Source organism: Erythrolamprus reginae, chromosome Z, assembly GCF_031021105.1.
Source record: "Erythrolamprus reginae isolate rEryReg1 chromosome Z, rEryReg1.hap1, whole genome shotgun sequence".
Lineage (NCBI taxonomy): Eukaryota > Metazoa > Chordata > Lepidosauria > Squamata > Dipsadidae > Erythrolamprus > Erythrolamprus reginae.
In genome coordinates, this window is record NC_091963.1 from 133,973,789 (window position 1) to 134,045,877 (window position 72,089).

Genomic DNA, 72,089 nt, shown 5'->3' on the forward strand with positions numbered 1-72,089 from the left:
GCTGCATGAACCTATGGGTCTAAGCTAGAGCAAGGATTCCTATAAACCCAGGACGTTATTTTAATAATTACCTCACTTTTGATCACAGGACTGTTCGGAGACGAATTATTCCTTGGAGCTAAAACTTTACTGCTTTCCTTGATCGCGGATAAAGGCAACATTCCTATATCATCTACCCAGTCCAGCAATTCAAGAATTTTATTTCGAAACCTTTCCCGAACTGCTTTCCTTCTCGAGGCAACTCAGGGCAGCATACTGTTTGTCATGTTTTCCAATTTCCTTCCGTTTGGGGTTTTTCCTTCCCCCATTTCTTTTGGTCAATTTTAACTATTGGCAACTGCCTGGACAAATCCCAAATGTTTTCTTTGCAATGTTTTCAGTAGTCTGATACTGCATTTTTCCTAGGGCTGAGAGAGTTGCTGGCTCCAGGTTATCAACTAGCTTTGTATCCAAGACAGGACTAGAAAACTCAGTAGTTTTGTTTGTAGCGTGATACCTTTACCAGGTTCTCTAAACTGGTTCTCTGGGTCGTTTTAGGTTCTTTTTAAAGCAAACAGTTTTAGCTTCCAGGTTCGAGCATGGTAAATTTCATTCCTTTTTTTTCAGTTTGTTCTCTCACACTGAGTTTCAGATACTGCCTCTAAATCTGGGTCACCAATGGATACCAAATTAGTGCTTAAAAACTAGGTTGGTCAGCTATTTTTTTAAAAGAATCTTCCAAGGAAATTTATTGCAATTTCAGAAGGTTTTTCAAACCACCAAAGTGTCATGCTTATCTGACCCTTAACTAGACAAGGGAAACGTCTTAACCATAGCTGCCTTTTTATGACCCTGCTTATCAGGTGAGTTATTAATTACAGAAGGTAAAGGTTTCTTGAGAGAAGAATGTATTTTAAAGTGAAATCTTGAATTCTGTTCTGACTCAACAGGATATTTGCCTGCTGGACTCTCAGCAAAACAAACTGACGCCGACAGAATATTAATTGAGCGGAAAAAAATTTAATTGATTCAGATCTTTTATCAAACATTTTAGTTTTTGTACCCTCGGCTGGCACGGCGACCTCGAGCTCGTTCAAATTTCCGCCCCTTGGATCGGACATATGGCCTAGAAAAAGAGAAAAGGGGGGGGGGAGGATTTGAGATAAATGGCCTATTATTGCATCCCACTTTTATGCAGAGGACAAAAACAAATGTTTTGAAATTCAAAAAAAGCCACAAAATGTGCTTTCCTAGTTCCAGTCGTTTTTCTTCAGCTCCCTAATCCAACAGGATTTTGTCTTAAGTGGAAAAACAAGTAACTGTAGCTTTTAGCTTTCAGACTGTTTAACTTTTAGCCTTAAAAAATATCTAATCCCAAGAATAAATGTTTGGTGGGATTTTTCTTATTCCTACAACACTTAGCTAGTAAGACCATGTAAAATTATGTTTAGGGTTCAATGGCTGCAGATACTACAAAGCACAATCCATTTTTCCACATTTTATGCTTGGGGGAAAAAAATCCTTAATATATACAAGAAACATGTAATTGCAAGTCATAGATTTCCAACTCATGCTAAGCACCTCCTTTTAAAATTACTGCAAAATATACAAATATAGGAACACTGGCGTATGTAAATGTATCAGTTTCCATCCTATTTTTCAGAAAGATGGAAGATTCAGATCGTGCAGAATGCAGCTGCGAGAGCAGTCATGGGCTTCCCTAGGTATGCCCATGTTTCACCATCACTCCGCAGTCTGCATTGGTTGCCGATCAATTTCCGGTCACAATTCAAAGTGTTGGTTATGACCTTTAAAGCCCTTCATGGCATTGGACCAGAATACCTCCGAGACCGCCTCCTGCCGCACGAATCCCAGCGACCGATTAGGTCCCACAGAGTGGGCCTTCTCCGGGTCCCGTCAACTAAACAATGTCGGTTGGCGGGCCCCAGGGGAAGAGCCTTCTCTGTGGCGGCCCCGACTCTCTGGAACCAACTCCCCCCGGAGATTAGAACTGCCCTTACTCTCCCTGCCTTCCGTAAAGTTCTTAAAACCCACCTTTGTCGTCAGGCATGGGGGAACTGAAACATCTCCCCCGGGCATGTACATTTTATGTATGGTATGTTTGTGTGTGTGCTTGTTAGTATATCGGGGTTCTTTTTTAAACTTTTTAAAAAATATTTAAATTTATTTGAATCTATTTGGATTTGTACGATTTGTTTATGCCTGTTGTGAGCCGCCCCGAGTTCACGGAGAGGGGCAGCATACAAATCTAAATAATACATAATAAATAAATAATAAACAAAATTCACTAACATTTTCTGAGGTGATCTAAAAATATACTGACATTCAAAGATAAAGAGATAAAATCAGAAACAAAACATGGTAAGATGAAAATGCCCAGAACAAAACCTAATACTCACTTAGTGTGGCTGTGGGGGGTGCCAGGAGCCTTGCCAAAATGCCGATAAACCTGGCGGGCCTTCCTGGGTCCTGCAGAAGGCAAGTTCAGAGAGATATTGCAGTCAAGGCTGAGATATCAGCAGCACTAAGACCAATAAAAGCTTTGCAACTCAGGAAAGTATGTCCTCCCCTGACTCACCAGAAAGCAAAATAGTTCCCTGGCCCTTAGGGGCAGCCATGGCTAACTGGTCAAAAGTCATGATCTGGCCTCCAGACTTCAGGATGCGTCGACGGGCTCCCTGTGTAACTCTGAGGGCACAAATCTGAGGAAGAGGGGGGGAAATCAGTTTGCAATGTGTGAATCCTCAAACAAAAATTTAAAAAGCAAGCACAGGCAGTTCTCGTTAGCCACATGGGTCATTATTTTGATTTTTGTCCCAACTTTATTACTTTAATAATAACACAATTCATGAATATATATAACACTCCTTCCTCCTCCTATTTTTCCCACAACAACTCTGTGCGATGAACATGAGGGAGAGTGAATCAATGACCCAGCTGGCTTTTGTGCCAATGGTAGGATTGGAACTCAGTCTTATACTTTCTACCATGGTGTCTTAACACCAAACTGGCTTATCCACATTTGGAAAATATGAGACCATCTTACCCAAAGGAAATGATTTTATGAATCCATAATGTTATATTATTTTGCATACAGATAAAATGGCAGACAAGCTTGAGCACATGAATATCATTTTTTACAGCTTCTATTGTCATAACAGATGGGAATTGAATCCACTCAAATGATAAGACATTTCTATTTTCTAATCTCACATCTCAGTTGTTGTAATTAGGAATCAATTACCTTTAATCAATTGACTACAATGAGACAACTCCAAGTCAGAATATTAAAAATATAAAAAAACCACCCATAAAAATTGAATTTCTGCTTTGGAAAGCATTTTCTTTCTCAAGAAAAAAGCTTAAAAAGCTTTGATCGATGGTTCAACAAACTTAATTTGGGTGTTCTTCTGATGGATAATTTATACTATAAATATTTACTGAAGAGATACACAATTTTGTGCATATAGTTCTGTATTTACTGTATATATATCATTTTCCTCTTGTTTATAAAATCTGAAGCGTCAAAAAAAACCCATCGCCTTGCTCTAGTTCTCCTCCCCTCTGAAGTTACACTCCCACCGGTCAGAGTACCTTCAGTTTGGGAATTTCCTGAATGCGAACATCATCTGTCACGGTGCCCACCACAACAGCAGTTTTGTTTTCCCGACCTTGGAGCTTCATTTTGCGGATCTAGAGAGTAAAAGAGTGATCAAGTTAGCATGCAAGTCCTGACCAGTTTATCTTTATCAACAGATGTTTCATCAGTCCTTTAGAAGCATTACTTTTAGCCAAAAGCTACCATGAAAGATCATTGGGGGGCAATTTGCTGACTCTGTAAATGCTTAGAGGGCTATAAAATCACTGTGGAGCACTATATAAGTCTAAGTGTTATTGCTAATCAGGAGGGGAATATCGCTGTGCTCTCTGAGCTTTGCTGTTTTCCTACTGACATTTTTAGTTGGATAATGAAACGTTTGCCAAAAAAACCTCTCCCTGCACTCAAAAACTATCACCAGTTACTAATATTCTCTTCTATTGGAATATTATTACGGTTCTCTTCTTCAGCTCATCACTGACACCAACTTCCATTTTTTTCCCTCCCACTCCATTTGTTCGAAACCACAGCAGAGATGGCACCATCTGATCCTTTAACAGGAAAATAACAATGGCAACACCAAAGCAAACAAAGAGAAGAAACTAAAACTGAGGGATAGCTGAACGACCAAGAAGAAAGAGAAAAGCAATAGAGAATTGAAGACTTGCATTACCAAGCGAGACACGGACAATGGAGGCCGGTTGGTACGGCTCATGAACAGTCGTTTCAGTATCACTTTGTTGAATTTGGCATTGGTCCGACGAGCCAGGAATCTGTAGAGCTGAGAAGGTGGAAATTAAACCTCCAAATATACTCCCACCTGGAAATTAGCCTCAAATCAAGAGCATTTTATAGCCCATCTTATTCATTACAAGACCTTTGCAAAGAAAGGCCAGCCTTTCCTCAAATATCATCACAAACTACGGCACATTATCTCCTAATACTGCCTGGATCATTATGAAAGGTTACTTCTGAGGCTACCCAATGGAGCCAGATGCAAAATGCTGGACTGAGAGGAGACAAAGCAGAAATACTTAATTGTATAAGCATACCCTGGGTTACCCTGTCCAAGCAATGAATGGTCTAAAGTCTAAATACTGCTAATGGATTCCTAGAAACAGAATCATATCATGCTAAAGTGATCAATGATGACACCTAGAACCTTTACATGTACAGCATACTGCTGTCAAGTTAATTCCCCTGCCATACTTATACATCTTTACATTTCTTCATGTAAATGCAAAACTTGGCTCTCACCTTGACTAAGAGACGAAGATAAATATCCTGACTCTTTGGCTCCTTACGCCGAACCTTACGGTCCTTGTTGTGGCGAATATCAATTCCCTAGTACAAATAAGAAATATTCAGGTTAGTGGTAATATCTCATATATACCCTTTCCCTGACAAATAAAAAGGTATCTTGTTTCTTTGTACAGGTGGTCTCCACCATTCATTTAATGTCTGCTCAGTTACAATGGCACTGAAAAAAAGTGAGTTAGAACCTTTGTATCACCCCCATGATAAGGTGATCAAAATTCAGATGCTTGATTGGCAACCAATTCATATTTATGACCACTGCTGTGTCCCAAGGTCATGCGATCCCCTTCTGTGCCCTTCTCACAAGAAAAGTCAATGGGGAAGCCTGATTCACTTAACAACCAGGTTACTAGCTTACCAACTGCAGTGATTTACTTAACAACTGCAGCACGAAAGGTGGTAAAATAGGGCAAAGTTCACTTAACAAATGTCTCCTTTAACAGAAATTTTGGGCTCAATTGTGGTCATGTCAAGGATTACCTGTATTTGGGCATTATATTTATTATATAAACTTCTGATGTCAAATAAGAGTTTAGCTTGGACAAACTCAAAGTGATCTAATTAAACTCTAATCAGGATCTGCAAAAAAAATCCAAAACCCAGGGACTGCTGCCAGAGAAGGCACACCAATTCCCCAAAACCTCTGATATGTTTGCATCAAAATCTATGTTCCAGTATAATAACATCTAAAGAATGGTTATCTTCCTGATCTCAATGAATACAGACAGCCAGGTACCACAACACACCAACAAGGACTATTTTTTTCAGCCAGCGTCATTTTTATTTCATTTGAAATGCTATTCACATTTAGTGTTTTGCCATTCCATTTAGTATTTTTAGATTCCAATACTATTCAATTGCATTTTTTAAAAAAAATTAAGTTCAGTGCAGTGGTTCATGCATTAGGATCAAAATCTGGAAAACTGGGGGAGAGGGGCGTGGTCACCACCATGGCGAGACGGCATTCCTTGTGCTCCTGCGAGGGAATGCTGAATCCCCGATGGGGGCACCAATTCCTGTCGGATTGGCCCGGAACCTCCCAGGAGGGGAGATGAAGAAGGGGTCTTGGTTGCCCACTGTTTTGGGGGTTGGCATACCCCACGGTGGGCTGGCTTTCAACCTCACCCGGCAGCAGGTGAAATGACTTCAGTCACCCTAGTTGCAGCAACTGCGTACTAGAAAGATAGAAATAAAGCATCTAGAAGAAACCTAAGTTCTTGCGCTGGAGGTTGTGGAGAAAGAGTCTGGAAGAAGGGATGAGCAACTATGCCAGAGGGAAAACCTTGATACAGATTTTTTTTTAAAATTTGCTTTGGAAGTTAAGCTAAAGTGGAAGTGTGGCAGTGACCGTACTATTAGTGGACTGTTTAATTAGCATTAAATGGACTTAAAAATTAACTGAAACCTAAAAACTATATAATTTGCTTTGCTTTTGGAAGTTGGGAGTTAAATTTTGATTTTTGAGAATTTCAATTTAAAAGATTTTAAAAGAAGTCAAAGAATCAAAAGTAATTGTGAGATTGTATACTGGGGACATCTTCGCAATTCACTGAATATGACCTTGATTCAATTGAAGTGGGCAGATTGTTTCTATAGCAAGTAATAAAGAGGAGCCAAGAACTGGGAAAAAAACATTCTTGATCTGAACTCTATTTGAATATCAAAGGGGGAGGGGAAAAAGGGGGAAAAGACAAACATATTGATTTGTTTGGGGCAACTTGGCTTTTGGGCGGTATAAAGATAAATTGGACAGCTGGACAAATTTTTTTTGCATATTAAACCTGGATGAGATGGAAGAAATAAGAGATTTATTTAAGGATATACTTAAAGACATTAAAGAGTGGAAAGAAGAAAACAGAAACAACAACACTGGTTCATTTATTGAAAGCTTTAATCAGGATTACAGAGAAAGCAATGGAAAAGAGTGTTGAACAGTTTGAACAGATTGATAAACAGAAAAACAATGATAGAAATATAAAAGCATTACTAGATGGACACTTCAAAAGGGACAGATTAAAGGATATAAGATTGGTAAAATAGATGATTTTATATTTAATGAGTTGGAAGAAGAGGGGATTGCTTGTCACATAACTGATGATTATAAGATGCAGCCACGCGAGCTGACAGATATCCTCATGTTTTGCCATCATTCTGCAAGCTGCATTGGTTGCCAACTAGTGTTGGTGTTGACCTTTAAAGCACTACATGGCTTAGGAGCTAATTACCTACAGGACCATCTCTTGCCTCATTTATCCCATGACCGATTAGGGCCCACAGGATCAGCCTTCTCCAGGTCCTGTCAGCCAGACAATGCCGGCTGAAGGCCCATGGGGAACGGCCTTCTCTGTGGTTGCCCCTACAATCAACCTCCCCCAGAGATCCGTACTATTCCCGCTCTCCCCACCTTCCGAAAGAGCTTAAAAACACATCTATGCCGGCAGGCGTGGGGCTGATGAATTTGGTTGTTTTGTGCCAGCCCATATTATTGTTTGTTCAAGATATGACAGTGGTGTATGTGGTGGGTTGTCTGTGATGTTTTAACTTAAGGTGTTTTTTATAGTGATGTTTTATGGTGCTGTTTTATTCCATTTTGATTTCTTCCATTGTTATATATTAATTTGTTGTAAGCCGCCTTGAGTCTCAGGAGAAGGGTGGCCTAGAAATCGAACAAACAAATAAATAATAAAAAAAAGATAAGCACTAATAACATTGAGAATAGATGTGATCTGATACCCTGGAATGGGCACAGTAAGAAAGGAATTAGAATGGAAACAAAAAAGTTTGGAAAGAATCTATATTAAGTAGAAAGAGAACATAGAAGAAAACAATGGGTTACAAAAAGATAAGAAAGAAAATCTTTGGGGTTTGGCAAGAGCGATGGCAACTTGAGGAGAGATGATTTTTAAGTATGGATTGATATTATGGAATGATGCAATTAGATTTATTTAGGTGTTGTTTTAAGATATGTATGAGTTTATGAAATTGTATTAGAAGCATAAAACTATATAGAATTATATAAACCATTTAGATTATTGGAATTGTAAATGATTGATGAAAGTTAACCATAATGAAGCTGACTGCAGATCTGAAGGTCAGCTGTTCAAATCTCATCACCGGCTCAAGGTTGACTCAGCCTTCCATCCTTCCGAGATGGGTAAAATGAGAACCCGGATTATGGGAGCAATATGCTAGCTCTGTTAAAAAGTGCTATTGCTAACATGTTGTAAGCCGCCCTGAGTCTAAGGAGAAGGGCGGCATAAAAATCGAATGAATGAATGAATGAATAAAATAAATAAATAATAAAATGATAACTTTCTGAATATTGAGCTTGGTATTGAATGAAATAATAGAAAAGCAACTGTGGAAAGGTATTATTGATGTATTGAAGTTTTGATAAATCTTTATAATAACATTATATGATTATAATACTATGATAAACGCTTAAGAATTGAGGATTTAAAATAATGGATTGATTAATATCTATGCTTTTGTTATGTTTAGTAATAGAGTTTGGTTCTTTTTTCTTATTATTATAATCTGGGTTTTTTAGCTGATGTCCTTTTTTTGTAAGGGTTTTTATGTTTTTTTAAGGAGAAACATAGAAACATAGAAGACTGACGGCAGAAAAAGACCTCATGATCCATCTAGTCTGCCCTTATACTATTTCTTGTATTTTATTTTAGGATGGACATGTTTATCCCAGGCATGTTTAAATTCAGTTACTGTGGATTTACCAACCACATCTGCTAGACGTTTGTTCCAAGGATCTACTATTCTTTCAGTAAAATAATATTTTCTCACGTTGCTTTTGATCTTTCCCCCAACTAACTTCAGATTGTGTCCCCTTGTTGTTGTGTTCACTTTTCTATTAAAAACACTTCCCTCCTGAACCTTAATTAACCCTTTAACATATTTAAATGTTTCGATCATGTCCCCCCTTTTCCTTCTGTCCTCCAGACTATACAGATTGGGTTCATTAAGTCTTTCCTGATATGTTTTATGCTTAAGACCTTCCACCATTCTTGTAGCCTGTCTTTGGACCCGTTCAATTTTGTCAATATCTTTATAGGTGAGGTCTTCAGAACTGAATGTATAAGAAGGAAGAGTAGGCATGACGGCCTATCTGAATCTACAAGAGGATAATGATATTAATTTAATAAGGTTAAAAAGAAATCAATTTGAATTCAATTAGAAGAAAATTAGATATCTGGATGACAAAATTAGAGGTCAATGTTGAGGATTGATGAATACTGGAAGTAATTTATTTGGAACCAGTAATTTTGGGGGGCAATTATATTTGTTTTACTAATTTGATACTGTTTTTATTGTAATATGAATGTATTTTGAAATGTATTGAAATATTTAGAATAGTATAAAATATAAGTATATTATTTATTTTATTAAAATAAAATAAGCGTAGAGCGATTAAATGTATACATGTTTCAAAATGTAACAAAGCTCAAAAGAAACATATGCAAGAATGTACCAGTGCAGAATTACTTACTGTATTTATTATGATTTTGGGTTTTTTAAAAAAATGAAAAATTAATAAACTTTATTTTTAAAAAAACATTTGTAAGGAGGGGGGGTTTACCCCCCAAAAAAATATCTGAGAAATTGGGAGATCCAGTCTTGCTTTAGGGTCATTCCATATCAAGTGATCCAAATATGAATATTTTTTTTACCTGATGTCTTTAGATTTTTTTCTTTTTGTTTTATGAAGTACTACTTTAGTTAATTACAAATTAAAAGTTTTGAATTGTTTTCTTCATCAGTTAATTTTTTACAGACTATTAAACCTTTGAAAAAGCATGAATTTTGGCCTGGTATGGCTTCACATTTTTTATCATATCACAGGCTAGAATTAAGATAAGGGGATGGGAGAGGCATCATTTTTCTCAGAACAGTGCCAGCTTTCATTTGATATGTCACAAGACTTTCTTTCTTTCTATTTCGGGATGTAAACATAGTCTTGTGATATATCAAATGAAAACCGGTACCGTTCTAAGAAAGATAAGGCCTCTCCCATTTCTTTATCTACCTTCTAGCCCGAGATATGATAAAAAATGGAAAGCCATACCAGGCCAAAATTCGTACTTTTTCAAAACTTTAGAAGTCTGTAAAAATTAAGTGATGAAGAAAAAAATTCAAAATATTTAATTTGTAATTAACTAAAGTAGTACTTCATTTAAAAAAAATCTAAGGATGTCAGGTTATATATATCTATATCTATATCTATATATCTATATATCTATATATCTATATATCTATATATCTATATATCTATATATCTATATATCTATATATCTATATATATATATGTAGATTGTTCTGAGTTCGGGTTTTGCCCTGTGTATTATTTTGCATGTTTATGCGACGTTTCGGTGAAATCACATCCACCATCATCAGGCTGAAGTTTATTTGAAGTATATTTGGATCACTTGATATGGAATGACCCAATTTTTGAATTGACACTGTAATACTGAAATTTTAAATATTTCTATCGTGATTCCAACTTGAATTTTGGTACAAATGTGGCTAAGAGTATAGCAGGCACAGGTGCATTTTTGGAAATTCTTAAATTAAGCGGGGGGGGTTGGAAATCCGTTTTAAAATTTTGCATTTGCATGGGTAAAATATTAACAAAGATACTCTTGCGACATATCTGGTAAAAGCCTGAGTATAATTGTGTTTCTCTATCCTTTTTCTAGCCTGGGTTATGAGGAGAAATGTAAAGGCAGGCAACATCAAAATTTACTTTTTCCGAACTTTGAAAATCAATATACAGTGGTACCTCTACTTAAGAACTTAATTTGTTCCGTGACCAGGTTCTTAAGTAGAAAAGTCTGTAAGTAGAAGCAACTTTTCCCATAGGAATAAATGTAAAAGCCAATAATGTGTGCAAACCCATTAGGAAAGAAATAAAAGCTCGGAATTTGGGTGGGAGGAGGAGGAGGAAGAAGAGGAGGACAGTCGCTGCCCAGAACGATGGAAGTGTTTCTTTTCTCTGGGCGCTGGCAGAGGTTTATTCCCTCTCCAAACTCCCAGAGAAAGGAAAATGCTTTGTTCACTCTGGACTGCCAAAGCCTCCTTAAGCGCCACCGAAAAGCCCAGAAAAGCATGGCCGGGATTAAAGGGGGAATGGCAGGAAACTGGCCAGGCCTTCATGCCACTGTCAAATTTCCTGGGAAATTTTTCCGGGCTCAGGTTCTTAAGTAGCAAATGGTTCTTAAGAAGAGGCAAAAAAATCTTTAACACCTGGTTCTTATCTTAAGTAGAGGTACCACTGTATATGTGTGGGGGGGTGTATGTGTGTGTGTGTGTGTGTACGTATGTATGTATATGTACAAACTGCTCAAAAAAATAAAGGGAACACTTAAACAACACAATATAACTCCAAGTAAATCAAACTTCTGTGAAATCAAACTGTTCACATAGGAAGCAACACTTAGGATTTCACATGCTGTTGTACACATTCAAACTTGTACTGAACATGATAATATTTCATTCATTCAGATAATAATATATTATTTGAGTGTTACCTTTATTTTTTTGAGCAAAAAAATAAATGCATGCATACATACATACATAGGATTTTTACCTCTATATTTTTAATTATTTTGAGATTTTGTTAAGAATGCAAAATGTGTAGAAAAAAATTATATATATATATAATTTTTTCTACACATTTTGCATTCTCTGACACACTATTAACAAAATCTCAAAATAATTAAAAATATAGAGGTAAAAATCATTGGTTCACTTGACATGGAATTACCCTTTAGGTACATTTCATGGTGTAAAGATCAATCCCCTATCTTTGCTTTCTCTCTATTACCAATATCAGGTTCACCAACACATTTTCAACCAGTTTTCTCTTATTCTTGCCTGTTATTGTTGTTTGGGCAAACTGACTGAGAGGCATAGGATTCATAGATGTCATCCAATGAGATCTGATGTACCCAGCCTAGTAGCAGTAGATACAAGGACACTTTTCTGTATATGGGAATAAATAACAGTATAGAACAGTGGTCTGTATGGACTTATGGATTTCAACTCCCAGAATTGAAATTAGCTGACTTGAGAATTCTGGGAGTTGAAATCCAAATTTTGGGACCCCTGTTCTACACTGTTATTTATTCCCATATCCATAAAAGTGTCTTTGTGCCTACTGCTACTAGGCTGGGTACATCCCGAGAGGGGCGGCATACAAATTTGATTAATAAAATAAATAAATAAATCCGATCTCGTTGGATGACATCTATGGATCCTATGCCTCTCAATCAGTTTGATCGAACAACAATAACAGACAAATAATAGAAAACATCCTTGTTTTATAATGCTCACGTGACACCAAAACTACACCTTCCCAAAATAATATTGTGCTTTAGAGGATATTTTGAAGCGAACGTTTGTGACATTTAAGACTCCCCGCTTTTCATCTAACGTTACTTTATTACAAGCAAAGTAATGAGATGACATTTAACACTTCAACCCTGACTTGTGCGCAAGCACGTTAAGGACTTTTCCCCTGCCCTTTCTTTATGAGAGCCCGCAAACTGAGTTTTCTTAGGCCCGAATTCCATCCTGCAGCAACAACCGCCCTCTGCGGGTAGGCATCTCTAGTATCGGGGTTCAATCCTGGGCCTCCAGGACTTATATGCTTCCCTCTTTACCAGCATAACATAACCTGATCCCCGGGAGGCTTCCCCGGAGAAGATTACAACCGATTCTACAACCCCGATCGCTTCCCTCACAGTTCTTACCATGGCGGCGTCGGCACGGCTGGAAAAAAAAGACCGGAAGAGACCGCCGACGCGCAAAGAACTATGGGAACGAAAGGGTGAGGCCGGAAAAGGGAAACCCAGGAAATTGTACTTCTCTATGGTAATGAGTAATCGTTCGATGCCGGATGAAACTTTATCTGATAGTGTTGCTATCACTGAAACTTTATGGGATGAACTTAGATACGTATCACGCTTTTTTTTTGAAAAATGCAACAATAAAAAAAGCAGAAAAAGTATAAGAGATAGTAACCCACCCTTCCCCCCCCCCCAAATTAAAGCTAAAAAAGGAAAAGGGAATAAATAATTAAAATCTATTTTTCTATCTTTTATATTTCAATTGCAAGAGAACAACTATGTTTGTCTGCCGTAGTCAAAAATCAAAATGGATTTTCAGACAAATTTTCTGGAAAAAATGTAATATTTTTTAGGTAAACATTGGGTTAGCATTGCATATTCCTGTAGTTTTTCAGAATATGATAAATAATAATCCTACCATGATAGCCTCAGTCTTCTCTTTCATTTTCAAAATTTTATTTTTTCAATTATATAATTCATACTTTTTTTATCACCACCAAACCACTTGGGGTGCTCCCTTTGATTTAGCCTATGTTAATTCAGCATTCATTCACTCATTCTGGCTGTTGTACTTTTGTCACACACTCTTATTACAGATCTCATTCATCTGACTTTTAACTTTTATATTTCTACCATATACCTGGTTGTTACTTTCAGATAAGAAAGCAGGCAAAAGCATGAGTTTATATTTATTTCCTGCTTTTATTTTTATTTTTAATAAATAGCAAGGTAGTAAACACACATAATACTCCTTACTACTATTTTTTGGACAACAACCCTGGGAGGGTTGGATTAAGAGGGAGTGATTGGCCCAAGGTCACCCCGCCCATTTCATGCCTCAGGCAGAATTAGAATTCACCATTTCCTATCACCCAGCTGGCTTTCATGCTAAAGTGGGACTAGAATTCACAGGCTCCTATTTCTAACCTGTGCCTTAACCACTAGACCAAACTTACTCTCATTAGACATATTCATTCGATATTGCCATATGTCTTTCTTTCAACAATAATTACAGTATTTGCAACAGGACCCAAACCTTTTCTATCTCCACATTCCTTTAAGTATTAGTGATCATACATGAGTATTAACCCCTAAGGCCATGATGGTGAACATATAGCACGCATGCTGGAAGTGGCATGCAGAGCCATCTCTTGGCACACGAGCCATTGCCCCATTGCTCTTCCGGGTTCCAGTGTGCCGCCTAGCTGGTGTTCATGCACGTGGAAATGCTGCAAACTAGAAGAACAGCTGCCCAGTATGCATATACGCATTGGGAAGATGACCTGGGTTCCAGCACACACCAGCGTGCTGTTCACCTGGTCTTCCATTTTCTGGCACACATCTGCATGTGAAGAATAGCTGTCTAGTGTGAATGCACACGCTGAAAACCAGAAGACTGTCTTCCTCATGTGTGTGTGCACACTGGGTGGGTGGGCCAGAGTTTCCTTCCTTCCCCACACAAGCGGGCTTCTTGCATGGCTCCAGCCCGTGGCACTGACACGCGTCTGCATTCCAGAGCACTTGGCCAGCTTGGGTGTACGGGGCAACAGGGCAGCATTTGCTGGCTGGGCGGCTACCTGCTCTACCCGCTGCTCCTGCCACTGCCAGCAAGGGGGTGGCAGTGATTTTTGCACTGCCCCTTCTGGCCGGGATACTGGAGAAGGAGCCGCTGTTGGGGAGGTGAGCTGTCTCAGGAGAGTTGGAGGAAAGCACAGCTCCTCATGCACAGAGAGGCCGCTGAGGGTCTGGCTCGCCGGTGGGGAACCGGTGAGTCAGCGCAAGCCCCAGCTAGTTACTCCTGTCCCTTCCTCTGCGGCTGCCGCGGCTGCTCTTCTAAGACAGCAGAGCGGCCAGGAGCTGAGTCCACGCAGGGGGAACATATATCCAGCGCCAGAGTAAGAGTTGCACTGGCCAGGAAGCGGTTGTTCTCCTTGGCGGAAGTGGCAGGGCATGCCTGCCTGTGGGTGCACTGCAATTATACTTTTTAGGTTTCCGGCACACACATGCACACCGGCCATTCACACTGGCCAGCTGGTCTTTGTGCACACATGCGTACCAGAAACCAGTGGAGCAGGTGGCCAGCGTGCATGTGCCCACCAGAAACAATATCATATTCCCAGCACACACACACGTGCCAAGCAGTTGTTCTTCAGTTTCCACACAGTGCCGGAAAGGTTCATCAACACTTCAATGAGGAAAGCTGTTAGTCAGCAGTTGCCAGTTCTGTCACCTGATTTTTAATACGCCCAATTTCTGTTTGACAATATATATTTTCCTTGGTGCTCAGGATTGTTTTAAGTGCCCCTATTGCTATGTGCATGCATAACTGACTTCTATGAATAAAAGATTTATTACCACCCGGAATTACTTGATTGTGAATTCATCATGCGCGATAATGGGCTATGTTCTAGTCCCATCTTAGGTACAAACCAGCTGAGACAGATTGGGCTAGTCATTTTCTCTCATTTCTTGGAAGCAGGCAAGGGCAAGCCACTACTAAAAAACCTTGCCAAAAAACTGCAGGGACTTGTTGAACAGAAGAAAAAAACGATGGGCCCTCCAGTTTACTAAACCTATATATATATTAATTGTTATCTTATACTGTTATTCTTATACAAATTGTGGATGTTTTACAAATGATGTATCAATGTTATTGAGGTATTTTTGTTGCATAGTTACTGTATATAATACATAAAAAAATAAAAACATATCTTAAATCTGGAATAAGTATTTTTATTCATGCAGGCTTGTTAATCAGGTATAAAAAAATGCAGTATATAGAATTATAGTTATCCTAAAGTGTGGACTATATTTTGTAGTGAATATCCTAGTATTTCTTTAAAAACAAAATCACCTTAAAAGTCTTCTAAATTGTTTTCAGCAGATTATTTTTGGTTTTAATGCTTTTATAGGTATAGATTGTCCCCATTTAGCGACTTTTCGGCTACAATGGCAATGAAGAGGAATTTTGCTAGCAGTCCTCATACAATCTTTGGAGGTCTGTAAAATGAGGAAAAGCCGAAATAAAATTGTAAGAACGGTCGTGATTTCACCTATTGACTGCTCTGCTGAAAGGCTGAGTTGCCAGTCCCAATTCTGGTTTCTAAAAACATAGAAACATAGAAGACTGACGGCAGAAAAAGACCTCATGGTCAGTGTTCCCTCTAATTTTTGGGGGGGGGGGGCGGAAAAGTATAGTGTCTGAGCTGCAGTCCCTTCGGGACTGGGCGGTACAGAAATAATAAATAAATAAACAAACAAACAAACAAACAAACAAACAAACAAATAAAAAACCCACCCTGATTTGCCTCAGAGAATTTCAAAATAAAATACTGTACTGTGTGTCTATAACAGTGAGCTCATAATAGGGCAACTCTATCAATATCAAAATGCCACTTAAATAGTTGAGCTAGTTTCAAACTAGATTTTGATTTTCTTTCTCTCTTCCTTACTCCCATTCTTTTCCTTTCTCTTTTCCTTTCTCTCTTTTTTCTATCTGTTTCTCTCTCTTCCTCTCTTCCTCTCTCTCTCCTTCCCTCTCGGCTTCTGGGCAGGTTTGGAAAACTCTGAGTTGATGATGATTTTTAAGTGAGCGATTGCTCACTGCTCAGCTTAGAGGGAACTATGCTCATGGTCCATCTAGTCTGCCCGGATACTATTTCCTGTGTTTTATCTTAGGATGGATATACAGTATGTTTATCCCAGGCATTTACTTGTGTATGTATATAAAATAATTTATTGCATACCACTTTTCCACTTGCTGTTAAGAGTGTAACAATAGGAATAGGTGCGAGATGGAGATGTATATTATATATTTTTAATTGATTACATGCAAATTTTGGAGTAAACGTCTTCCCATGAGCGGTTCTCTTTACTATCTAAGCTGAAAGCAGCCAATCAACTTCCCATAAGAAAAATATCCAGGTGGAAGTGCCACGTTTTGCCCATATCCAAAATGGATGACGCTACGTGACGCATGCAGAAGTTTCCCTGACTAGATGTTTTAGGCTAGGCTAGAGAATGGAGCTTGTGAAGGATGAAATTACCCTGATCCAAAATGGCCACTACCGCATCCCTGTTCTCGAGACAGAATCTGCCTACTTTTCACTTATTAAAGATGGTAGTGCTGGAGGGAGCTGGAAATTTCTCTCTCCCTGGGCGTTGCCGAAAGCTCAAATTGTCTCTCTCCCCTCAAGCAAAATCTATCATCGCTGAAAGAAACAACCTCTTTCGTTAGAACTTTCACGAATTCGACGTTCCTTTGTAACTTGAGCCCCTTCGTGGATGCTCGTCCCTTAATTAAGATGGCCGCGCTATCGTCAAAGATGGCAAAAACCACCCACCAATGTACGAGGAGGGGGCCGTGGAGGGGCGGGACTGCCACGTTTTGCTGACCTCTGATAGGGCGGGAGAAAGCTTTCCCCACCCCATTGCTCATCCTTCCCCAGGTAGAAAAGAACACTTCCCGGTATAGCATGCAAGGCAGTGTGCAGTTCAGCGCAGAGGCGAGAACTGGGCTGGGAAAGCCGGGAGAAGAGCTGGGGCTGAGCAAAGAAGGAGGGGGTGGGATGTCGTGGAAAGAAATGTGGGAGAGGTCCTGAAGACTGGAGGTTGTCTGGGGTGGGGAGACCTTGAGAAGTTCCCGGGAGCTTCTCCTTTCCCCCCTCTCCTCCCCACTGATTCCTTCGTAAGGTCATCTGGCTTTTTGGAGAATGCGTGCCCGGTGAGAGGGGAATGGTCCTTTCTGGGGGGTGTATCTCAAATGTCCTTCCCCCCCCTCCCAGCATAAATGTATATTTGGGTACGTGTATAACAATGATCAGCTCTGTTGCCCTCCTCTTTTTTTTTTTTTTTTACTAAATAGCTTTGTAAATGGTTCTCCTGTTTTTTCCCTTTTATGATGACACTCTCCTCCAAACATTTGTGATAAACTATTTTTTCCCCTTAAACCTCGGGATTGAAAACAGTTGGGCTTAAGCCGGCAAACGGGGTGCCTTAATAAAAGTACTTTATTTCCGCTTGAGGCTAGGTGAAAGGTAGGATGGTGTTCCTGCATTCTCTTTCCAAACTCAACTTTTCTCCCTTTTTTCCCCTTTCATTCCTGAGTGTCTCCTAAATAGATCAGTGTTTTGTTTAATTTGTAACTGAAGTTTTTTTTCCTTCTCTGAATTTTTGGGGAAGCAGGCTTCTAAAAACAAAATCTTAAAGGAAAGAGAAAGAGTTTACTAAAACAGTATGTTTTGCAGTCAGCTAGCTTGATCAGATTCTTACAGGTTGGACAGCTTACTAGTGAAATATTTAAACACCTTATCTAGAGGGGAATTTATTATGCCAAAAACAAGATTTTCTACATATGTTTCTGAAGAAGCACCTGTTTTGCTAAGAAAACCCTATTTTCAAACCTGTAATGAGTCAGACAGGTCTGTGTTCATTCCTCTAGAATTTGGATCACTTTTTCAGAAAAGTTGAGATACATGCATACCTGTATTTTTCCTCTTGTTTCATTTCATTTCCTTGGTACAAAGGTTTCTTGCTCAATAAAAAAAGAGCAATTAACTCTGGAAAATGCTTAAGAAGTGCTAGCAAGGAAGCAAGTTCCTTGATGAAAGAAAGTTGCATTGGCTGCCCCGCTGACAAGGAAAATCTGTACTACTGGAAAGTTTTTAAACCCTGCTTTTCAAATCTAGGGTGCTGGGAGGAGTGGTGAAAAGGGAGGTTAAATAGTGGTGGGTTGGAACCAGCTGTTTGACAGATATAAAGCACAACTGTAAAGCTAGGGTTCCATGACAAGATGAACCTGGTAATGAAGACTTGCCGAGAAGGTTCTGAGGCTATCCTCCATGGGGAGTTTGGAGCTTACCCACCTAAGGGGATCCGCTATGCCCTCAGCCTCACCCGGACTGAACTGCATATTCAGCGCCTAGTACCCAAGCCGGACACTGATCAGCGGACTGTGATACGGCTGATAGATGTGGTGGGTTGCCACACGTTGCGTAGCCATACAGTAGCAAACCAGACAGCATTCTTCTGCATCTATACTTACCCACTGAAGAAGAAAAAGGTAGCAGTGGGCTCAGGACGGGCCCGGCAACGGATTGCAAAGACTTTTCAAGTGGATGGAGCAGAGCGCTACAAGGACAACCAGGCTCTGGCCGAAAAGTGGGCAACTGCCATCAAGTGCCTAGTGCTGGGAATTCCGATTTCCAGTGAAACAGGTAAGGGATTGTGGTATATTGGGGACGGTTTCTCACCTTGAGAGATAGCAGATGCTATTTGTTTCTATGCAGTGGCATTCTTTAAACTATTAATGTCAGACTGCAAGTCTTGTGTATGTTTGTGTGTTTCTTAGTCTCTCTCTCTTTTTTTGAAGCTTGTTGGGAGAGAAATCATAACAAATACTTATTCTGATAGAATGATTTTCTGGAAGATAAAGAATAAAAGTGTGTGTGTGGTTTAAATGTGGGAGAGCTCCCAGAATGATTCAGCAGTGAGATGAGTTGCATATAAATTTAATAAATGCAATATTGTTGTGCAGGCCTGCCACATGATTTTATGAGATATCTGAAAAACCGAACATTGTCTTAGAATAAGCCTGCCGGCAGATGTGTCAATCTTTAGTTAAAGAAGTCAAAATTAATTAATATAAGCTCTCATGTCCCAGAGAATATAAAACTCCTATTTCTGTTGTCTTATAACATTTTGCTAACCCTTTTCTTTCAGCTCCTTTCTAAATTGCTTGCTGCAAGATTATTAATTATCAGTATTTTTTAATAAACGTGTTGAAATCTTACTTTTAAATTGCTGGGATTACAGATTAGTTTAATCTCCGATCTACAAATACATGATGTTGGATTGCCCTGGGAAGGTGAAATCTTGCATTCCAGGATGTTGCTAGCTTTTGAAATGTTTGGTAATTGAGATGGAATCAAGTTGTGGCTTTTCTAACAAGTACAGCATATTCAAATAAATTTATTGCTGCATTGACCTGTCTTTACATAATGAAAGGCAACTCACATCAGAATTCAAACTGAAGTGGAACCCTCCTCAGATTACATCCTATTTATCCAGCCTTTCCCCTGACAGTTTTGACTGCTAAAATTGTCATGTTTCTCTGCAATTATGTGTTTTAAAACCTCCTTCCATTTTTACTGTTTTCTTCTAGAAGAGAATATAGGCCTCTCTTTTTTCCTTTTATTATATAAACAACCTAAAGGGCATATTTTGCCAACTGAATGAACTTTCTGTTTAAAATGTGAGCATAAACGTCCTGGAATGAAATGTCTTCACTTCTCACACTCAAATGTGTTTAACTTGCAATTCATGTAAATGGAAAATGGAGGAAGATCCTTTTATGTTGAACAATTTGCTTACAAGCTGCAGGTCAGCACAGAAACTCTACAGAATAATATCAGACTGATAGTGATTCTTCACTGAGTATTCTTATTTATCAGCATCATATACAACAGCTTATTTAATGTTTAATAGAGGGGGAGGGACACATAGAAAAAAGGTAGATCTCAGTTTACGACTGGTCAGTCAGCAAGCATGAAGTTAAACATGGTCTCCCAAAAGATACTTACAATCCAGTTCCAATCACTGCTGTCTCTGTTACCACATTTTTGGCGAATTGTGGCATCCCACAATCATGTGACTGTAATTTACTACATTTTTGCTAAAATCTCTCATTTACTTCTGGTTTTTAGCAAAAATACCCTTAATGACTATGGCAATAGCTTAATGATCACTGCAAAAAAGGGTTGTAAAATTGTGTTCATCATATGATGACCCCCTTTACAAACATGATGAGTGCTAGTTAGTGGGTGAGTTTTTTGGTTGTTTTAAGGACAAAGAACATACAAACACAGCATTCTGGCCTCCTTTTGCATCTGGCTTTGCACATTCCACAAAGAAGTCAGGGATCAGCTGACTAAGAATTCCCAAAAACCAAGTCCAAATAATTGCTGTTCCATAAGATGCAGTACTTTTTGTACAGAACTGTATGCCCTCGTAGAATACAAGCGCTTGCTTTCAGAGTTTGTGTACCAGGGGAAAAAGTAGGCTTTCTAAAGGATCATGATGATGATGCATTAAACACAGGCAGCTGTACCAGCAATTAAAAAAACTGCAGAAGTGCTGAACACTGCATAGGAGGGCCAGTATTAAAAGAGAAATTTGTCCAAAATCACACAGTCTCCCCCATTCATTTTATTTCAAAAGTGGCCAGGAATTTCTGTATAATGCATTACCCATTGCTGTTGGGTGGCTGAATGCATTTGCTGCTACCGTAGAAGATTTATATGATTAATTGGTTTTTATGATGTGGTTAGTGGTTTTGTGGAAGGAGGGTGGCCTGGGAGGGGGGGGAAAAACCTACACTATGCAGGTTTCCTCCTTACTGTGTAATACAGGATTTGTGATTTGGGTGCTTCTTTCAAATGATGCTAAACAACTTTTCTTTTATTGTGTAACTTACAGATTTCCATTCACTCTCCAGAATTTTAGACTTGTTTGATTAGACAATGTTGCTCTGTTCTCCTCATTCAGAGGATTTTGTAGGACAGGATAAAATCTAAAGTGTTGCGTTTCACCAGGAATTCAACCTGCAAGCCCTTTCGATAAAGCATTTCCATTGACAGGAAATCTTCTGTCAGCTCTGCTTTTGTACCAATGGTATGTTTTTCAAGTGAAGTAAAAAAAAAAAACCAACCTGAAGAATTTCAGCTGCTCAGTCAAGTTAAAAAAGATCTATGGAGGATAAGAGTGAGGAGAAAAAGCAGTAGTTTAATAGTCAGTTGGTATTTTTTCTTCTGCATATGTAAACAAAATACAAATGAACCCTGAGGGCAAATGTCCCTCTAAGCTAAAATCTGTACAGCAAAACATACAAAAGAAGCTGTATTGGTAGATGCATTTTATAAGTCAGGAAAATGGATCTAATTACATGATGACAGAACTTTGTTGAATCTTGTCAGTGAAAAGCTACCTTGGAACACCTGTGTCTGCTACAAGAAAAAAAAGGCCCATAAATCATTACTTACAAAGTGTCAAATAATTTATCCTTATAATTATAGCACTATAATGATAGAAATCCTGTTATGCTAGCAGTACTTAGAATATTGTGCATAACATTGTGCCATAGAAATTCCAGTATATGGGAGAGAAGTCATTTGAGAACCATTTCTATCCTGATACTCTCCATTGTGTATATACATGCACAGGCATGCACACAGAGAGAGACTACTGATAAGTCTCCGCATGAGTTCACATGGTAATACCTAAGGGATGGTCTAAGTCCTCAACATTGTACAGCTGATATCGAAGCCCCATGCTGAAGTCTTGCCCTCAAAAGATTAGAACAGTGATCTCCAAACTTGGCAACTTCTAAGACTTGTGGACTTCAACTTTCAGAATTCCTCAGCCAGCCTTTTAAGGCTACAAGTCTTAAATGTTGCCCAGTTTGAAGACCCCTGGCTTAGAACACAGGCTGTTGCCTCTCATTTCCTCTGTTAACAACAATAATTGGGACTGACATTTCCATTGCTTAGTGATGCAGCTGTAAAGCACAACATTGCATGACTGCATCTCTTAGCGACAGCAATTCTGGCATTCCCTGTCGAAGTTGTTAAACAAAGACTGCAGAGCATTAAGCAAGTCCTAAGTGGTTTGCATGCGGGGCAACTAGAGCAGCTAATGCCTGCTGTCGGGCAAGGGAGGAGGCGAGGTAGCCGGCAAAGGACTGAGAGACTGAGGGCAACTACTACCAAGTGTGGGAGAATGCAAGCAGCCTATTGGAACAACCTGTGACTTTCCCTGCTGGTTTCTCTATTGACTAGTTGAGTGGGAAGGTTGCATAGATGGCAATCCTTTGACAGTGGGATGCTGCAACTGTCAAAAGTGTAAGCCAGCTGCCAAGTGCCCAGATTGCAATCCCATATGTGACTGCTGGATCTATTGGATGACTTTGAAGACTGTTCATAATTACAACTTGTTCAGTACCATCATAACTTTGAGCAATCATTGAACTGTGATTAAATGATGACTACCTGTACTTAAGCAGCATAAAGGAGAACTTTGGTGGAAGGGTCTGTTGGCATCTCCTTTCTGTAGTCACCAAACACACAACGCAAGGATCATTCTTGATCTTTGGGTGGCATGCAGAGAAATAGAGACCAGCAGGAAAGACGCAGGCATTGCCAGCATGAAGAGAAAACAGCATTTAAATTCAATTGTATTTAATCATTGCCTACGGGGATCGGTATAATTAAATGGTTTCTATATAATACATGGAGATAGTTCAGTTACTTAAGCAGGATCAAACTGATTGCACTCAATTCTATGCATTATTGATGGAATTCTCAGAGTCTTCAGGAGAGTTTCCATTTCTGTAACATTAAGAGCTACTAGTTCCTGCCAATCTTTGAAGGATTTGCATCTATTGTGCGTCTTCTGTCCTTGGAAGAATCACTGAATCCCTAAATATAGATCCATAAAACGCTTTTTTGCTCTTGCATTGTATATTGCGCTTTTAGATAGTTTCTTGGTGGGTTCATGGACAGTGGCGTTTGGGCTGCAACGTTATTCAAGCCCATTGGCCTATCAGCCTAGGCAAGAGATGGAGGGGGCATCTCTTATGGAGCGGCATTTGGGAAAAAGAAACCAGAAGTGGAAATGTTCAGTTGTGCACATCATATAAAGTGGAGAGTGGCAGAACCCACATTTCCTTCTGAATAGGAACTGCACTTCATTAAATAAAATTGCTGGTCTGTTGAGGGGTGGGTAAAATTACAGATAGACTTTGACTCACAGTAAACAATCCCAAAATTTCTATTGCTAAGCAAGACAGCTGTTAAGTAGGTTTTGCCATAGTTGTTAAATAAATCGCAGTTGTTTACTGAACAACGCAATTATTAATTGAATCTGGCTTCTCTATTGACTTTGCCTGTCAGAATGTTAGAAAAGGTTATATTTATGCAACTGTCATAAATATGAGTCAATTGCCAAGTGGCAGAATTTAATTACGTGTCCATGGAGATGTTGCAAAGGTCACAAGTGTGAAAAATGATCATAAGCTTTTTTTCAGTACTGTTGTAACTTCCAAAGGTAACTAAATTAATTGTTCTAAGACAAAAACCACCTGTATAAGGAATTAAGCATCTTGAAGTATGTCTCTCTTGTGGAAGAGTAACAAGAAGTTACCTTGTATGAAAATTGTTTAGCTAGAGTTTCAATGGCATTCTTTGGGCACACAGTGTAGTTTAGTAGGATTTGTGAGTTCAGTGTGTTCTCTAACAGGTTATGGTTTTGTTTTGGTAAGATACCATAAGGAATAAAATTATTGCAGGAAATAGCTGCTTGCTGTAGCTTTCTGGTTAGCTTAGCTGTGCATGGATATGTGAATCCTCTCATCCTTATTCCTACTGTGGGACTTTTACCCTGATTTGACCTGGGTTATTTCTGCTCCTGTCCCTCACCCCACCTCATATATTTCTTATATCTTGATGATAAAGTTGCCCAAAGTCACTTTTTGTGAGATAGATAGCCATCTAAACATGATCAATAAATCAATAAAAATAAAGCTTATTCAGTCAAAATTTCCTCAGGTAACCAGATAAGGAATACCAGTGATTGAGAAGAAGTCATTGAACTTTTATGTCATCTCACGTTCTTAGACTTGTGAAGTGGTATATATCATGTTTTCCCTAAAATAAGACCACCAAAAAAGGCACCCAGTCTTATTTTCAGGGGATGTCTTCCACTGACTCACCTGACAACGGCCCAGCAGGATCTCATATCGTTCCTGCAAACCCACTTTTTCTGTGTTTGCTTGCCATTCACTCGTGTGCGTTGCCCCCAGCCTCAATTTTGCCATCAGAGGCCTTCAGGAACAGAGCCTGTGGGGCCGCTGCTGGCCCATTTCTTTGGCAACCGCTTACCTCTGCTTGTGCGCATCACTCCAAACCTCCGTTTCCCCTTCAGAGGCCTTTCAGGACAGAGACTGTGTGGCCGCTGTCGGCCCACTTTGTTTCCCCTTCAGAAGTCTTCAGGAGAGGCCTCTGCAGCCAAGAAAAAATCTCCACATTGATGTGCGTGTCAATCCGGAGCTCTTTTATCAGCTACAATGGCCTCTGATGGCAAAATGGAGGTTGAGAGTGACACACATGAGTCGTGGCAAGCAGCCAGGTGCAACAAAGTGGGCAAGGTGTTAACTACGGCTTATTTTGGGGATGTGGCTTATATTGGGGGCACATGTAAAAATCAAGCTGGGCCTTGAAAATTCCCTGAAAATTAGATTGCAAGGCATCCCTGGCCTGCTCTGAAGTTGCTAGACAGGTCTTATTTTCAGGGAAACATGGTCAATTCTTCTATGTTTCTAAATTAATCCCATAACCTTTGATTCGGTTCCACATAAAGAGCTGATAAATTAGTGAAGATTGGACTTAATCCCTGGATAGTTCAGTGGATTTCAAGCTGGCTGAAGCGTAGACGTCAGAGAGTTATTGTTAATGGCGAGTATTCTGAGCAGAGACAGGTTACAAGTGGTGTGCCACAAGGGTCTGTTCTGGGTCCTATTCGTTTTAATATGTTTGTGAGTGACATAGGGGAAGGTTTGGTAGGGAAGGTTTGCCTATTTGCCGATGACTCTAAAGTGTGCAATAGGGTTGATATTCCTGGAGGGGTCTGTAATATGGTAAATGATTTAGCTTTACTAGATAAATGGTCAAAGCAATGGAAACTGCAGTTTAATGTTTCCAAATGTAAAATAATGCACTTGGGGAAAAGGAATCCTCAATCTGAGTATTGTATTGGCAGTTCTGTGTTAGCAAAAACTTCAGAAAAGAAGGATTTAGGGGTAGTGATTTCTGACAGTCTCAAAATGGGTGAACAGTGCAGCCAGGCGGTAGGGAAAGCAAGTAGGAGATGCTTGGCTACATAGCTAGAGGTATAACAAGCAGGAAGAGGGAGATTGTGATCCCCTTATATAGAGCGCTGGTGAGACCACATTTGGAATACTGTGTTCAGTTCTGGAGTCCTCACCTACAAAAAGATATTGACAAAAATGAACGGGTCCAAAGATGGGCTACAAGAATGGTGGAAGGTGTTAAGCATAAAACGTATCAGGAAAGACTTAATGAACTCAATCTGTATAGCCTGGAAGACAGAAGGAAAAGGGGGGACATGATCGAAACATTTAAATATGTTAAAGGGTTAAATAAGGTTCAGGAGGGAAGTGTTTTTAATAGGAAACTGAACACAAGAACAAGGGGACACAATCTGAAGTTAGTTGGGGAAAAGATCAAAAGCAACGTGAGAAAATATTATTTCACTGAAAGAGTAGTAGATCCTTGGAACAAACTTCCAGCAGACGTGGTTGGTAAATCCACAGTAACTGAATTTAAACATGCCTGGGATAAACATATATCCATCCTAAGATAAAATACAGAAAATAGTATAAGGGCAGACTAGATGGACCAGGAGGTCTTTTTCTGCTGTCAGTTTTCTATGTTTCTATTGTTATAGAACAGGGGTTCTCAACCTGGAGGTCAGGACTCCTTTGGGGTTGAACGGCCATTTCATAGGGGTCACCTAAGACCAAGGGAAAACACAAATTTCCCACGGTGCTAGGAACTAAAGCTTCTATTCTGGCGCCTTGGAACATATGTTTTCAATCCAACCAATCAGGCATTTACAGTGGGTGTATCCCTCTGACCTTCCTGCCAATCAGCTTAAAGCTCTGTTGGGAGAATTGGCTCTATGGTTGGGGGTCACCACAACATGAGGAACTGTAGTAAGAGGCCGTGGCACTAGAAAGGTTGAGAACCATTGTTACAGAATTTATTGGTCAAAGAAACTACAAATGTAGTTAGGAGCATTTTATTCCTTGTTAGTGATCTCTCAGGCCTTCCCATCTCCTTCAAAACAGCACCCACATTCCTTTGTCAGGAATGGTCCCAAGATAGGGGAAATGTGGGATAGTTCATCCTGCTCCATAAAACTCTCTTCTCTTGGCTTCGTTATGGAGGGTAGCTAAAGGGTGTCATTTGCTACTTATATTGTGATTTCTGTTCATGTACAGGTAGTTCTCTAGTTCATTTATTGACCATTTAAAAGTTACAATGGCATTTAAAAGAGTGACTTAAGACCATTTTTCCCACTTATGACCATTGTAGGATCCCATGATCCCATGATTTACATTCAGATGCTTGACAATTGGCTCATATTTATGACAGCCGCAGTGTCCCACGGTCATGTGACCATCTTGTGCATTTCTTCAGACAAGCAAAGTCAATGGGGAAGACAGATTTACTTAATAACCGTGTTACTAATTTAAAACTACAATAATTCACTTAACACATGTGGCAAGCCATAAAATGTGACAAAACTCTTTCAACACATTGTTCACTTAGCAACACAAATTGCAGGCATGATTGTGATCATAAGTTGAGGACATACCTGTATTGCCATTGCTGTTTACTGTAGAAAGCTGGTGTCTTGAAAAAGGGGGACAGAAATATAGCTAATGGTAATAATACAGGTAGTCCTCAACTTATGACCATAATGATGCCTGCGCATCACAGTTTTAAATAATGACAGTTGTAAATCTGGACACTCACATGACTGATCTGATTTCACTACCTTTTCTTGCCACACTCTTTAAGCAAAACCATGGTTTGTTATGGGCCAGTTTGCTGAAAAGTGGAAATAAATGCCAGTTTTCAGTAAACCCATTGCACAAATGCAGAATTCTGTAAATGGCCATAAATGCAGCCAAGAGCATTTTAGGGGATAATCATTGGAACTTAGGAAGCAAGTTAAGATGAGAACAACCTATAAACAAACACAGGAACAATTTGTTCTTCCTTTGGGAAGTGTTGCACTACCCCCCCCCCCCAACTGCTACGCAGAGTCCATGATTACCTGGGAGACATAAGCCAAGATTCCACCATAGAATCCTAATATTGAGAGTGTTACGTTTTCTGCATCCCAGACAGAGCTGCTGGCATTGCAGTTTAATGGTGAGAAACTCCACAGGAGCTCTTCAGATTGGAGCCAGACACTCATTTGCAGAGTCACCAGTCTTTCAGTGCAGGGAGCCGCTTTCTTGGGTTGTGGCTCTTTCCCACAGCAGCTATAAAAGACAGATTAAACAAACACCTTCTTGTATTTTATGGGGATCCAGTGTCTCTGTGCAGCAATGCCCCTCTTCACCCAACAAAGCAGGCTAAGAAAAGAGAGGACAATATTCCTTCCTCAATACAGGTACCCCGTTTCCCCAAAAATAAGAACCTGTCTTATATATATTTTGAACCCTAAAATAAGCACTTGGCCTTATTGCCATGTATTCAAAAAAGCCTGATTGGGCTTATTATCAGGGGTTGTCTTATTTTGGGAGAAACAGGATAGTTCTCGACTTATGACTAGAGCCGAGCCCCAAATTTCTGTTGCTAAACAAGATAATTGTTACGTCAGTTTTGCCCCCTTTTCCAACATTTCTCCACTGCAGTTGTTCAAATTGTTAAGTGAATCTGGCTTTCCCATTGATTTTGCTTGTCAGAATGATGCAAAAAGTGATTGCATGATCCCAGGACACTGTGACCTTCAGAAATACACGCCAAGCATCTGAATTTGTTCATGTGACCATGGTAATGTTGTAATGGTCGTAAGTGTGATAAATGGTCGTAAATCACTTTGCTTCCCAGAAAGTAATAAAAGGTGATCCGATGATCTTCGGACACTGCAAGCATCATAAAGATGAATCAGTTGCCAAGGGTCTGAATGATTTTTATGTGACCATGGTGATGATGGCAACGGTTGGTCATGAGTCATAAGGGATCATAGGTCACTTTTTTTCATTGTAACTTTGAACCCTCAATAAATGAAAGACTGTATGTCAAGGACTACCTATGTTATATTTCTGCATTCAGTTTTGCTTCAAGTAAGTTTTTCCTGCTTGGCTTTCTATCATTAGAACCAGGCCAGGAATGATGAGAGTTGAAGTCCAATGCAAGTAGTCCTCAACTTAAAACAGTTTGTTTAGTGACTGTTTAAAGTTACAGCAACACTGAAAAAAGTGACTTATAACCATTTTTCACACTTAATAACCATTCCCTGGTCACATGATCAAAATTCACACGCTTGATGTTTGATTCATATTTATGATGCTTGCTGTGTCCTAAGTCTTGTAATCCCCTTTTGTTACCTTCTGATAAGCAAAGTCAGTGGGCATTCAGATTCGCTTAACTACCATGTTACTATAATAATAATTTATAATAATAATAATAATAATTTATTAGATTTGTAGGCTGCCCGTCTCTGAGGACTCGGAGCGGCTCACAACAAAACAATACATAGTATACAAATGTAATGATTTAGAAACAGTTTAAAACCCTTATAAAAAGTAATCATACAGCTCAAACAAACCATACATAAATCATAATAGCTAAGGGTTATATTAATTTTCCCATGCCTGACAACATAGGTGGGTTTTCAAAAGTTTACGAAAGGCAAAGAGGGTGCGGGCAGTCCTAATTTCCAGGGGGAGTTGGTTCCAGAGGGCCGGGGCCGCCACAGAGAAGGCTCTTCCCTTGTTACTAACTCAACTGTTACTAACTTAGCAATTGCAGTGATTCGCTTAAGTCTACTAATGAAGTAAAATATGTTTGTATCACTCAGGATTGAAATGAAGGGTCCTTGGTGCTCTCAGAGCTTCTTTATTTTTTGCATAGTTTCATTAGCCATATGCAATATCATACGGCAGGCAATATCATCGTAGCTTGAGTAATGAAACATCTGCAAGAAAACAACCAAGCTCTTAGAGCATCAAGGATCTCTCTTAATGACTGTAGCACAAAAGGTCAAAAATGGGGCAAAACTCACTTAAGAAATGTCGCATTTAGTAATAGAAATTTTAGTAGAACACAATATCTCTAATCCATGTAGTGTTTTCTCTGTAAAAGCAAACATAATTGCATTTCAAATTATGGTTATGGATTTCAAGCCAAACCACTACAGAAGTGATTGCCTAACTCTAGAAATGGGGAAACGTATTAAATAGAATAATTATATATTATAATTACGGTATAATATAAAATAATTGCTTGTTGGTCAGATTATGGCCCCACGCATTTCTTTGCCTTGTCCCTGCCCTCTTCTTTGAAACGTCAACCTAAGCTTGTTTCTCAAAGGTTTAAGTACCTGTTCAATTCTCACCCCTATTGTTAGATTCTGTGCATCTGGAATAAATATTGGGAAGAGCATCATCCTAAAAAAACTTTGCCTTTCTCTAAGGCTCATCTAACAGGTTTGGGAGAATAATAAGATGCTATATTTTGTGATATTCTGCAAATGCCCTTATACCCCCCACAGAGCATGGGGCTTTTAATTAAGTTGAATTGTGCCAGGTTGTTTCACTTAGGCAGCATGATAAAACAGTAAAAATTTGGGATAAGCTTCCATCTAGAACTCTGTTTTTTAACCTTGGCAACTTTAATTTTAATTCACAGAATTCCTCGTGGCTGGCTAGATAATTCTGAGAGTTGAAATCCACGAGTCCAGGTTCCTTTATTAAACCAGTTTTAGGCACCACTATAGAAATAGGATGGCAGTCTGTCATGTTTTCTATGACAGTCCAGTCCTGCACCGACCAGAGGGTTAAACGGTATGATTTTAGGAATGTATTAAAACCAGAATTATTCAAGCGGACTTTTGACAACTGAATACATCTAGTTATTTCTTGTTAGAACTTACATTTTTCATGTTCTTTTAGGATGTTATTTTTGGACTTATTTTTTATTTGATTGGTTATACTTTGGAGGTTTTATTACAGATTATACCCATCAAATCTGAGCTGGTGGCAGTGGCTTGCTTCCCCTACCGCCTGACTGCACTGTTCACCCATTTTGAGACTGTCAGAAATCACTACCCCTAAATCCTTTTCTTCTGAAGTATTTGCTAACACAGAACTGCCAATACAATACTCAGATTGAGGATTCCTTTTCCCCAAGTGCATTATTTTACATTTGGAAACATTAAACTGCAGTTTCCATTGCTTTGACCATTTATCTAGTAAAGCTAAATCATTTACCATATTACAGATGCCTCCAGGAATATCAACCCTATTGCACACTTTAGAGTCATCGGCAAATAGGCAAACCTTCCCTACCAAACCTTCCCCTATGTCACTCACAAACATATTAAAAAGAATAGGACCCAGAACAGAGCCTTGTGGCACACCGCTTGTAACCTGACTCTGCTCAGAATACTCGCCATTAACAATAACTCTCTGATGTCTACGCTTCAGCCAGCTGCAAATCCATTGAACTATCCAGGGATTAAGTCCAATCTTCACTAATTTATCTATCAGCTCTTTATGTGGAACCGTATCAAAGGCTTTGCTGAAGTCCAGGTAGGCAATATCCACGGCACCACCTGATGAGACTCTGTAACTATACAAACAACCATCCCATCTAGAAGAAGAAATTCCAAAGTCAACTCTGATAAAGGCAGTAACAAACTGCTGTTACATTTTTTTATTTTTCTAATTTATATAACTACCTATAAGTAATAAGTAGGCAGGGCATAACAAAACTAAAACAACAGATCTAAAATAAGTATTGTTAACAATTTTTAGAAAACTTAAAAGATATAAAAACAACCACCCCACTAATTTACCTGTCCTTTGGGGTCCTCATGTCTGCTGGCATAATCAAGTCTTGAAGGATTTTCAAAAGTTATAAGGTCATCCTCACCTTGTAGAATATTCCATAATGCTGATGCCACAGCCAAAAATGTGCACTGCCAAATGTAGCTTCCTAATCAACAGAGCCTGTTAGCAAGAAAACTGCATGATTAAACTATTTAAAGTATTTCTCTTCTGGGTACCAGAAAAGAAGACCTTCAAGTCAGGAAACACTCCTCTAATTAAGGAGGAAAAAATATTGAATTTCCACAAGGAAATACACCCACTCCACATTTAGCAACTGATTTTTGTTCCAGTAATCAGTCATTAGGTGAAATGTTCACTGAGTGAAACACATCATTGAGCAAGAGAAAGACACTGTGTGCAAGAAATTAGGAAATAAAGTTATTCAAATTAGTACAAGCTTATTCCACACTTTCTCTCAATAAGAATCTGAACTACTAATCTTCAAACCAAATTGGCAGTAGATAAGAGTTACTGTGGACTTAGATCTCTTGTGAGCACAAAGGATTTCAAACTGATGATGTGCTTGACGCCTTCTTCAGGCTCAGTTGTCTCCTACAGGTTGCTGTTGTCTCATTCAGATAAATTTTTCTCATACATCTATGCTAGTATTACTGCATGGCCATAAAGCCATGCATTGGTCAGAAAATGAATTTTTAGTACAGTATATTTGTGAATGGTCGCTAACTGAAGTAGTCTCCAAATCAGGAATGGGTGTACAAGTAATTGTATGATTAGACCAAAGCTGTAAAGACGTCTGTTCAGAGTGCTGATATCTAAAGAGGAATTTCTTGCTTTAGGAGAACTCCAGGAGAAAGATGACGTATGAAAAGCATGAAACAATTTTGAATTGCCAAATAGGAAATGGATATTTTAGGAATAAATGATTGCAGATAGAGCAGAATCACTTTTTAAATGAGATGATTATGTGATTCATTTGCTATATGAAAGTAAAATAGCAGTGAAATTCAAAAAAATAGCAGTAAAATTCAAAAATTTATTAGCCCAATAAATAATAGGACTGTATTTATTATAGAATTATTGGATAGTTCAGTGAATAAGATGCTGGGCTTGTCGATCAAAAATGTCGGCAGTTCAGCGATTCGAATCCCTAGTGCCCTGTAACAGAGTGAACTCTGTTACTTGTCCCAGCTTCTGCCAACCTAGCAATTTGAACGCATGTAAAAATGCAAGTAGAAAAAATAAAGACCCCCTTTGGCGGTAAGGTAACAGTGTTCAATGTGCCTTTGGCATTTAGTGAGGCTAGTCCCATGATAACAGAGGCGTCTTCAGAAAGCACTGGCTGTTCGGCTTTGAAACCGAGATGAACATCCATAGTTCCCTCTAAGCTGAGCAGTGAGCAATCGATCACTTAAAAATCATCATCAACTCAGAGTTTTCCAAACCTGCCCAGAAGCCGAGAGGGAAAGAGTGAGAGGGAAGGAGAGAGAGAGAGAAACATATAGAAAAAAGAGAGGAAGGAAAAGAGAAAGAAAAAGAATGGGAGTAAGGAAGAGAGAAAGAAAATCAAAATCTAGTTTGAAACTAGCTCAACTATTTAAGTGGCATTTTGATATTGATAGAGTTGCCCTATTATGAGATCACTGTTATAGACACACAGTACAGTATTTTATTTTGAAATTCTCTGAGGCAAAACAGGGTGGGTTTTTTATTTGTTTGTTTGTTTGTTTGTTTATTATTTCTGTGCCGCCCAGTCCCGAAGGGACTGCCACTCAGACACTATACTTTTCCGCCAACCCCCCCCCCCCCCAAAAAAAAAATTAGAGGGAACACTGTGAACATCACCCCCTAAAGACGGGAATGACTAGCACATATGTGCAAGGGGAACCTTTACCTTGTTAATATCTACCGTAAATTATGAAAGCAATAATGGTGCATACTGATGAATTACATGACAAACTGCTCCGAGTCCTCGGAGAGGGGCAGCATACAAATCTAATATTATTATTATTATTTATTTATTATTTATTATTATTAAAACTAAATAAAACATCTGGAAAGCATTTAGTACCACCAGTGGTGACTGGAGTAAAATGAAAGAAAGTGAAGTATTGAACGGGAAGATTTGGATTAAGTAAATGAAATATCGTCAATATTTGCTTCCAAAAAGTTAAATGTTTTACAATATACCTAATGGAATCAAGTGGGGATCAAATTTCAAACTTGGAAAAGTGCAAGTCAATCAGAATATTTTCAGGTGCAGATTGAAATAGACATAAATTATTACTTCTAAAACTGATTAAACAATATTTGACCTGGAAGATATGTAACCAGAATCTAAGATAAATTAAAAACAGATTCACTAGGCTTAAATTAAGAGATGAAAAGAGATTAGATATACTTTAAAAATTGAGGCGTGTGGGGGTATCTCAAAAATTTCTAAGGAGAAAAATTCAAATGAGTTTGAGAATGACCTGTCATAATAGCTGAAGAAAGGTGAAGGGAAGAAGCCTTGAATAAACCAGAACAGGATAATGATGATTCAACGCCCACCAGAAAGAAACAAAAGAGAAATAAGGAAATCTCCATCAAGGATGTCATCAAATGGAGAAAAACAACAGAAATTGAGATGGTTTCAAGATTAAAAATACTATAGCTAAGAATCAATCTCAGGAATACTCTAGGTATCTTTATAGAAGCAAATGAAAGATGAAATAATAATCCTTAGCTTTTGACCAGTTGCGTAGTTTTTGACCAGTTGCTTAGCAACGGTTTGAATTTGAACCAGTGAACTTATCGAGGGAGGTACTCATGACACAGATTCAAAGTTCCAACGATCATCCAGTGGTCATGTGACCATACTTCAGACACTTGGCAACCAGGCTTCATATACAGGCAGTTAGAGTCCCATTAGTCATGTGACCATGTTTTACAACCATTTTGCCAAAAAAAAAGGGTATTTATTTCCCGTTTTGGGAAATAACATAACCCATAACAAACTTTTGGTTTGCTTTATAACCACCACAAAAAAAAAAGATTAAAATCAGGTTAGTTACATGACCATTTTATAGCCTTTCATCACTTATAGCCATGATGGGCAGGCTCTATTATATTTGTAACCTAATTGCCAGTATTACAGTATAAAATACTTCACAAAAAAGTGACAGGAGGACGTATGCGCCGAGATATTATATACAGCAATATAAATAATCCTTCAAAAATACAGGTGCAATAGACAATTGCTTTGTCAAATTATTGTCATATAAGAATTAAGTAAATTATCAAATTATTATCAAATAAAAAATCACTAAACTCAGATGAATTATTATTTAATGTGTAAAATTGCAAGAAAAATATTGGGTCCTTGGCGATCTCTTAACTTGGTTGTTCCATTACAGACGTTTCATTACCCAAACTAGGTAATATCATCAGTGCAAAATAGTTTTAACCTCCTTATATTGACCAATATGAATTAAATCAGTGCAACCAAGAAATTGAATAATGTACCATCTTATATATTTATAACCATGAAATGAGATGCAAAAAGGTATACATGTTATTGAATTAATCCCTCATGGAAGTCAAATTTCAATGAAGAACTCACAAAGAAGAATACACAATGTACTCAGAAAGACATGCTAAATAGCCAGACAGGATTCAAAAAAATAGAGAATGTCATAGCAGAGAGCTAACACAGGATAATAAATAAATAAAGAGCAAGAAAACATCTTTGTTTTCTTCACAAGAGTAAAGCTGTTTATTTACATAAGGCTGCCCTACTCAGTGTAATTCTGGGCAAACCTACAGAATAAACATAGAATTTTTTTTATTTATCAGGTTTGTACACTGCCCGTCGCAGTTAAATGACTGAACAGTTTACAGATAAAATAATATAAAATACGACTGAAAGCACAGTTAAAAACAAAATTAAAAAACAGGGTTAATATTTACAAGTTAAAAGTAAGACATCAAGGTTAATGATAATTTAAAAATTAACCGCAACTGACTTATAAATACAAATATTAAGGTGTAAAATGGCACAGAAAAAAATTGTGGCAATCATATCAAAATGTGGAATGATGGCTAATGTAACTCATTGGAAGATTTTATTGTTCTTAGGAAGAAGCTCTTTATGGAAAAAGGACAGGTCCTAACAAACTGAATTTGGAGAAATGGATGATTTAGGGAAGGGAGTGAAATGAGGACACACCTCAATCCTGTGTTTACTGAGCTATACACGTAATACTTTATTAAAAGGTCAGAATTAGAATAGATGGCAACTGAAATCAAAATAATATTAGCATTTTGCCTTGGGCAGGACTTGAACTAAACAGTTTCCTGGTTTCTACCATAATGACCTAACCACTACCCCAACTGGTTCTTAACAAATGTATACAAAGAACTTTTTTTATTTATTTGTTTGTTTGTTTGTTTATTTATTTATTTATTGGATTTGTATGTTGCCCCTCTCCGCATGGTAGCTTTGTTCCCAGAATCCCCCAGCCAATATGACTGGCTGGGGAATTCTGGGAATTGAAGTCCACAATTCTTAGATGCCTTCCCCTTGCATTGAATTGAGGCTAACCTTTTTTTTACTAATCAAAGAAACAGATAGATCAGTAAATTTTAAATCTATAGCTGCGTGTGTGTAAACATAATACAATTCGGATCATGTAGCCAGCCCTGTAGCATCCTCAGAGATCAAACTCATTTCATGAAAGGTCATTATTTATGCCAAAGTATTGAAAAAATACATTCAGGCAGCTTTCAAATGCTGTGAGGTTTCAGCGTTGCAATGCTGAGTGTCTGTGACCTAAAATTAGCAGATTAGCTGTAGATCCTGAGAAGACCAATCAGTTATTTGGAACTGCAGGCTTCAATTTTCAGCATTAATCTTTCTTTTCTTCTTGCCTGCGGTTTGGAAAAGCTGCTTTTATCTTGTGGGTGGAATTTGAGCAGGAAGCTTGCACAATATGAAAGCAGAACTACTGTGCTGACATTTTTAGATGTCTTGAAGAGAAACCCATAAGAAGATTCTGATTCCCGAAATGTGAATTTAGCTGGTTTACCTGAGCAAATATTGAAGTGACAGGATATTTTCCCTTGTCTTCTAGGAAGATATTCCATTGTTTGTTTGTTTGTTTGAGTTGAAAGGGACCTTGCAGGTCATCAAGTTCAACCCCCTGCCTGAGCAGGAAATCCTACAGCACCCCAGCCCAATGGCAGTCCAATCTCCTCTTGAAAATGTCCAGAGTTGGGGAGTCCACAACCTCCACTGGCAGGCCGTTCCACTGGTTGATCGCTCTCACTGTTAGGAAATTCTTTCTTATCTCCAGGTTGAATCTTTCCTTGGTCAGTTTCCAACCGTTGTTCGTCGTCCGGCCCTCTGGTGCCCTGGAAAACAGTGTGTCCCCCTCCTCTCCGTGGCAACCCCTTAATTACCTGTATACAGCTATCATGTCCCCCCTAGCCCTTCTTTTTACTAGACTATCCATGCCCAGTTCCAGCAACCTTTCCTCGTATGACCTGGTCTCTAGTCCCCTTATCATTTTAGTTGCTCTTTTCTGCACCCTCTCTAGAGTCTCTATATCTTTTTTGAAGTGTGGTGACCAGAACTGGATGCAATACTCCAGATGTGGTCTGACCAGGGCCTTATAGAGTGGTATTATTACCTCTCTGGTCTTGGAGTGTATCCCCCTGTTAATGCAGCTTAGGATTGTGTTGGTTTTTTAGCCGCTGCTGCACATTGCTGGCCCATGTTTAGCTGGTTATCCACTAAGACTCCAATATCCCTTTCACAGTCACTCATGGTGAGTGTGGTTTCGCCTAATTTGTATGCATGTTTTTGGGGGTTTTTTGCCTAGGTGCATAATGAATATAATACTGTACAGATAATCCTCAACTTTCAACCATTCATTTAATGGCCATTCAAAGTTACAATGGCACTGAAAAAAATGATGTTGACTGATTTTTACCCTTAAGAATGTTACAGCATCCCGATGATCATATTTTGGTTGCCTGGCAACTAGCACATGTGTGAGGCAGTCAATGTCCCTGGGTCATGCACCTTTTTCAACCTTCCAACAAGCAAAGTCAGTGGAGAAACTAGATTCACTTAACCGTGTTACTAACTTTAGTTTTAATTTTTTAAATATTAGATTTGTATTTTACATTGTGTTCTACTATTGCTGTGAGCCGCCCCGAGTCTAAGGAGAGGGGCAGCATACAAATTTAATAAATAAATACATTTAATAAATAAACTTAAAACAACTGCCACAATTCACTTAGCAGCTGTAGCAAGAAAAGTGGTATAATGGGCCCAGATTCACTTAACAACTGTCTAACTAGTGGTGGACATTTTGAACTCAGTTGTGTTCCCAATTTGAGGGCTCCCTGTATACAGAATTTCATCAATTCAGCCTCATAATTGGCTAAATTTCTTTGTCTTTTAGACAGGCACCTAGGACTGCTTTCTTATAAATATAAACATTGACTGTGACCAATTTTTAGAAACTTGGCTGTTCTTCTCTCTCAGCAATCAGTTTCCCTGCCCTTTGCACTCTTGTATGAGGATCCATTTAACTCAGGGGTCCCCAAACTTGGCAACTTTAAGACTTGTGGACTTCAACTCCTAGAATTTTCCAGCTAGCATAGCTGACTGGAGAATTCTGGGAGAGAGAATTCTCAACGTCTTAAAGTTGCCAAGTTTGAAGACCTCTGATTTAACTTATCTTTGCTATGCACACAGATTAGAATATCAAGAACTTTTGCTGATAGTCCCTTATCACAAAACTCAATATTGTATTGTATACTTTAGTTTTGCACTAGATTGAAGTCCATAGTTACTTACCTACCCATCACCTGATGAAGTGGACAAGGCCATTGGAGCTGTGAGTTCCTCCACCTGTTTACTGGATCCGTGTCCCTCTTGGCTGGTTTCGGCCAGTCGAGGGGTGACACGGAGCTGGGTCCAGGAGATTGTCAAGGAAGGGGTCCTTTCCGGCCCTTTATAAGGAGGCACTTGTGTGCCCCCTCCTCAAGAAGCCTTCCCTGGATCCAGCCGTGCTTAAAAACTACCATCCCGTCTCCAACCTTCCCTTTATGGGGAAGGTTGTTGAGAAGGTGGTGGCACTTCAACTCCAGCAGTCCTTGGAAGAAGCCGATTATCTAAGTCCTCAACTGTCTGGATTCAGGCCCGGCTACAGCACAGAAACTGCTTTGTTCGCGTTGATGGATGATCTCTGGTGGGCCCGGGACAGGGGCTTGTCCTCTGTCCTGGTGCTCCTTGACCTCTCAGCGGCTTTCGATACCATCGACCATGGTATCCTTCTGCGCCGGCTGGAGGGGTTGGGAGTGGGAGGCACTGTTCTTCAGTGGTTCTCCTCCTACCTCTCCGGTCAGTCGCAGTTGGTGTTAGTGGGGGGTCAGAGGTCGACCTCGAGGTCTCTCCCTTGTGGGGTGCCTCAGGGGTGGGTCCTCTCCCTCCTGCTATTTAATATCTACATGAAACCGTTGGGTGAGATCATCCAAGGGCATGGGGTGAGGTATCATCAATACGCTGATGATACCCAGTTATACATCTCCACCCCATGTCCAGTCAACGAAGCAGTGGAAGTGATGTGCCGGTGCCTGGAGGCTGTTGGGGCCTGGATGGGTGTCAACAAACTCAAACTCAACCCAGACAAGACGGAGTGGCTGTGGGTTTTGCCTCCCAAGGACAATTCTATCTGTCCGTCCATTACCCAGGGGGGGGAGATTATTGACCCCCTCAGAGAGGGTTGGCAACTTGGGCGTCCTCCTCGATCCACAGCTCACATTAGAGAAACACCTTTCAGCTGTGGCGAGGGGGGCGTTTGCCCAGGTTCGCCTGGTGCGCCAGTTGCGGCCCTATTTGGACCGGGAGTCATTGCTCACAGTCACTCATGCCCTTATCACCTCGAGGCTCGACTACTGTAATGCTCTCTACATGGGGCTACCTTTGAAAAGTGTTCGGAAACTTCAGATCGTGCAGAATGCAGCTGCGAGAGCAATTATGGGCTTCTCTAAGTATGCCCATATTACACCAACACTCCGCAGTCTGCATTGGTTGCCGATCAGTTTCCGGTCACAATTCAAAGTGTTGGTTATGACCTATAAAGCCCTTCATGGCACCGGACCAGAATATCTTCGGGACCGCCTTCTGCCGCACGAATCCCAGCGACCGGTTAGGTCCCACAGAGTCGGCTTTCTTCAGGTCCCGTCGACTAAACAATGTCGTCTGGCGGGACCCAGGGGAAGAGCCTTCTCTGTGGTGGCTTCGACCCTCTGGAACCAGCTCCCCCTGGAGATTAGGATTGCCCCCACCCTCCTTGCCTTTCGTAAACTCCTTAAAACCCATCTCTGCCATCAGGCATGGGGGAACTGAAACATCTCCCCCTTGCCCATGTTGTTTGGGTGTTTGATTGATTGTGTGCTTGTTTTTTATATATATTGGGATTGTTTTATGAATTTCTTAACTTAAAATTGTAATTGGATTGGTGGGTATTGGATTTGTCACTATGTACTGTTTTTGCCATTGTTGTGAGCCGCCCCGAGTCTGCGGAGAGGGGCGGCATATAAATCCAATTAATCTAATCTAATCTAATCTACCCTGGTGAGGACAGCAGAAATACCTCCCTTCTTTCTATCCAGGGCATAGTACATAAGCGCTACTTGTGGAGGGTCCTTGGATGGAAAGTGAAAGGTCTTCAAAGAGAAATCAGAAAGTCTAGTTGCCTCTTAAAAAGCCACCTTTGGGACATCTGGATTCAAACACCACTTTGTCCATAGAGTATCAACCCTGTGAAAGCTCAAGTTTCCTATTTTGGCTATGTATTAAAAATGGACAGTGAATAAGATATATCTATAGGGTGTGTGTGTGCATGTAGCATGAGCGTGTGTCATGTATGGGTATTGGTATATACTTTTTTTGAGAGTGGGCAGCACAATTTCATTTTTAATATGTGCCAGAGTGTTCACAGTAAAAATGACAATAATATCTATCTTTCTGTCTATCTATATACCTACCTACTTCTGTGTGTCTGCCTACCTGCCTATCTGTCTGTCTGTCTATCTGTATGTATTTATCTAATTATCTATCTATCTAATTCGCTCAATGCGCCTTGGAAATCAAAATCTTAATATTCTTGTTTTTTCCTCCCTTTAGAGATTAGCCGGAATCTTCTGCCACGTTCCCGCCGCCTGCTCCTTTTGCTCAACCCCTTTGGAGGCAAAGGTAACGCACTGCAGTGGTGTCAGAGTCACATCCTTCCCATGATTACTGAGGCAGATGTCAGCTTCAACCTGATCCAGACAGGTAAATCTCCAATTGGTGGGGAGTGTGGAAAAGTCACCGTAAGAATACTAGATGGCTTTCTCCCTTGATTGCTTCTCCATCTGCTGGTGCCCTCCAGATGCCTTAGGGTTGCAGCTCCCAGAATATCATTGGCCCTGCAAGTTGGAATTCTGGGAGTTGCAGTCTATCTGCATTAGAAAGCCAACAATATGGGAGAAGCTGTCATAGAAAACAAACCATAACCTATAAAATTTCTTTTAAGAAGTTAATGTTTTGGAGCCATCAGTGCAGTCAGGCGGTAGGGAAAGCAAGTAGGATGCTTGGCTGCATGGCTAGAGGTATAACAAGCAGGAAGAGGGAGATTATGATCCCGCTATATAGAGTGCTGGTGAGACCACATTTGGAATACTGTGTTCAGTTCTGGAGACCTCACCTACAAAAAGATATTGACAAAATTGAAAGGGTCCAAAGACGGGCTACAAGAATGGTGGAAGGTCTTAAGCATAAAACGTATCAGGAAAGACTTCATGAACTCAATCTGTATAGTCTGGAGGACAGAAGGAAAAGGGGGGACATGATCAAAACATTTAAATATGTTAAAGGGTTAAATAAGGTCCAGGAGAGAAGTGTTTTTAATAGGAAAGTGAACACAAGAACAAGGGGACACAACCTGAAGTTAGTTGGGGGAAAGATCAAAAGCAACATGAGTAGATCCTTGGAACAAACTTCTAGCAGACGTGGTAGATAAATCCACAGTAACTGAATTGAAACATGCCTGGGATAAACATATATCCATCCTAAGATAAAATACAGAAAATAGTATAAGGGCAGACTAGATGGACCATGAGGTCTTTTTCTGCTGTCAGACTTCTATGTTTCTATATTTCTATCATGGGTGGAACAAGAATCCAAAACTAATTTGGGGATATAGTCAATGACTCTAATTTTCAAAGATGCTGGTGGTGGTGAGGATGATTATATTATTTGCCCTTTTTTAACTAGAGTAATCCTACCTTGAGCTAGTTTCTTATAGTGGTTAAGGTAGCAGACTAAAACAAGTAGGAGATCATGAGTTCTAGTCTCATCTTAGGCATGAATCCCACATGGAGAGGAAAACTCAACATTATTGAAATGAAATTTATTATGGATCGTTGAGTGCTATCTGTAAGTTGAGCGTTCAGCTTATGACTAGTCTTGAGCCCATAATTTTTACTTAATGAAACATTTGTTTAGTAAATTTTGTCCAATTTTACAACCTTTTTTGCCACAGTGGTTAAGTGAATCAGTCCAGTTGTTAAGTTAGAAGACAGTTGTTAAGTGATGATGCCTTCCCCATTGACTTTGCTTGTCAGAAAGTCACAAAAGGTGATCACATGACCCCGGGATACTGCAACTGTCATGAATATATGCCAGTGGTGAAGCGTCTGATTTTTACTCATGTGACCACAGGGGTGCTTCAACAGTCATCAGTGTAAAAACCAGTCATAAGTCATTTTTTTCAGTGCCATTGTAAGTTGGAACAGTCACTAAATGAACTGTTGAAGACTACCTTTATTCTGCACTGGGTGTTAAGGTTAGTGCACTGACCTTAACCCTTTGCTAAATTGAACCTAGATGCTTCAAAATTCATCAAAGCAGAAGGATAGATGTGTGTTTGCTATTCATGTTTTCACCAGGTTAATCTTGGAAAGATAATGGAGTTAATCTCCAAACAAAAGTTAGATCTTGGTGTGTGTAGGAGTGGCTGCCACCAACCGTTCTCCAAAGAAACAAAACCACAAGTTTTGACGCCCCATTTCGAAATGCAGTTGCTAAACTCAATACTATTTTTATCCCTTGTCGGATATACTGATTTATGGGAAGTAAAAACATGAAATCGTCTGGGCATCCAACGTATTTTTAAAAAGATATAGAGAAAACGAATAGTCAGAGCATCTGTGAGACTCAGTGAAATTGTGCTAAATAGAACATATTTTTTTTCCACAAGATGATCTGCGTCATGGATCATGGTTCCTTGTAGAAAACAAACTATCATCATAGGCATTTCTGGGTAGCATAAATCATAAATATCTGTGAATTAGGTTAACGAAATGAAATCTCAACATTCAGAGTTAGATACTAGAATTTGCTATATATGCCTTTGCTTCATGGTTGTCCCTAGGGCAGAATTGACTACATCTGCAGAATGATCTAGAAGGGGTCTCCAACCTTGGCAATAATGACTTGTGGACTTCAGTTCCCAGAATTCCTCAACCAGCTTTGCTGGCTGAGGACTTCTGGGAATTGAAGTCCACAAATCTTCAAGTTGCTAAGGTTAGAGAGCCCTGTTCTAGAATATACTAGGTTTTACCAAGTAAGGAAGATCTTGCAATATTTAATAATAAGGATGTCCATTATTATTATTATTATTATTATTATTATTATTATTATTATTATTTAGATTTATATGCCGCCCTTCTCCGAAGACTCAGGGTGGCTCCCAGAATACAAAAAACAGCATGACAACAAATCTAATTAGTTAAAAATTACTACTAAAATCCCATATATATTAAAATCAGTCAACCAACTCATTCACAACCACACATTACATCTCATAGACATGGGAAGGGGGCTTGATCAATTGTCCCACGCCTGGCGACATAAATGAGTCTTGAGACTCTTGCGAAAGGAGAGGAGGGTAGGGGCAGTGTGAATCTCTGGGGGGAGCTGATTTCAGAGGGCCAGGGCTGCCACAGAGAAGGCTCTTCCCCTCGGCCTCGCCAGACAACATTGTGTGGCCGATGGGACCCAGAGAACGCCAACTCTGTGGGACCTAACCGGTCACTGGGATTCATGCAGCAGAAGGCGGTCCTGTAAATAATCTGGTCCGATGCCATGTAGGACTTTATAGGTCATCACCAACATTGAATTGTGTCCGGAAACCAATGGGCAACCAATGCAGTCTGTGGAGTGTTGGAGAAACATGGGTGTATCTGGGAAGACCCACGACCGCTCACGAGTCTGCGGAGAGGGGCGGCATACAAATCCAATAAATAATAATAAATAATAATAATAATTCTGCATGATTTGAAGTTTCCGAACACTCTTCAGAGGTAGCCTAATGTAGAGAGCATTGCAGTAGTCAAACCACAAGGTGGTAAGGGCATAACTGACCATGAGCAGAGACTCCCTGTCACTTATACAAGAATGGGAAAACTGTGAGGGGTTTTTTGGGGAGCAGAAGGAATATTTTTGCAGCCAAGCCTTCCCTAGGAAACTTTTAAAGAAACACAATTTCCCCTCCACTTCTGTCCTTCTCTCCAGCGTTCTGCAACACTGAGAATAATTATGCTTACTGCTGTTGACATTGCATGCAAAGTCATAAACATAAGGCACCTTACCCCAAACTTTGCATAATCACTAAAATATGATTAGAATTAATTGCTCACCAAAAGGTGGAAATTACAACCGTTTACTTTACAGCCCCAGATTTTCACCCACAGCGCCAGTCACACACCACTCTGTACCAATGGTTACTAAACCATTCAGTAATTAATGCAACAGCGTCTTTGTTCCATATACTTATAAATAGCTACTTCCTTGTCACAGAAAACAAGTCACATTTTTCTCCAGGAGACCGAAGCGGGCTGTCAGGTCAGAAAATAGAGCTGTAGCTCAGCTATTTAATTTGATGCCTGTCTTTGTCTTCCCCAGAGAGGCAGAACCACGCCCGGGAGCTGGTGCAGAGCATCTCTTTAGATGAATGGGATGGCATTGTGGTCATTTCAGGAGACGGACTCCTTCACGAGGTATCGTTCAAACCACAACAAGAGGACAATTCATAGTTCTCTCACCTGCTCAGTCTCACTTCTGGTTACCTGTAGATCTCCTTCGTTGCTTCTCTTAGAACTGGGGAAAAATAAAATCCTCCAGTCTATTTGGGTGTGATTTGGAGAAGAAAATACTTCTTTCCTTCCACTTTCTGTCTTCGCCTCCAACTAACAGATCTTCAGGGCCAAGATAAAAATTTAAAGATGGCTGTGACAATGTATAAAGTGGGAGTGGGCAAAAAGAGGTTAATTGAATAAATGGGAATCTCCTGGATTTTGTTTTGTACTTTTCTATCTACTGGTATGTCACAGTTTTCTCCAGGAGACCAGACACTGAAGCGAGCTGTCAGATCCCAATTTATTATTTATTTCGTGATATTTATATGCTGCCCAACTCCAGAAGGACTCTGGGCGGCTCACAATAATCACAACAAATAAAAACAATATGAAAAACAATAGCAATAAAAACAAATAGCATTAAAACACATAAATAACCCAAAAAACCATGCATATACTCAATCATTCCTAGTCCCTGGCCTGCTGGATAAATCAGGTTAATAAATCAGATCTAGGATTCTTTGGAAGAACAAATTTGTGCTAGATTTCCTACATGCTTGAATGGGTTGCTCTGGCTTTTGGATGAAGAGCGGCACATTAAAAGTGCAGACAGTCCTTGAACTGTTGGAAGCCTGCACGTTATGGTTGTAAGTCATGATGGTCACACCATTTTATGAACTTTTTCATAAAGTCTGAACGGGTGTGTTATGGGTTGGTTTTGTAGGAAACCAGAAGTAAATACCTGTTTTCACAAAATGCTTGTAAAATGTGGTCATGTGGACCAGGAGGCACTGCAAATGACTGTGATTGTAGCCCAGATTTGCTAAGTTCCCAAAGTGTGGTCGTGTGACCCTGGGAGGAACAACCATTGTAGCTTTGAATCTGGATCATATAGGTCATAGTTTCAAACAGTCACTAAGTGAGCAGTCATAAGCCAAGGACTACCTGGTATTCACCCTTCTCTGCTTTCCTTTCAGGTTATTAACGGTTTGATGGAACGTCCTGACTGGGAGGAAGCAGTTAAAATGCCTGTTGGGATTCTTCCCTGTGGATCTGGGAATGCTGTGGCAGCTGCTGTTAATTGTAGTGCTGGGTAAGTAAGAAAGTCTCACTAAAATGTAGGCAGTGGAGTACTCCAAGACTCTGTCTCAGGGCTAGTACTCTTCAATATTAGTTAATTAATTAATTAGATTTGAAAAGGACCTTGCAGGCCATCAAGTCCAACCCCCTGCTTAAGAGGAAATCCTACAGCACCCCAGCCAAATGACAGTCCAATCTCCTCTTGAAAATGTCCAGAGTTGGGAGTTTACAACCTCCACTGGCAGGCCGTTCCACTGGTTGATCGCTCTGACCGTCAAGAAGTTCTTCCTTATCTCTAGGTTGAATCTCTTCTTGGGCAGCTTCCAACCGTTGTTCCCTGTCTGGCCCTCTGGTGCCCTGGAAAAGAGTGTGACCCCCTCCTCTCTGTGGCAACCCTTCAAGTACCTGTAGACTGCTATCAAGTCCCCCCCTGACCCTTCTTTTCTCTAGGCTATCCATGCCCAGTTCCAGCAATCTCTCTTCATACGTCTTGGTTTCTAGTCCCCTAATCATTTTGGTTGCTCTTTTCTGCACCTTGTCCAGAGTTTCTTAGTCTCTTTTGAAGTGTGATGACCAGTACTCCAGACGTGGTCTCATCAGCGCTCTATATAGCGGGATCACTGTCTCCCTCTTCCTGCTTGTTATACCTCTAGCTATGCAGCCAAGCATTCTACTTGCTTTCCCTACCGCCTGACTGCACCGTTCACCCATTTTGAGATTGTCAGAAATCACTACCCCTAAATCCTTCTCTTCTGAAGATTTTACTAGCACAGAACTGCCAATACAATACTCAGATTGAGGATTCCTTTTCCCCAAGTGCATTATTTTACATTTGGAAACATTAAACTGCAGTTTCCATTGCTTTGACCACTTATCTAGTAAAGCTAAATCATTTGACATATTACAGATGCCTCCAGGAATATCAACCCTATTGCACACTTCAGAGTCATTGGCAAATAGGCAAACCTTCCCTACCAAACCTTCCCCTGTATCACTCACAAAGATATTAAAAAGAATAGGACCCAGAACAGACCCTTGTGGCACACCACTTGTAACCAGGCTCTGCTCAGAATACTCGCCATTAACAACAACCCTCTGATATCTATGCTTCAGCCAACTGCAAATCCACTGAACTATCCAGGGATTAAGTACAATCTTCACTAATTTATCTATCAGCTCTTTATGTGGAACCATATCAAAGGCTTTGCTGAAGTCCAGATAGGCAATATCCATGGCACCACCTTCATCCAACACCTTTGTGACATAATCAAAGAAATCAATGAGATTAGTCTGACATGATTTGCTTTCAGTAAAGCCATGCTGATTTGGGTCCAATAAATTACTGTTTTTTAGGTACTGATTTATCCTCTTTTTGAGTAGAGTCTCCATCATTTTAACTATAACTGATGTGAAGCTAACTGGCCTGTAGTTACTAGCTTCTTCTCTACTGCCCTTCTTGTGGATAGGCACAACACAGGCCATTCTCCAATCATTAGGAACATCTCCTGTTAACAGGGATTGGTTAAACAAATCAATGACAAATCTGAGTTCTTTAAGAACTCTGGGGTGGATGCCATCAGGACCCATTGCCTTATTTGTCTTTAATCGTTCAAGTTCTTCTAAGTCATCGGCCTCTGAGATCACTGGAGCTGAATCCCTACAGCTGGAAGCAATGCTATATCCATCCATAGTATTATATTGTAAGCTGCCTTCTGAGAAAGCTGAACAGAAGTAGCTATTCAAATGGTCAGCGACCTCCTTATTCCCATCAATGTATGTATTATCTCCAGTACTAAGCTTCGTGATGCTGCAGTTTTTCTTCTTCCTATCACTAATAAATCTGAAAAAGGTTTTATCCCCTTTCTTCACAGATTTGGCAATTTCTTCCTCTTTTGAGGCTTTAGCAGCATATATTATCTGTTTCACCTCCTTCTGTCTCATTTTATATACCTCTCTGTCAGCTATACTTCCAGACTCTTTATACCCCCTATAGGCAGCCTTTTCTGCATTGACTGACTATAGCCCTTACATCATTACTAAACCATAGCGGTTTCTTCTTCCTTTTACTTTTAGTTATTTGTCCAGTGGCTTTTAAGATGGCCTTCTTTAATACAGTCCACTGGGTGCTCGCTCCTGCCATTTTATCCCTGCCCTTTAATTCATTATTTAAATATTCCCCCATTTTATTGAAATTTGTTTTCCTGAAATCCAATACTTTGGTTGTAGTATAGGATTGCTCACAATCAGTTTTTACATCAAACCACCAACATAGGTGGTCACTGCAACCTAAGAAGTTGTGGATGCACCAACTCTGGATGTTTTTAAGAAGATGTTGGATAAGCATTTGTCTGAAGTGGGGTAGGGTTTCCTGCCTGAGCAGGGGGTTGGACTAGAAGACCTCCAAGGTCCCTTCCAATTCTGTTATTGTGTCCTGTTCTAAAATCCTGGTAAGGGCTAGCCGTTGCCCACCATGATTTTAGCCTTGCAATAGCCCAGTGGCCCAAGCCAGAAAGTGGGAACATTGAATCTTGTGTTCTCTAAGGTTCAGCCATTGAATAGGTGAAACTAAGCCATACTCAAACTCAACCCAGACAAGACGGAGTGGCTGTGGGTCTTGCCTCCCAAGGAGAATCCCATCTGTCCGTCCATTACCCTGGGGGGAGAATCATTGACACCCTCAGAGAGGGTTTGCAACTTGGGCATCCTCCTCGATCCACAGCTCACATTAGAGAAACATCTTTCAGCTGTGGCGAAGGGGGCGTTCGCCTGGTGCACCAGTTGCAACCCTATTTGGACCGGGAGTCACTGCTCACAGTCACTCATGTCCTCATCACCTCGAGGCTTGACTACTGTAACGCTCTCTACATGGGGCTACCTTTGAAAAGTGTTCGGAAACTTCAGATCGTGCAGAATGCAGCTGCGAGAGCAATCATGGGCTTCCCTAGGTATGCCCATGTTACTCCAACTCTCTGCAGTCTGCTTTGGTTGCCGATCAGTTTCTGGTCACAATTCAAAGTGTTGGTTATGACCTATAAAGTCCTTCATGGCACCGGACCAGATTATCTCCGGGACCACCTTTTGCTGCACGAATCCCAGCGACCAGTTCGGTCCCAAAGAGTGGGTCTTCTCCGGGTCCCGTCAGCTAAACAATGTCGGTTGGCGGGACCCAGGGGAAGAGCCTTCTCCGTGGCGGCCCCGGCCCTCTGGAACCAACTCCCCCCAGAGATTAGAATTGCCCCCACCCTCCTTGCCTTTCGTAAGCTTCTTAAAACCCACCTCTGCCGCCAGTCATGGGGGAACTGAGATACTCTTTCCCCCTAGGCCTTCACAATTTTATGCATGGTATGTCTGTATGTCTGTTTGGTTTTTATAATAATGGGTTTTTAACTGTTTTTAGTATTGGATTATTATTATATGCTGCCTTATTATTGCTGTTAGCTGCCCCGAGACTCTGGAGAGGGGCGGCATACAAATCCAATAAATAAATAAATACAAAAGTATCAAGGAGCATGCACAGAGAGTCTTCTTCCTGCCCACACAAATAATAACCTTCTGCTTCTGTGTACCTGCAATTCCCAAGCAATACTTGTAGGACATGGCTTTGAAAGTAGTCTCGCAATTAATTAGATAAAAGTGGCCTGTTTGAGAAGATACATTTGCATTTATTGTGGCAGAGAGGAACACTTACATCAATTGGCCTGCTTTATGGTGCAGGGTAATAAACATCATAGTTTCTGTCCTGCAAAGCTCCACCCATGTTTCATCCTCCTAATAACTTGTAAGGATCTTGGCAATGAGCAAGACCTGTCTTGGATCCTTAGCTAAGCAGGGTCAGGACGGGCTCATACTTGGATGGGAGGTTGCTAAGAAATAGCAGGGCTGGAGGTTAGAATGTTCAAAGGGAATCCAGGATGAAGACAATAACATCCCACTTCTGAAATTCAACCAAGAAAAAGTGTGTTCAGAAATTGAGATTGATCTAAACTCTCCCTTTCATTCTGTACATAAGATTTAGACAAGAATGTGTGATTTTTAAAAAAAACTAGAAAAAAGGACAAAAAATAGATGCATTAAATCTCTATAAGAATTTAACATTTTCACATTTCCTTTGCAATTTATTCAATTTTCCTCCCAAGTCAAAAAGGATGAAAATGTTGGTCCTAACCTTCATGTATTTATTTAATTATCACATTTTTACACAATCCCTCTTAGCTAACTGACTCTGGGCAGTTTACAGTAAAAATTATTCCTGCAGATTTGAATAGAAGAAGCTCATAAAAGGCTTAAGTGCCCCCCTCAAAGGAAGATCTTGTGCTTAAGAACTGCCATTTCAGCACAAACGCAGCAATTGTTTACGAGATATAGAATTCTGAAAATCTCTTAACTTACTACTAATAATAACAATCTCCTATGTACATGAGATGGGAATTCTCTCCCTGTAGGGATATGTATGCCTTGAGAAATATCACCAGGTGATACAGGTAATCCTCGACTGATGACCACAACTAAGCACCATAATTTTGTTGTTAAGTAAGACATTTGTTAAGTGAGTTTTGCCCATTGTACAACCTTTACGGTGGTTGTTAAATGAATTGTATTTTACCGTATCATACTGCATTTTTCAGAGTATAAAATATACCTTTATACCCCCAAAAAGAGAATATAAACTTGGGTGTGTCTTATACACCGAATGTAGCCCCACCCAACCACCTCCATCCTTTGGCCTCTGCCTCCCAGCAATTTACCTCCTTGCAAAATACAGCGCAGAGCCTGATTAGCACAAGCAACTATTATTTATTTCTTAATTGGATTTCTATGCCTCTCCCCCCAAAGAACTCTGATTATTGGCTTCACGATCAGCAGCTGGTTGAGGCTGTATGTAGGCACACATGCTAAAATGAAAGTGAAAAAAGGTAAAGCTGCAAGAAGGCAAATTGCTGGGAGGAAGAAGCAGAAGCAGAATTTTTCTTTCTTGTGCTAATTAGACTGCTGAAACTGGATGCAAGGAGGTAAGTCAATAACTAAATGTCTATAGAATGTTCAAATTATTAGACTTATTTTTTAAAGACTGCTTTATTATTGTTCTATACCACAAAAGAAGAAGCTTTTTAAAATAAATGCTTGACCTGAAGAGGCCCAATGCTATTGTATCTTCTTTTAAATGGCCGAAAATAATGTATACTTCCATAAAGCCACATCAATTTTAACAACATTTATATAAGTATAAGCTGAAATGTAACAGTGTCCTGTTTAGTATTAAGATAAGACAGCTGAGTTAAACCTTGACTTAATCATGTTTGGAGTAGCTCTATTTAAATACTTGGTGTTCTGGTTTCTGGTAGAACTTTAGCTATTACAAATAACTCTTACTAAATGCAGTATTTCATAAACAAAGAAACTCCATCTTTATTCTCTTCCCTTCCGTATTCAAAATACAGTTCATACTAGCACAGTCCTCTTCCTCCCGTTACCTTTCTTAATTGCATTCCTCATGCATTCCTCCCAGCCTCCTCCGTTTAACAAGATTTATGTACTCACAACATGATTCAAAAACAGCAGAAATGACTGTAAAATAACACAGAATGCATTTGCTTGCTTGGGAGCTGAACGGAAACAGCTTTCATTTTAGCCCTACAACATTGAAACTCCACCCTTCTTTCCCACTGACCCCCTGATGTACCAAATACATCACTCCAGTATTTAACCCATTCCTCCCCTTAATATCTTCTTCCAAACACCTGTTCCTTACATTTTTGGACCCTTCTGAATTTAAGATTGACCCAGCGAACGTCTGATTCTTCCTCGCTAGATTCTGGACTCAGCAACATCCTGTGGCTGGCCTCCCACCTGTTCTACTACCTGTAACCCCGGGCCCACCACTAATTCATAAACACTATCTGTATCCGAGTCCTCAAGTTCTTCATCATCCTCCAACTGACCTGGAGTATGTACAACACTTGGGAGGAGTTCGTGTTACTACATTTAATGCGTGTGTTGTATGGTTTTAACGATGGGTTAAATATTAGATTTGTTACATTGTTATATTGTTACTATTCTTGTTGTGAGCTGCCCCGAGTCAGCGGAGAGGGGCGGCATGCAAATCTAATAGATGATGATGATGATGATGATGATGATTAAAACTTTTTGGTGTTAATTTACATACTGTACATTTCTCCAATTCTTTGCTATTTCACATGCACAGAAATACACTGCAGTATATATTTATTTTAAAAAGCTTCATTTTATTAAGTTGTATAAAACAATAATAAAGCAGTCTTTAAAAAAATAAGTCTAATAATTTGAACATTCTACAGACATTTATAGTTATTGACTTTCCTCCTTGCATCCAGTTCAACAGAAAATCTGCAATTCTCTCCCAGCAATTTGCCTCCTTGCAGATAGCTTCATTTTCAGTTTAGCACGTGGTTTGCCAGCCTGCCTGCAGCCTGAAATAAGCAGAGGGTCGGGAAGCTTTTATTTATTTATTTATTTATTTATTTATTTATTATTTGGATTTGTATGCCGCCCCTCTCCGAAAACTCGGGGCGGCTCACAACAAGTGAAAAGACAATCCAATACATAATCCAATTTAATTAAAATATTATAAATTTAAGAAAAACCCCTATACTAACATACACACACACAAGCATACCATATATAAATTCAAAGTGCCCAGGGGAAGATGTTTAGTTTCCCCATGCCTGACGGCAAAGGTGGGTTTTGAGGAGTTTACGGAAGGCAGGAAGAGTAGGGGCAGTTCTGATCTCCGGGGGGAGTTGGTTCCAGAGAGTCGGTGCCGCCACAGAGAAGGCTCTCCCCCTGGGGCCCGCCAACCGACATTGTTTAGTTGACGGGACCCGGAGGAGGCCCACTCTGTGGGACCTAATCGGTCGCTGGGATTCGTGCGACAGAAGGCGGTCTCGGAGATATTCTGGTCCAGTGCCATGAAGGGCTTTAAAGGTCATAACCAACACTTTGAATTGTGACCAGAAACTGATCGGCAGCCAATGCAGACTGCGGAGTGATGGTGAAACATGGGCATACCTGGGTAGGCCCATGACTGCTCTCGCAGCTGCATTCTGCACGATCTGAAGTTTCCGAACACTTTTCAAAGGTAGCCCCATGTAGAGAGCATTACAGTAGTCGAACCTCGAGGTGATGAGGGCATGAGTGACTGTGAGCAATGAGTCCCGGTCCAGATAGGGCCGCAACTGGTGCACCAGGCGGACCTGGGCAAACGCCCCCCTCGCCACAGCTGAAAGATGGTTCTCTAATGTGAGCTGTGGATCGAGGAGGACGCCCAAGTTGCGGACCCTCTCTGAGGGGGTCAGTAATTCCCCCCCCAGGGTAATGGACGGACAGATGGGATTGTCCTTGGGAGGCAAAACCCACAGCCACTCCGTCTTATCCGGGTTGAGCTTGAGTCTGTTGACACCCATCCAGGCCCCAACAGCCTCCAGGCACCGGCACATCACTTCCAAGCTGATATTGATACTCAAAAAAATGTGGTATATGCTTATTCACTGATAATGTCCTGCCCTTTTTGCTCTTCCAAAGACATATTGGATTTCCATCCACTTGGCAAATGTCTCTGAGCAGTTTTCATTATTATGTCTCTGTTTTGTCTTTGTCTTTGTCCCGGTTTTGGCCAGGTTTGAGCAGGTCTTGGGCCAGGAGCTGCTGACAAACTGCACCCTTCTGCTCTGCCATGGGGCAGTTTCTCCCTTGGACCTGGTCTCCATCACCACCACATCAGGCAACCGAATCTTCTCTTTCCTGAGTGTGGCCTGGGGCTTCATTTCAGATGTGGACATCGAAAGTGAGAAGTATCGGCACATGGGCCCAGCCCGGTTCACCTTGGGGACCATGGTTCGCCTAGCTTCCCTCAACACTTACCGGGGCCGGCTTTCCTACCTTCCTGCTCTTGGTTGTGCAACTCATCGGCCAATTTTGCGCAGTATCACCGTGGCCGCCAATGGGAGCCTTCCCTTCCAGCGCCTGCCCCTCCACCGCACAGTCTCCGATATGGGCCTTTGTGAGGAGCGCCAAGCCTTCTCCTATCATGAGATGGAGTCAGCTGAGGAGCCCACTCCCTCGCCCAGCTCCCCGCCTCCTTCTTCCAGCTTCCAAGCATCCAACTTCAGTTTTGAAACCCTGTCAGAAGTGACCGTAGACAAAGAGTCCCAACGTACTGATCTGCCCAAAGTTCTACCAAACCGTCTGCCTTCCGCCCGGCAAATGCACGGGCCTTCAGATGACTTTCTGGCCCCACTTGAACAACCGGTGCCCAAGTCCTGGGTGACAGTGGAGGACGATTTTGTGCTGGTGTTGGCCATTTACCAGACTCACTTAGGGGCAGACCTCTTCACCATGCCTAACGCTGGCTTTAATGATGGTCTTATCCATCTTTGCTTTATCAGGGCAGGTGTTTCCCGGGCAACCATGATTCGCCTCTTCTTAGCTATGGAGAAAGGCACTCATTTTGACCATGAGAGTCCTTATTTTACGCACCTCCCCGTCCGAGCTTTCCGCATAGAGCCTCTCACTCAAAAGGGAATCCTCACCATTGACGGGGAACGGGTGGAATATGGACCCATTCAAGGGCAAATCCATCATGGGATTGCAAACCTTTTCACTGGGATCAACCGGTCCAAGATAACTACTTCTGACGGGTTGTGTTAATTCTCTTACAGAGGCTAACAGTTCCAATTTGACGTGTGTTTCCTTCTATCTGTTCTCCAACCACTAGAGGGCAAGCTGCTTAAAATGACTCGTTACCTTTCTAGGCATTTGAGTGCACACATCGTATATCCTAATTAATGCATCTAGAGTGTTTTAACCATTGCTTTCTAAAAGATGCAATAATCTGAAGGATGACTTTCTTCTTTCAATTCAGCACCTGGACAGGCCGCCTCAAGATTTTCCATCATTCCGAGAAGCCACTGGGCTCCAAGTCTGTTCGTTTGAGTGAGGTGGAACACAAATGTAGGGCCCTTATATGTATTTTTAGTGCCCCAATTATCCACCTGGAGTCTCCATCATCCCACTCAAAATTTATTTCTGACATACTTTTCCTAAATTAGCTCTACCGGCTTAGAGGCACTTTGGCAATAGTCGCTCTAACTATTGAAGATTGGAGACAATGAGTGAGCAGCCATCTATCTGCCCTATATTTTTGCCAGTCCCTTAAAACTCCTGATTTATTTAAAGCTGTAGGGCTGGGATGGTGGTTTAGCTCAGAAAATTCCAGAAGAATTGAACACTAAGGGTCCTTTATTCCTTGGAACTGAAATTAGCCTGATTTTTCAGCATTTGATCTAAAACACTGGACTTTGCATTTAAGCAAAACTTTCGTTTCCACTGGTGAAACGGGATTCCTCTGTCCCCTTTCTCCAAATGGCCAGTCAGTCTCCTTTCTATTCCAAGGTCTTGTCCACCTATTGCTCACATTTCATGAGAGCTAGAGGATGAGGACTGAGCAAGGCAGACTCATTTACTGTAGAAGCCCTGGTGGTTGCACTCTTGATAGGCTACTCATCCCCCATATAACCCTGAGTTGGGAAACTTAGGTCCCTTCAAATACTGATGGACTACAAAACCCATCCCTGATTGCTGGTCATATGGGCTGGGGCAAAGGAACAATAGACCACAGTTTTCCTCTGGTTTCTCAGCCTAAATGCAGGCAGGGGAGGGGGAATGCACCTGAAACTGGATGTTGAATGTACTGGATAACTTGCTAAACACTGTTCGTTGAAGTGTTTTGTTCTCTGTTTTGTTCAGATACATTAATTAAGGCCAATTGTTTTGTCTTCTCTCCTGGCTTACAGAGGGTTGCGCTCGGGTGGTCCTGCTATTCTTCCTCTCCATGGATGACCAAAGCCATATAAGGAAAGGAAGAGGACCCTGTTTTCTGAAACCCTACAATGGTTGATTTCTAACCAGCTTGTGGTATGCTAGAGGGAGCTTGAAGTACTATCTCCCTTTCATATCATGACTTGAAGGTGGCTTCGTTTTAGGAATACACTGGATGAATGTAATTGGATTATTCTTGTGGGAAGAATTGTGCTAAGGTGGCTGTTTTCCCCTCCCCACCATGTGGGGGCTGACAAGGAAATTAAATGATCCGAAAACTGCCATCGATGTGTCTGCATACGAGACAACACTTATAATATGTGTTCTCCCTTTCTCTGTTGTAACTAATTTCAAACCAGATCAAGTTGGTTAACATCTCCCATGTCCCACTTTTCTCAAGTTCATATAATGATAATCTCTAGGACAAGTAATTGCTTAAGACTGGATATCTCAACAGGCTTCAGGTTCTGTGCTGACTTTAATAGAAAGTTGCTGATCTCAAAAACCTGAGCAGGGTGCTTGATTAATACTTCAGTGAGAGGCCACCTTGGAAAGCCAAAACCATAGGAAAGCTGGAAAAAATATCCTGAACCTGGGAGAAAACCAGCAAAATACTTATGTAACGTTTTCAAGAAAACTGCACGGACATAAATAAAGCAGGAGTCAACTTTTGGCCTTCACTAACTTGAGCGTGGGTTATTTGGTAAATATTGGGAAAGATAAATGCGAAGGTGTGAGACTTTCTCCTTCCTATGGACTTTTTGGGACATCTACCATACAAATTCGGACATGTCCTATTGCTCTGGCCTTTCTTGGCTCTGTCATCAAGCTCCAGGCTGGAGGAAAGCACATGAGTGAAGAAGCAGCCTGTAGGAATGGCTGTTCCTTGTGGTCTTCTGGGAGAGTTGCAAAAAAAAAAAAAGATTGAACGCGCAAAAAAGACGACAAAGAAGAGAGGGGGCAGTTGTGAAAGCACAGGTTCCGGCCCACAAAACAAGGGGACAAGGCCAGAAACTGATACCTTGGGATGTATTTCATTAACCAGATCATTGAAGCCGAGGCATGTAGGCCTCCCGAGTTCAATCCAAATTAAAATATCCCAGACAGGTAGCTGTGTATGGTCCACTTGAAAATATCTAGCAAAGAAGAGCCATCGCCTTCCTTAGTCATGAGCTTCAATAATGATTATCTCTTGTTAAGAATCCTTTTTCTCGTGTTGAGTTGAAATCTGCTTCCTCGTAACTTAAAATTTATTAACCTCATGTCCTGCAGACTGAAATGAGAGCAAGCCGGTCTTGACTCTTCTACTGTGTGATACTCTCAGGCATTTGAAGAAAGCTCAATCTTCCCAAGACCCAGTATTCCCAGTTCAGTCTTTATTCTCAGGATTTAATTACTATCTACCCACCCACCCTCCTTACTACCAAGGAGTAATCATAGTGTGACTTTGTACTTGCCTCAGTTACAACAAGCATCCTGGTGCTGCTGGGCCTATAGCAGAGGTTTTCAAACTTGGCAACTTTAAGACTTGTAGACTACAACTCCCAGAATTGGCTGGAGAATTCTGGGAGTCGTAGTCTATAAGTCCTAAAGTTACGAAGTTTGGGGACCCCCAGTCTATACCAAGAAGGAGCAGCAAGTAGATTTGGATCCATTGATCAAATGTAGATTGAGTGAGGGGGGTGTCTGTTAAATGTCAGCAACAGGAACAAAATAACTTCACTTCCTTAATTTTACGAAGTGCTTGCTGGAAATGAAGCAAACCTACCAAAATATGGAGTTTCTGGGTGGAGAGTGACCCGTACAGTTAGTCCTGGATTTGGGACCGTAACTGAGTAATCAGTTTCAGTTGTAATGGTTATAAATTGAATTACCACATGATCATGGACAATCTTGTTTGGTGAAGGTCATTAAGTGAATGCCATGGTTGTTAAGCAAAGCAGATGTTTGCTATGACTGTTTTTTGCTTTTTTGCCAGCAGCTAGAAATAAAGGCTGGTTTTCAGCAAATACGATATAAACTGTGGTCATATGACCACAGGATGTTGCAAACAGTTAAATGCAGGCTGGTTGTAAGTGCCCATAATAAAGTCACACGATCTTGGGGCGGGGGGCAGATGTTAGAACTTGAAATCTGGATGGCAAACTAGCTTTTTCGAGCTGTATTGTAACTTCAAACAATCGCTACATGACTGGTTGGAAGTCGAGGACCACCCATGTATCCCATTTGTGAATGCCATCACAATTTCCTGCTTTTCAAGTTGCATCCTTAATTGATGCTTTGATTTTCTGCTAACGGACAAGCTTGGTGGGATCCAGGTGACAAGTTGGAGCATGTTCACCCCATGGATGAAGCCCCTCTTCTTCCCTTACTAAAGACTATAGTTGTTGCTCTTGAGCAACTGAAATGATACTTACAAATAATATTGCACAATGCACAAAAGTTCCTTAGCTTGAGCCTGGCTATGAAAACGGGTTGAATAATTACCATGAAGTATTTGTAAAAAAAACCCCTCTACTTTGGGAATAATAGGGTGCTGGTGTTCATCCCCTTCATCCCCATGCTTTCTTGTTGGAGAAATATCCGGAATGGATGTGCAGCTGCTAGCTAGATTGAGTTATACTTCTCCATCAGACTTCATGGGATTCTTTATTTCAGAGAGGGTTCTAGCTCTAACCTTCCAAATGCCGTTGCACCATCACTAAAAATGTTTCCCATCAACGTAGAGAGATTGGGAACATCTGGAGTAGTGTTTCTTGAGCTTTGCAGCTTGAAGACATGTCGACTTCTACTTCCTATATTCCCCAGTCAGAAGGGCTGACTAAAGAATTCTGGGAATTGAAGTCCTCCCATCTTCAAGTTGGCAAAATTTGAGAAACACTGGTGTGAAACATGCAATCTCCTTCCCCTAAAGCCTAAGGTATCCTTTGAAGACAGTTTGTCCCATTTGACAAGTGAAAGTTCAGGACTGAAATCCTGATTCAGGTCATTGGAAAATAGGAACAGCTGGTAGCATGGGCATGGAGGTTTTTCCAGCAGTTTTTTGGAGAAGAGGGGGATGTTTTGGTCAAGGCATTTTGATTGGGCTTGCCCCTCTTCTCAGTTGTCCTGAAAGATGGAACAATTCCTGTGTCCCTCTCGCTTATCCATGTGGCAAAGCTGGCAAGAGAGCCAGGGAATTTTGAAGGATGGGCCTCTGGGGTTATGGGCCCTGGTAGGTACCTTAAAAATCCACCTTTTTCTGCATTAACATGAGTATTTCTGCTCAAACCTCTTCAGGAATGTTTTTGGCACACATGGAATGGAAGATAATGAAGGGATTTTTTTTTTCTGGACTCTCCTCATGCGCAAAGAGCAATATCAAGTATTGTCTTTATTCTCTTAAGGGCAGTTAACTATCAAGAAGGATACTAGACATGCTCTCTGAGAGTTGTAATATTAACAGCTTGTTACTTATATATGCACAGAGGAATAATTGTTTAATTGATTTTGAAGTCAGTAGAATTGCAGAATTCATCTATTTTTCCCCCCTTTTCTCACTTTTTCTCCTTTCTGTGTATATATGTGCTTGGGTGCTGGGACTTGCCCTCACCTAATGATTGTGGAAGTCTAGAATGTGAGACAATGCCTTTTTCTTTGCTGCTAGCCTTATAAGCCCCTGCTACCTTAGTCTTGGGGCAAGGTAAGAGCCGAGTTCAAAATAAAGATGATAACAGGCAAGGCTGTGTATCTTCGTCTGGGATTTGCTGTAAATTTTAGCTTCCCAGGAAAGCTATTTTTCAGCAAAGTTTTACAGTGAAACCCCATTCCCTTCCTTCCCTCCCTTCTTCCCTCCCTTCCTGTCCTTTCTTATCCATCCATCCCTCCTCCCTCCATGTCTTTCATCCCCTTCCTTCGGTTTTACACGCCCTTCTCTTTCTTTTTGAGCCCTCTTTCTCTTACTTTCTGTCTTTTGTTTTCCCAGCCAAATTCTTTTCCCACAGACTGATCCCTTGTAGGTCACTTGAAATTGGTACACAGGCAACATGGAGTTTATTCATGTTCCTGCCTCTTGGCACTTTCAGAAGGTTTGGGTAATGGCAAAAATGTGAATCATATTTTTTTTTAAAAAAAATCTCATGCAATTTGTAATGCAGTAGGCAGGGCACCACCTGAAAGTTTGTTTATAATTTATTAATTTATTTGATTTAAAAAACCTTTACACACCTCAAGACTTACTTATATTGCACATTTAAACCAGTTTATTACTAGCTGAGCTTCCAGGATCCCTGATCAGAATACTCCAAATAACTAATTCTGTAAAGGGGCTTCCAAAATAATTAGAAAGTCTGGTAATTTGAAAGAAATGTTAATGCATTAAGAAAAACATAGTTACAAAGACTTGAGTGATTCGTTGCTTAACAACATTTTTTTTTTTTAGCAGCCATTCTACTGGAGAGAATTAAGCCCTGATTCATTATTTCATTATTTGACTTGGTAAACTATGCAACTCACTCATTTTTTTCTGTCTCATCTATTTTATAAGATGGGATTTTTTTTTAAAAAAATGGGAAAGCCATTATATGGGCCTGCCTCAGGTATAAAAGCCAACTGGTTCAGTCACCAGAAGACTGAATTCTAGTCCCACAGTAGGCATGATTTTGGGCCAATCACAATCTCAGCCCAGGGTATGTTACTTGGGGAAAATGGGCAAAAATATTAGGTATGCTTCCTGCTTTGGCTATATTTTTTCTTCTGTTCAATTGTATTGAATTTTAAGAGATTGCATGGACATGCCTAAAGGTTTGGCAAGGTTTTTCAGAAGTACAAGATACGAACCCCGCGTCTTACGAACAACTCGTGATACGAACCCGGGGTTCAGAAAAATTTTGCCTCTTCTTACGAACTTTTTTCGAGTTACAAACCGGCGTTCGGAGACTGCTGGGAAGCCGCGCAGCTGTTTTAAAAGGTGACAGCCGGGCGGAGGGGCTTCCCAGAAGCCTCCCGAAAACCGGTTCGTAACTCGAACAAAGTTCGTAAGAAGAGGCAAAATTTTTCTGAACCCCGGGTTCGGTTCGGGAGGTTGCTGGGAAGCCCCCCAGCCCGGCTGTCACCTTTTAAAACAGCCGCGCCGCTTCCCAGCTGTCTCCCGAAGCCGAACGCGGAAGTTCGGCTTTAGCATTCGGCTTCAGGAGACAGCTGGGAAGCGGTGCGGCTGTTTTAAAAGGTCGCAGCCGGCCTGGGGGGCTTGCCAGCACCCCCCGAACCCAGGGTTCGGGGGGGTGCTGGGAAGCCCCCCCAGGCCGGCTGTCACCTTTTAAAACAGCCGCGCGGCTTCCCAGCAGTCGCCGAAAGCCGTTTTTTTGCGGGGGGGGGGGTTTGGTTGCACGGATTAATTGACTTTACATTGTTTCCTATGGGAAACAATGTTTCGTCTTACGAACCTTTCCTCTTACGAACCTCCTCCTTGCACCAATTAAGTTCGTATCATGAGGTATTACTGTAGTTTGCCATTGCCTCCTTAGAGCTGAGTGGCTATGACTGGCCCAAGACTACCTATATGGCTTTGTGGCTAAGGCAGAATTTAACCATCTCTCATTTTCAACTTGATGTTTTCATCACTGTACCAAATACTTTTTTCTGTGGAAGTTTTTATTATTAGTCTCCCAAATTATCCCAATCTGTCCCATTACTTGGGTGCTATTCATGTTTATCACACACACCACAGCTTTGGTGGTAACCTATAAAGTGATTTGTGTTTCAGTGTTGCTGAAATTAAGCAAAGTTGGAAAATGGGGAGGAGAGGGGTAGGAGACCTCTTAAAAACAACTTTTCTTCCCTCCTCTTGGTGGAAAAAAAAGAAATATGGATTAAATGGGTAGCCAAATACTTAATAGGTCATATTATACTTTGCAATTGGAATAGAAGACATTGTAAAAAGAATAAAATAGCTGAACCAAACTCTGTTGACAGCTGCTAGAATGTTGGTTGCAGAGCACGCTGAGAAATGTAATTTTTGTGAATTAAATGACTTTAGCTCCTTTCAGTTGTCTCAGCATGACAATGTTTGAAATTTTGTTTTCTCTTCTTACAATCCCGTTGCCATCCCTAGGAAACATTTCCATACTAACAGTGTCATTTCCATTTTGGATGGCCCTATTACGTTTGTGTCAATTAAAATTTGCCTTATACCCCTTTGTTTGCAGAGGTTTTATAAATGGTGTAAATGAACACAATCTTCTTATTCTTACATCTTGCCCTTTCAACAGTGGAAAGACTTGCTTTTCTGATGCAATTCTGTTGGTTAGTGTAGTCCAAAGGACATTTATGTTTTGCCCATCTGACTCTCGATTGGTAAAAGGCCTTTTTGCTTAGGCTGTGAAAGGCAGTGCCCCCACTGAGATTAGATGGCTATAATTCTTGTTGCTGAAGCTGCCTTTAGAGAGAATCTGGAAACAAAACCTCCACATTGTGACTGTTTAGTTTGTAGTTCAATTTTAAGTGCTAGTTTTGGCTTACAAATTTTAGCCAATATTCAGACACCATCAGTTACAAAAGGTGCCCTTGGATTTGGGGTTTTTTTTTCTGCCTTGAATATAAACTCGAGCTTGATGTTGAGCAATCGAAAGAATCATGTTGAAAAAAACCCAGTTTTTCAATAATCATGTCACTTCCGCAAAATAAACTTCTGGCTGGGTTTGGCAAACTCCACTTATTGCTTATGTCTTCATGGGTTGTAATGTTTTTCTAGGTCAGACATTTAAATTGGCTGACTTTTTTTTTTGGCCTGTTTCGTATTAAGGCTTTGTTTGCATTGTCTGGGAAAAAGCCATAGAAATTTTCCCGGCTCCCAGGTGGCTTGGCCAACTTTTGAAAATGCCAAGAATTGTGTACCAAGAAACGTTGAGAGAATGACATCAATATATCTCCTTCCATTAGCAAATGCTATTTTTTGTGGGTTTTGCTGTAAAAAAATCTTCACTGTAAAATCCAAATTAAGGTGCCGTCGGGATAGGCACCCCTTAATTACAAGGCATACTTCTTCCTTTCTGCAGCCTATGTTTATTTTTCTCCCCGAATGCATTTCAGCCTTGCCTGTTTGTTCTTCCTGCCTTACTCTGTTCCTTTCCTAGACAGTCATCAACTGTATAACGGAGGCTGTTCCAGTCTCAACCTCCCTCTTCCTTTCTAGCCATGGCACCTTTCTGATCCTCCAGCTGTGGGAATCTTGTCCTCAGCACATAACGACTGGAGAAAATGGAAGAGGGGAGTAATTTGGAATGTTTATCTGTCTGAAGGTGTTGTATAGTTTAAACATTTTGTCTCCGACTTCCCCTGCTGTGTTACCTGTCAGCTAAATCATGTTTAAAGTGAATATTCTACAACTCAGTAAAACAACAGCAAAGCAAAAACGCCCTATGCAATAAAAGCAATAGCATGAAGCCCTGGTCCGTGTCTTCTTTTGCTGACTGGGAGGTTAGCGGAACAGAGGGGTGCTTGTTTCAGGTCAAATGACAACATACTCTGGGGGGCTTCGCTAAGAAATAATGTAGGTAGTCCTCACACTGTCACGCTGGAAATTGCCAGCCCCCAACGACATTGAGAAACATCCAGTAGTTAGAGAGTTAATTCTGTCTAGTAAGGTAGCTCCTCCTGTGTGATGTAACCTGTTTGCTCACATCCTGTCTCTTCTCCAAGAAGAAGGGCGGTCCTTAGTTAGAGGACATTCTTTTTCTCCATACATCCTACCTAGAGGATGTGCTTTTTATGTCTCTTCAGACATTTATTGTTTTTATACTTTTCTAATAAAAAGTAACTTGTTCATTCGAACATGCTTGTCTGTACTTCACTATCCATCACCTCTGGAAGCTCCCGGCTCACTCCTCGCGGGCTGAGCGCCTTGTCTAAGGTAAGGGGGTCTTCTAATCCCGACATAGCAGCCGAGCACGGTTGTTATTGAAGTAACAGACCCCGCTTACACCCCGTAAGCTTCCTAGGAATTTTTCCCTAATGCCAGCGAAAAAGAAACGTAATCCTCTCACGCAGTCCTACGTTGATTCCCTCACGAGTGACTGGGAGGTTAGCGGAACAGAGGGGTGCTTGTTTCAGGTCAAATGACAACATACTCTGGGGGGCTTCGCTAAGAAATAATGTAGGTAGTCCTCACACAGCCATTTGTTTAGGGACCAACATTGCAACAGCACTGGAAAAAAATCAAGGAAAACAAGGAGAGAACAAACCTAGAACTAAGGGGAAATTTCCTGACATAAATGATTAATCGGTGGGATGACTTGCTTCCAGAAGTTGTGGGTGCTCCAACAATGGAGGCTTTTAAGAAAAGACTGGACAACCATTTGTCTGAAATGGTACTATAGGATCTCAGGTTTTCAGACAAATGGTACAATAGGATCTTCTGCTTGAGCAGGGGGGTGGGCTAGAAAATCTCCAAGGTCCCGTCCAACTCTTGTTATAATTATTATAGAACCCCTCCTCTGACAACTTCTAAAGCCTTTATTCTCCTATCAAGGCCAGCTGGAGGTTCTTCCTAATGTTTACCCTAAAATTTGCTTCCTTGTCATCTGAACCTGCCAGCTGAGTCTCATGTTCTGGGTGAACCATTAGAAACCATTGTGGCACACATATTATTTTTAAGCCATGGCCACCGTTACTCTGAAATTATAGCTGTCATTCTCAAAGGGCCTTAAGCCAAGCACAACACAACCCTCCACTGGCAACCTGCTTCTTTCTACTATGTTCTCAGGAAGTTTCTTCATCTCCTCTCCAACCCATGAGTGACCCAAACTGAGTCTGCCCTCTTCCAGTTTTATGGCATCCTGTTTCTTCTGGGTCCAGCTTTATCCAGAGAGATCTTCCAGTTAAGTGAATTGCATTGGGCATGGTCACCCAAGGTTTTGGAGAGTTTCCGGGTGCTGCAGTGACTGGGAACAGAGGCAGCAGACACAAGATCGAAATTGGCAATGTAGAGAGTCAATTCATGGTTGAAAGTTTTCTGTCAAACCAAGAGTGGGTGGGGTATATTCTAGCACAGAAAACAAAAGAGCAAAAAGAGCTAAGAGTTGAGTTAAATGCATTATCTGCTTAGAATCCTTACTGTTCTGTCAGGCTTTCTGGTAGACTCCTCCAAAAAATTCACAGGTACAAATTTCAGACACACACACGTTTGAAAATTCAAAACAATGTTCTTTATAATGAAATTTCACTTAAACTAAGCCCTCTTTTGGTATAGCAAAGAGCACTTGTCTCCAACCAAACTGGTAATTTGTACAAGTCCCTTATCAGTTCTGTGATACTTAGCTTGCAGCTGTGAGGCAATTCACAGTCCTTTCACAAAGTGAAACACACTTTGCTCTGGTTTAGTTTCAAAGCGGGGGAAAATCAGCACACAAAAAGTCAAAGTCAGTAAAGCAGTCACGAAACACAACGATCAGATAATCCTCCACAATGGCCAAACCCAAGGCTGCTATTTATAGCAGCCTCACTAATTACCACAGCTCCACCCAACCACAGGTGGCCTCATTTTCTTTGATAATAATCTCTGAGTTGTTGCCTATGCATCGCTCTCCGCATGCGTGGCTGTATCATTAACTCTTGTTCTGAATCCAAGGAGGAGCTAGATAATTGATCTTCTGAGCTGTCTGCCACACTCCTCCCTGTCACTCATGTCTTCTTGGTCAGAGGAGCCTTCATCATCAGATTCCACCGGGGGCAAAACAGGCCTGCAGCATGTGGATGTCTCCCCCACATCCACAGTCCTTGGGGCAGGAGCTGGGCCAGAGCTAACCACAACACCTTACATTGCCACAACCGATCCAAATTCAGCCGCCCTTGATATTTATCTGGAGCTGATTCAGGTTTGAACTTTAGTTGATTAGACTCTTGTATATAGGCTTGAATGATAAATCTGGTCAACTCAAAGTTCAAATTTGAATCAGCGCTAGATAAGAGTCAGTGGAATTCAAGGGGAGTCGGACTTGAATCATTTATGGCAGTGTAAGGATACTAAGCTGATAAACATGTTTAATTCCACTCCTTGGCTTTCCCTGTTCTTCTACAAAAAGCCTTTAATGGCATGGGTCCAAGCTGCCTGAGGAACCATGTAATCCCAATGGGTTTGGCTCCTCCCACTCTGACAGAAGGGGCATGCTGCAGACCCCATTGACCAAGGACTTTTAGCTGGGGAGGCGAGTCAAGAAAAAGCCTTTTCTACCATGGCTCCCAATCTCGAACTGAAGGTGAGATCCACCTCGCCTCTTGGCCTTCCAAAAGGGCCTGAAAACTCATTGCCAATCGGCTTTGGGACCCCAATGGGATATTCTGAGAATTGAAGTCCACATTAACTGCGTTGAGACAGCCTATAATGGCATTTAATCTTAACAACCACATGCACCATTGATTCAGTTTAAACACATGGTCTGTTGAAGTCCCTAAATTATTTTCACACCTATTTTTGCCTGTCCCTGATCTGAGCATCTCACTTGCTCCTCCCTCAGTGCAGAATTTTACATTGATGGGCAACTTGTTTCCTTTTTCTTCTGACTCACTTCACCCTCGTTGAAATCATTTTGGATGTGGCTCCAGTCCTTGACATTTATTTTATTTTTGGAGTGAAGATAGAATGACCACCTCCTGTCACCTTCATCCACATCTATAAGGATATTTAAGGCAGCAGTATGCCCGAGATTCATTTTTAACTTCTCCTCTAAATGATGGGCAACATCTACCATCTATTCATCCTTTTTTATAAGCTTTGATGATTAGAAGTCTGTTGACTTTAGATGAGTTTAACAGCTAACCATGGTGACAGAGTAACAGCTCCTATGCCAATGTAACATACCCTGTTTCCCCAAAAATAAGACATTCCCTGATAATAAGCCCAATTGGGCTTTTGAGGGTATGGCCCAGTAGTGCAGAATTTTTGGCAAAAAGTGCAAGAGGATATTAATAGGATGTTAAAATAATAATAATAATAATCATAATAATCATAATCTGCAAAGACTCAGGCATAAGCCAGTGAAAGTGGTCCCAGTGGTACTTGACACGCTCGGCGCAGTACCAAAGGATCTCAGCGGACATTTGAAAACCATCGGAATTGACAAAATCTCCATCTGTTAATTGCAAAAGGCCGTTTTACTGGGATCGGCAAACATAATTCGCCGCTCCATCACGCAGTCCTAGGTGCTTGGGAAGCGCCCGACTGGTGATGAAATACGAAATTCAGCATAGTGATCTCATTTGCTGTGTTGTACTGACATAATAATAATAATAATAATAATAATAATAATAATAATATATTAGATTTGTATGCCGCCCCTCTCCGAAGACTCAGAGATGGATAATCACTAAGGAAATGGCAGTATTAGTGAAAAGTAATGAGATGGGAGAATTTAGAGAAATAAAACAAGCAGCGATAGAAAGCGCTCAGGCGGTAATAGTCCTGGGTTGGAAGGATGCGACAAAATGGACAATGCAAAATTGGTACCGGTACATGGTGGACCACATTCATTTTGAGATTATGGACAAAAGGATGAATTTGGTCAATGAAACTGACTTGCGACAACTGATGGGACGGTGGGACAAGGTAAGGCAATATATGGCGAGTAGAATCCGAGACCAAGCTACAAGAAACAAATTGGAATCACTTTATAAGATATTTTGCTCTTGGGTTAAAATGGCTTATGCAAGAAACACCTCCGATTGGTAGTGGGGTATGAATGATTGTCTGGTAGTGGGCACAATCACTGTGCACTTGTTATATGTTGTGTGTGTGTTTTATATTATAAAATCAATAAAAATATTTTATTTTATTTTTTAAAAAGCCCAATTTGGCTTTTGAATGTATGGCAATAAGGCCAAGGGCTTATTTCAGTGTTCAAAAAAAATATAAGACGGTCTTATTTTCAGGGAAACAAGGTATAGATTAAGCAACCATTTGTTTAGAACTGTTTGAAGTTAAAATGGCATTTTTAAAAAGCGACATGACTGTTTTTCACACAATCATTGCAGCATCCCTGTGGTCATACGATCAAAAAAATTTAACAACTGGTTCGTATTTATGATGGTTGCAAAATACAGTATTTTAACACACACAATTTTAAGAGCAGACAACTTCTCAGTGATCAGAAGGTAGATGGACGACATTCAGGGTGTGAATATTGTCCATCTCAAATGTGGAACTATAATTTTGGTGGTACCCTGGCAAAACTGGATTTTTGTTTATTTTTCTGAGGTTTGGAAGTTTAAGTGTTTAAACAACAACATCTGCCTATCCCAGGTTCTTGGGAGGGACTCGATAAGTGAATAAAAATACCAAACCCAGCCCAAACATCTGACTGAGGGTGCAGCCAACAAGAATGACTATTGTTAATAGAGGGATCAATGCAATGATGAACAGCAATGGTGAGGACACTCATCACTATATTGTTGTCTGTCATTGCATTGATTCGTCTGACAACAATACTGAACAAGTTAGACCATGACTGTAAAATAATGAAAGCATCTTCCAGGCTCTCTCACCTTCTTTACATTGATGATCTGAAGCTGTATGGAAAAAATAATAATCTGACATAGAATTGTTGGTCAACACTTTATAAATAGGCAGCCAAGATATTGCAATTAAATTTGGACTGGACAGATGTGCCACCCTTATCATAGAAACATAGAAGATTGACAGCAGAAAAAGACCTCATGGTCCATCTAGTCTGCCCTTATACTATTTCCTGTATTTTATTTTAGGATGGATATGTGTTTATCCCAGAGATGTTTAAATTCAGTTATTGTGGTTTTACCAAGCACATCTCTTGGAAGTTTGTTCCAAGGATCTACTGCTCTTTCAGTAAAATAATATTTTCTCATGTTGCTTCTGATCTTTCCCCCAACTAACCTCAGATTGTGTCCCCTTGTTCTTGTGTTCAGTTTCCTATTAAAAACACTTCTCTCCTGAACCTTATTTAACCCTTTAACATATTTAAATGTTTCGATCATGTCCCCCTTTTCCTTCTGTCCTCCAGACTATACAGATTTAATTCATTAAGTCTTTCTTGATAAGTTTTATGCTTAAGACCTTCCACCATTTTTGTAGCCCGTCTTTGGACTTGTTCAATTTTAACAATATTTTTTGTAGGTGAGGTCTCCAGAACTGAACACAGTATTCCAAATGTGGTCTCACTAGCGCTCTATACAGCGGGATCACTGTCTCCCTCTTCCTGCTTGTTATACCTCTAGCTATGTAGCCAAGCATCTCCTACTTGCTTTCCCTACCGCCTGGCTGCACTGTTCACCCATTTTGAGACTGTCAGAAATCACGACCCCCTAAATCCTTCTCTTCTGAAGTTTTTGCTAACACAGAACTGCCAATACAATACTCAGATTGAGGATTCCTTTTGCCCAAGTGCATTATTTTACATTTAGAAACATTAAACTGCAGTTTCCATTGCTTTGACCACATCATCAAAAATGGGAAAATAGTGAAAGCCGAAGGTACCAAAATATCCAATGGAAATAATACAAAAAGACTGAATGAAAGCAGCCACTACAAATACCCGAGCATACTTCAAGTTTAGAACATCATGCACACTGAAGTCAAGAAGGTTAGACATGTACCCATCACGAGAATGAAGAGGATCTTAAAGTCCAAATTCACTGGAGGAAACACCATCAAGGCAATTAATACTGAGGCAATTCCAGTTATTAAATGCACAGGCTAGAGAAATGTACTGGACTCAAGCAGAACTAATCAGTTAGAAAGACCAGGAAGATTAAAAACAATGAATCATGCCCTTCATCGACTCAGCATTGTTTGCCAACAGGGAGGATCCGTAGGTGTGCAATGTTCTAAGTGCACCAGACAGACGAGGAAGGAAAAAAAGAGCATCGGAAGAATATTTATTTATAGAAACATAGAAACATAGAAGTCTGACGGCAGAAAAAGACCTCATGGTCCATCTAGTCTGCCCTTATACTATTTTCTGTATTTTATCTTAGGATGGATATAAGTTTATCCCAGGCATGTTTAAATTCAGTTACTGTGGATTTATCTACCACATCTGCTGGAAGTTTGTTCCAAGGATCTACTACTCTTTCAGTAAAATAATATTTTCTCATGTTGCTCTTGATCTTTCCCCCAACTTTCCCCCAATTATTTATTGGATTTGTATACCCCCCCCTCTCCGAGGACTCGGGGCGGCTCAGAACATGTCAAACAATATACCATATACATATCTACAAATCCAATTAATGTACTAAAAAACTTTTAATAACTCTAATAAGATTTAAACGATGATACCTCACTATGCACAATTCAAGAACTACGAGACAAGGGGATTACTATTGACTGGATGCACTATCTACAAATAAAATCAAAACATAATGAAGATAAGAAAATAGGATTCCAACCGAAAAATCAGTTAGACAAAATATTATTTGGCCCAGAAGAGAAACTGGTTTCAAAATTCTATAAACAACTTCTCAGTGTAGAAATGGTCGAAGACAAAGCCCCATGATAGCATGGGCACAAAATTTTGGTTACACTATTAATACTAATGAGTGGGGAAAAATATGGACTATTAATTATAAAATGACAATATCTTCAACATATAAAGAAAATATCTATAAAATGTTTTACAGGTGACATTTGCCACCTGCCCGACTCTCCAAAATGTTCCCAAACACATCCCCAAAATGTTGGAAATGCCAAAAGAAAATTGGAACTTTCTACCATATATGGTGGACTTGCCCAGAAGTCAAAAAATATTGGATCAAAATTAAAAGTCTCTTAGAGCAAATAACAAATTTACAAATTCCATTAAAACCAGAGCTATATATGCTCGGAATTATCAGGCAAAAAATAGCAAAAGAAGATAGATACTTAATAATACACATAATTACCGCCGCAAGAATCATATTTGCGCAAAACTGGAAATTAAATCTGAGCCGGGGTGGCGCAGCAGGTAGAGTGCTGTACTGCAGGCCACTGAAGCTGACTTGTAGATCCAAAGGTCAGCGGTTCAAATCTCATCACCGGCTCAAGGTTGACTCAGCCTTCCATCCTTCCGAGGTGGGTAAAAAGCCGTTCCATTTTGTCAATATCTTTTTGTAGGTGAGGTCTCCAGAACTGAACACAGTATTCCAAATGTGGTCTCACCAGCATTCTATATAGCGGGATCATAATCTCCCTCTTCCTGCTTGTTATACCTCTAGCTATGCAGCCAAGCATCCTACTTGCTTTCCCTACCGCCTGACTGCACTGTTCACCCATTTTGAGACTGTCAGAAATCATTACCCCTAAATCCTTTTCTTTTGAAGTATTTGCTAACACAGAACTGCCAATACAATACTCAGATTGAGGATTCCTTTTCCCCAAGTGCATTATTTTACATTTGGAAACATTAAACTGCAGTTTCCATTGCTTTGACCATTTATCTAGTAAAGCTAAATCATTTACCATATTACAGACCCCTCCAGGAATATCAACCCTATTGCACACTTTAGAGTCATCGGCAAATAGGCAAACTTTCCCTACCAAACCTTCCCCTATGTCACTCACAAACATATTAAAAAGAATAGGACCCAGAACAGACCCTTGTGGCACACCACTTGTAACCTGACTCTGCTCAGAATACTCGCCATTAACAATAACTCTCTGATGTCTACGCTTCAGCCAACTGCAAATCCATTGAACTATCCAGGGATTAAGTCCAATCTTCACTAATTTATCTATCAGCTCTTTATGTGGAACCGTATCAAAGGCTTTGCTGAAGTCCAGGTAGGCAATATCCACGGCACCACCTTCATCCAACACCTTTGTGACATAGTCAAAGAAATCAATGAGATTAGTCTGACATGATTTGCCTTCAGTAAAGCCATGCTGATTTGGGTCCAATAAGTTATTGTTTTTTAGGTGCTGATTTATCCTCTTTTTGAGTAGAGTCTCCATCATTTTAACTACAACTGATGTCAAGCTAACTGGCCTGTAGTTACCAGCTTCTTCTCTACTGCCCTTCTTGTGAATAGGCACAACACTGGCCATTCTCCAATCCTCAGGAACTTCTCCTGTTAACAGGGATTGGTTAAACACTCTTCAAAGTTTGCCCCATGTAGAGAGCATTGCATTGTCTGAAGGACACTGAAGAACATGCATTGAAGCAGTGGTGGGTATCAATTTTTTTTACTAATTATTCTGTGGATGTGGCTTGCTTGGTGGGCGTGGCAGGGGAAGGTTACTGCAAAATCCCCATTCCCAATGTACTGTGGGGCCAGCCAGAGGTGATATTTGCCAGTACTCCTAGGTACTCAAAATTTCCACTACCAGTTCTCCAGAACCTGCTGGATTTCACTGCTGGGGAATGGGAATGATTTTGTTGCAGGAGCCTATGAAGAGAGCAGAAGAGACACCCAGTATTGTTCCCCTCCCTCTTATCAAACCTATCCTAAACAGGAGAATTAGAATTGTAATTGTGACTTTGATCACTAGGTGGCAGCCATGCTATGGATTAAAATATTTTTTGCAGCCAGTGTTGAAACTGTAAAGAAAAAAAGGGGACAG

At 40.5% G+C, this 72,089-nt stretch overlaps 2 protein-coding genes across 2 annotated transcripts; one reads left to right on the forward strand and one right to left on the reverse strand.

The window, feature by feature from the left end:
- Positions 1-979: 979 nt before the first annotated feature.
- On the reverse strand, positions 980-12,759 carry RPL18 (ribosomal protein L18). The gene is made up of 7 exons (XM_070726510.1): positions 12,682-12,759; positions 4,856-4,942; positions 4,272-4,379; positions 3,595-3,693; positions 2,579-2,702; positions 2,400-2,469; positions 980-1,105 (listed from the first exon to the last, which is right to left on the reverse strand). The coding sequence occupies exons 1-7, from the start codon at positions 12,682-12,684 to the stop codon at positions 1,030-1,032; spliced, it is 567 nt and encodes a 188-aa protein (XP_070582611.1). The 5' UTR covers positions 12,685-12,759; the 3' UTR covers positions 980-1,029.
- Positions 12,760-17,257: 4,498 nt separating this feature from the next.
- On the forward strand, positions 17,258-56,229 carry SPHK2 (sphingosine kinase 2). The gene is made up of 5 exons (XM_070730021.1): positions 17,258-18,992; positions 40,623-40,772; positions 44,445-44,539; positions 45,595-45,710; positions 53,350-56,229. The coding sequence occupies exons 1-5, from the start codon at positions 18,569-18,571 to the stop codon at positions 54,377-54,379; spliced, it is 1,815 nt and encodes a 604-aa protein (XP_070586122.1). The 5' UTR covers positions 17,258-18,568; the 3' UTR covers positions 54,380-56,229.
- The last annotated feature ends 15,860 nt before the right edge of the window (positions 56,230-72,089 follow it).

Excerpts from the sequence above, each read along its gene's own strand:
- RPL18 (XM_070726510.1), bottom strand. Across the intron at positions 2,703-3,594 it reads AGGAAATTCCCAAACTGAAG|ATTTGTGCCCTCAGAGTTAC; the intron begins GTACTCTGACCG and ends CCTCTTCCTCAG. Across the intron at positions 2,470-2,578 it reads GGGAACTATTTTGCTTTCTG|GACCCAGGAAGGCCCGCCAG; the intron begins GTGAGTCAGGGG and ends TGCCTTCTGCAG.
- SPHK2 (XM_070730021.1), top strand. The coding sequence starts at position 18,569 with ATGAACCTGGTAATGAAGACTTGCCGAGAAGGTTCTGAGGCTATCCTC. Across the intron at positions 18,993-40,622 it reads TCCGATTTCCAGTGAAACAG|AGATTAGCCGGAATCTTCTG; the intron begins GTAAGGGATTGT and ends TCCTCCCTTTAG. Across the intron at positions 40,773-44,444 it reads CTTCAACCTGATCCAGACAG|AGAGGCAGAACCACGCCCGG; the intron begins GTAAATCTCCAA and ends TGTCTTCCCCAG.